The sequence below is a fragment of the Marmota marmota genome, unplaced genomic scaffold, assembly GCF_001458135.2.
Source record: "Marmota marmota marmota unplaced genomic scaffold, marMar, whole genome shotgun sequence".
NCBI lineage: Eukaryota > Metazoa > Chordata > Mammalia > Rodentia > Sciuridae > Marmota > Marmota marmota.
The window spans coordinates 19,185,132-19,257,220 of NW_025999982.1; the positions used below are offsets into that span (position 1 = coordinate 19,185,132).

The 72,089-nt window shown below is 38.8% G+C and overlaps 3 protein-coding genes and 1 long non-coding RNA gene across 7 annotated transcripts in view; 2 read left to right on the forward strand and 2 right to left on the reverse strand.

The window, feature by feature from the left end:
• The first annotated feature begins 326 nt into the window (after positions 1–326).
• On the forward strand, positions 327–50,800 carry Paqr8 (progestin and adipoQ receptor family member 8). 4 transcript variants are annotated; one of them, XR_007348517.1, is made up of 5 exons: positions 327–472; positions 6,567–6,597; positions 34,580–34,728; positions 45,420–49,101; positions 50,591–50,800. XR_007348517.1 is itself a non-coding variant. In XM_048805466.1 (5 exons), exon 5 carries the CDS (start codon positions 45,449–45,451, stop codon positions 46,511–46,513), a length of 1,065 nt encoding a protein of 354 aa, XP_048661423.1. In that variant the 5' UTR covers positions 327–472; positions 6,567–6,597; positions 11,318–11,506; positions 34,580–34,728; positions 45,420–45,448; the 3' UTR covers positions 46,514–48,210. The 4 variants fall into 4 exon arrangements, 2 of the variants coding, with proteins under 2 accessions (XP_048661423.1, XP_048661424.1); XR_007348518.1 differs by having other exon boundaries at positions 45,420–46,868; XM_048805466.1 differs by lacking the exon at positions 50,591–50,800 and adding an exon at positions 11,318–11,506 and having other exon boundaries at positions 45,420–48,210.
• On the reverse strand, positions 7,608–14,634 carry LOC125617489. The gene is made up of 3 exons (XR_007348520.1): positions 14,494–14,634; positions 7,663–7,668; positions 7,608–7,620 (listed from the first exon to the last, which is right to left on the reverse strand). It is a non-coding gene; the product is annotated as an uncharacterized LOC125617489 (long non-coding RNA).
• Positions 16,604–21,558, reverse strand: LOC107143668 (serine/threonine-protein kinase Nek1-like; the record flags this gene model as incomplete). Its single annotated transcript, XM_015487385.2, is given in 2 exon segments — positions 16,604–19,250; positions 19,252–21,558. Coding segments are annotated over 2 exon segments (3,801 nt in total), but the record flags the coding sequence as incomplete, so codon positions are not given.
• A 10,982-nt stretch (positions 50,801–61,782) lies between the features above and the next one.
• The window catches only part of Efhc1 (EF-hand domain containing 1), a 52,657-nt gene continuing 42,350 nt past the window's right edge, over positions 61,783–72,089 (forward strand). The window contains exons 1-2 of the mRNA XM_015487846.2: positions 61,783–62,052; positions 65,727–65,948. Of these exons, the coding sequence (XP_015343332.1) occupies positions 61,990–62,052; positions 65,727–65,948 (285 nt within the window). The 5' untranslated portion in view covers positions 61,783–61,989. The remainder of the gene's footprint in view (positions 62,053–65,726; positions 65,949–72,089) is intronic.

A 72,089-nucleotide genomic window follows, 5' to 3' on the forward strand; every position in this document is an offset into this window, starting at 1 on the left:
TAAATCAGTCTTGAAATGGCAGCTTAAGTTTGTTGTTTCCCCCTGGGATGGGTTCCTGGAAAGAATCTTAAGTGCGGTTGGCTGGTCCTATCCTCAACCCACGGATTGTTGTTGTTGGTTTTTTGTTTTTTGTTTTTTTTTTTCTTTTTCCCTTGCAAAGGTGGTTACAAGAGTCTGAGCCCCCAGTGGAAGGAAGCAGCGTCAGTCAACTTCCTTGGCAGCAGTGGCGGCTGCAGTCGGGTGTGCGCTGGGGCTGCGCTGGGCTGCGCTGGGCTGCGCTGGGCTGCGCATCCCGCCCCGGGGCCGAGAAGGGGCGGAGCCAGCGCTCGCAGATCTCCTCTCCCGGCCGCTCCCCCGTGCTGAGTCCTCGGCAGTCAGTCGCCTGCAGGAGGCTGGTAACAGGGAGCTGAGCTGGGAGTGCAGGCTGGACACGGCCGGGCTGCGCGCACCCGCTCGGCCGCCGCCCGTGCGGGTGAGTCCCGCCGCGCATGGCGAAGAGCCGGCAGGGCTGGGGATCAGGACCGGGATGCTGAAGAGCCTCGGGCCTGAGTTCAGGAGGCGGGGACGGCAGGATCGCGCCATTGGGGAGCTACAGGACTAGAGGCTGAAGGGGGGTCCAGAACCGCAATGTTGGGGAACCCGAACCCGGGGCGAGGGTTAGGACGCAGGTGTTGGAGAGTTTCACTAACCGAACCTGGAAGGCAGAACACGGGGCAAGACTGTGGTGTTGGGGAGCCCGGAGCTCGGAAAGGCTGGGGTGTGGGGGGGGGGTTGTCTGTGATATTTGGGAGCATCGTAGCTGGAGTCCTGAGAACTGGGGATGGGGTAGGTGTCAGGATCGCGACACGCGGAAGATTGGGAGGGCGGAACGAGGGGCGCCCTGCCGGCATTCTTGGGGCACCCTCCGCAGGACTGAGGGGAACTGAACCAGAGAGGGGAGTGCCCGGAGAAGAAGAACGGGGTGGGAGGGGGCACTCGAGGGAGGGAGCCCTGGAAAGAGCCGGGTTGGGCGGTGCGTGTAGCTTCTTGCTGGAAATATGGGGGTTCTTCGAGAAGATGGAAGTGATGGGTGCAAAGATCGGAGCTGTGTTGAGAATTGGGGGCGGCTGGTTTATGGGCGGGTGGTGGGTGGGGCTGGAGGGTGGAGAATGCCGCGGCTGGGTGTCGGAAGTGGCTAGTGGTGCTGGGACACAGGGAATCTGTCAGCCATGAGAAAGCAGTCCTCTCCTGGAACCAGGTCGTTGACACCTCGAGAGGGCATCTGCTGGAGAGAGGAAGAATGGGTAACTCCGAGAGAGAAGAGTAGGGACCCAACGCTCCCAGACCTCCGGGAGTATTAGGAACCTACTGGGAGTTACCTGTGGGCGCCCTGGTGTGAGGACCTGGAGCCGGCCAGAGCATCACAGCTTGCTGTGTAGCTGCTTGCGCTCCTGGTACTGATGGACAGGAGGAAGGCCAAGGAGACCTGCGGTCCAGGTTGGGCTGTTTATCTTGCTCTAAATTGCACCCTATATTTCTGACCTGGCTTAAAAATTATTTAGTCCAGGGACCCGATCAAAAGAGTCTGTGCTAGAAATAATAGTTACGGAGTGAGATTTCAAATAAACAGATAATGTCTATAGTATGTGTACCTTAGGCGTAATTCATATAATAAAGGTGTGTGTAATTTTTAGATACACACACTACTTGCTCCTCTGCTTCCTCAGAGGCTGTTTTGGAGTAAAAACTGGAGGAGACCGACAACACACACACACACACACACACACACACACACACACACCAGCCCACAAATGCACTACATTCCACAGCCCAGTAAACACGAGGAGTATTGTAGTTTGGGATTGTTTGTGTCAGTGAAGCTTCTCTTTACTGCAATTAATAGGAAGTTGCCTGTATGGAAGGTCGACTGCCCTTGACTGCCCTGTTAAGATCAGTCACAGCCTGTACCCATCCCTGAGCCGCTATACCCTCGGCCAAGTCAACTGAAACGGAGCCAGACTGCTTGGCTTTAGCACTTAATGGGATGGGGTAACCAAGTGTGTATATAAAAACGATCAGATGGCAGAGCTTGATCTGATAGTTTATTTTTTTATTTTCTGTTGTCTTGGGTGCACAACTCCCTTCAATTATTTAAATAATGTTTGACTACCTTTTATTAATATATCGTATATTGCTGATTATGTATTGTAATTAGTTTATTTGCTCTAACAGCTACTCAGGAAGACCCAGGGTCTGTGAATCCTATTAAGTGGATTTATTCATTGCAAGATACCTAGGTTTGGGACAGAGAAAAGGTGTTCCCTCCTTTCTTCCTTCTGTGCTAAGTGTATAGGTCCATCTTCTGACACACGCTGAGATTGATGAACTTTCTAGGAGGAGTGTTTTGGCCACTAGCATTTGTTGCTGGTTCTGATCTCCCCAGCTTCTTCATAAAAAGGAAATCTCCTCAGTAATTATGCAAGTTAAAGGGAAAGGGAAGTATTCATTTTGCAAGTATCATTTTAAGACAAGTTTTGTTTCATTAAGGAGGTATATGTGTAATTAAGTGGTCAGAATCTTGCACCAAAAATCTGCATTATCATTGCAGCAGCATATTTATTCACTTGGGCATAAAGCTGGCTGATGCTTCCAATTCTTTATCCAAATGTTAAAATAAATATGCCAGTATTTATACATTCAGATGAGTATTTCTCCCTTTCAGATGTCTCCTCTTGGCAAACCACGTACTAATCTTAGTGATGCTGTCATTGCTGGGAATAATTTTGGAGCTCCTGCTCTGTAGTTGCCTTCTGAGTTTGCAGCACATTTACCAAATTGCCTCAGTGATGGTCAATCTTCTTCTGTTGGGAAGGAGCCAAACACCTAGTGGGGCCAACTTGGGCTTCTGGGGTAGAGAATTGAGGTTATAACATAAAGTGTGCCCATTAAAATAATGAAAATTCTCACGAAGGGCTGGTAATTCTAAAAGATATATGTTTTCAAAATGGGAAAAATAATTACTCCAAAGTACAATCCTCACTTGGGTATTTATGCTCTAGTATGTGTGAGAATAAAACCTGTTATACTTTATTGTTATACTTTATGGCATATTGGGCTAGAGGAAATAAACCTTTCTTTTCCCCTTCTTGATATTCTTTGCTAGGCAGTTTCCATTACTGCATATTTTCAGAAAGCAAAACAAATAAGAGACTTGTTTTCTCACACACAAAAAAAGATACTCAGAAAGCCACTTATTCCAAGTAATGCCTTGTGATTGAGTCTTCATATGAAAGAATTTTACAGAAGCAAGTGGAAGAGAATGATTTCTTTAAATTCCTTTCAACTTTAGGATTCTAGGCCATGCAACATGAGAAATTAACAGAACATGCAGCTTTTCTTCTATTTCCATAAATTCTACCCCCCCTTTTTTTTTAGATTATATGTCATAAATTTTCAGGCAGTCATGGCTCAAATCTGATCTAGCTGTGGTCTTGGACAAGTTGTTTCACTTCTTTCAGCCTCAGTTTTCTTACCTTAAAAAGAAGTTACTAATAGTTATGTGTCTCAGGGGGTTGTGATAAAGATTAAATAAGATTTATACATGTAGAATATCTAGCTTGGGGCCTGACATATAATGAATGCATAGAGGGTCTATTTTTATTATTAAAATTATTTATTGGTAGCTTTATATAACATTTCTTTGAATCCATGTGAAAACTTATAATTTTTCAAGTAATGATTTTCCTTTTATCTGAGTTGTAACAACTGAACATGTACATGAGAATATTTTGTTTTTACCCTCTTATCATCTTAGGAGTATTTAAAGGATAACCTTAAAAACTACCAGTTAGTTACTTTATTTTGAATCCTGATGTTTTAAAAATGAATATACCAGTTAGGACTGTGCATTACAGTTTGGTGTGGTAGTTAAAATCTGAAGGAAAAAGGAGTTTTAAAGCCTCTACTATAATTTTTTCCCTGATCCAATGAAAATATTTTTCTATTGAAATAGTTATCATTCTCTTGCCATGTATTGAAAAGGATGATTCCAGTAAACATCCCTTTAGTTAAAACATGAATTTGTTATGCTTTGTTTTTTTAAAGGACACGGAAGAATGGCTTGGCACTAAATTCTCAGCTCTTTTGTAAATCTTGGTGTGAATCTTTTCAAATTTATGTATTTTACTTAATATATAGATATGTTAGCAAGATGAAAAATAATTTTATGCTAATTTTAATCAGATGTTAAGGGATTGCTATGAAATAGGTTGTGTTTCATGAAATACTCAACCTTTTATGAGAGTTCCCTGGGTTTTAGCAAGTGCTAGAGTTGGAGAGAGACACAAGACACAGGCTTTGACCTCCAGAAGTTCACATAATGTGCTCTCTCATGACTGTACATTGTTAGCCAAAGATTTTTCTCCTAATGGCTTATAGGGCTAAGCATTACTATGGATTTCACTGTAAATTCTTTTCTTTCAATTTCCTGGAGAAGTCTAAACAGGTAGATCTCTCAAGAGTGTTCATATTTTTAAAAAATATTTATTTTTTAGTTGTACACAATACCTTTATTTTGTTTACTTATTTTTATGTGATGCTGAGGATCAAACCCAGGGCCTCACACGTGCTAGATGAATGCTTTACCGCTGAGCCACAACCCCAGCCCTGAGAGTGTTAATATTTTTGAGGTTGATTAACTCTTTTAGGATGAGATCTCTGTGTATCTAGATGCTATGAAAGGAAGTGATATCTATGAAAGTACTTACTGAATTGTAACTCTAGCAATACTTTCCTGGAGGGTTGTGTGTGGTTCTTGCTTTCTCTTCTTAATGATGACTTATGTACTTGTCAAGTATGGAACATAATATACAGGGTGGTTTATCCCACCACAGTGGTTCTTCATGAAGAGAGAGGTTGATCTTGCCCACCCCCTGGAGATTTCTAGTAATGTCTGGAGACATTTTTTGTTGTTGTAACTGGAGTAGGGAAGGATGTTACTGGCATCTAATGGGTGGAGGCCAGATATGCTGCTAGGCGTCCTAGAAAGCACAGGACAGCCCCTAACAATAAAGAACACTCTGGTCAGTGGTATGGAGAAACCCTGGCCTAGAACCTGGGATTTGTGGTGAGGATTAACCTGTGCTAGCACCCTGGCACCCAGGTATTGACTGTACTATCTAGATGAATTATTCAACCTGAACATCTATAACATGCACAACTGCAGAGATATTGTGAAATTAAATGGTAGTGTTTATGAAGTGCTGAACACATTGGAGGTCCTTATTAAATGGTTACTCTTAGTATTATGACTGGTTTGTAGATCTGGGTTAAGACCTAGGGATTGTGCTTCAAACAGACATAGCTTTGGTTTTTGTTTTTTTTTAACCCATTATGTACAGAAAGAAGCCAAGTTTCTTGATCCATCCATGTGTCCAAAGGTAGGGCAGAGGAATATACTTCTTGTTCCTTCTGCATTCTGGCCCAGGTTCTACCAACAGCTAGATATAGTCTGCAGGTCACACCAACCAAATGAACAGGACAGTTCTTCAGACTTGTCTTGTGTAGAGGAAAGATGAGCCGAGGATGAAGTTTTCTGTTTCCATCTGGGCTACACCTGGAAGAAGGAGACAGCCAGGCTATGGAACTCCTTCTCACTGAGCTTATCTCCCAGACTACAGAAGGCTCTTCTCAGATCCCTGTCTACTCTTGGTCTGAGCTTCCTCTGCTGTGTGAGCAGGCAAGGAGGACTGGCAGTTTCTCTCAGTTTTTCTTTGGCCCCTTGTATTGAGCACAGAATTCTTGCAGGGGATCTCCTTACTTTTAACAAAATATTCCAATCCACATTTGTTTTTGTTTTGCTTGACATTATCCTGCCATCTGAGAGGGGAAAGATTCCACTTTAATCTCCATTTCTTTCTGTTTTTCCTCACCACCCTGGAGCCATATGAGTGAGTAATCAATTCACAGTAACATGCTGATCTTCAGGACAGAGATGGGGGTGGAGGTGAGGCAAATTCCAAGCCACAGAGTGTTTAGCAGACTGAGACTAAATAACAGTGGTTATTTGGCCGTGAGCTAGAAACCATTAGAGCTGTATAATAAGATAACCTGGGGCTGCCCCAACTCCACCTCAAACCACTGATTCAGTCTCAGTGGGTAGGGCCTGGGCATCAGATTTTTTAAATGCTTCTCAAATGATTCTGATGCCCATTGAAAGTTGAAGGACAAAAACCACTGCCTTCTGAAATTAAGGACCAGCATTTTAAAAGGAGAGAAAAGAGAATATAATTTAAAATGTCAAAATAAAGCATTGTTTTGTTAAGCTTTTGCTTTAGTGATGGGTGTATGCTGGCTTGCTTTTGATGAGGTATAGTGTAAAGAAGTTTTAAAAAAAACATTGTTTTAGAGTTTTAGCAGTGTTTAATTAATATTGATAAATTTACCTTGTTCCGTACATCTGTGTGTTTATCTGCAGGACAGTTTTCAAAGTGTTTTCATATATCTTGTCAATTATATCTTTGCTACCATCCTATGAGACATCAAGAGCAGATACCATCATATTTATTTTTATTTTTATTTTTTTGCAGATGATGAATTTACAGCTTGAAGTTGGAAAGGGTAAGAAATTTGTCAAAGTCATAAGAGAAAATGGCAAAAACAGGGGCTGGGGTTGTGGCCCAGTGGTAGAGTGCTTGCCTAGCATGCATGAGGCACTGGGTTCGATTCTTAGCTCCGCATATAAATAAATAAAATAAAGGTCCATTGGCAACTATAAAAATTATTTAAAAGAAAATGGAAAAAACAGGAACTTGAACCCAGGGCTTCTGATAACTGCTACAGGGCTCTGTCCATCATATCTTTCCGCCTCTTCTGATTTAGCAGACTCTATGAGAAAGAATGGAGCTACAAGTAGAATATGAGTCTGGCTTCAGCATTACAAAATAATTACTATTAACTGAGCATTTATCAGTGTCAGGAAATGTATTTATATTACTTTATTTAATTCTCAGAACAACCCTGTGAAATACATATATTATTAGTCCCATCTCACAGATGAGGAAACTGATATGCAGAGAGTTGTGACTTACCCAAAGAGTAGAGTAGACTTTACTCAAATAAAATTCTCAATTGCTTTAGTACTAGCATGTTGGCATTTCTCTAGATTTAAGATTCCTTGTCTTATCAGACACAATGGTATACACTTGTCCCAGGGAGGTTGAGGCAGGAGGATTGCGAGTTTAAGACCTGTCTCAGCAACTTAGTGAGGCCCTAAACAACTTAGTGAGACCCTGTCTCACTATTATTAAATAATAATAATAATAATAATAATAATAAATGGGCTTGGGAGGTAGCTCTGGGGTAAAGTACCTGGGGGTTCAATCTCTAGTACAATAAAACAAAAGACTCCTTGTTTCTTTTTTTTTTAAATATTTATTTTTTGTAGTCGTAGTTGGACACAATAACTTTATTTTATTTATTTATATTTGGTACTGAGGATTGAACCCAGGGACTTGAACATGTGAGGTGAGCGCTCTACCACTGAGCCATATCCTCAGCCCCAAGACTCCTTGGTTCTTAAGGAGGAACAAAATGGCCCTACTACCTGAAGCATTCATTCAGCTTTCCTTGTGTGTCTGGAGTCTTCTACCCTCCAGTGATTGAGAGAGAGAACCCCTCTGTTACTCAGACCTATTTTGTGGCACTTGTCCATGCTGTTTGTGATACCTAATGCTGTGAATCATTGAAATTCATGCTGTGACTTGGGTAGACCTAGCTGAAGAGAAACCTGAACACTAACCCTTGTGGAATGATATCTTGGTAGACTTGCCTGTGGTCTCGGAACCAGAGGATACCTTTTCATTCATTTATTTATCAAATACTGAAGCCAGCAGGTGCAAGGGTCTGTGCTAAACATGGAGAAGAAATGATAAGCAAAAGTATAATCCCTGCTGTATGGAGGTTACAGTTTGGAGGTGGGTTTTAAAGATGATACTTTGCTTCAAAAAATGGGTGGAGAAAGTAATTATCATGACTTTTTAATGCTTGTATGCAGGACTAACACCACCAGGGCAAAGCAAATCTCAAGCCCTATGTAAGTTGGAGGGCATCAGTTAATTACCTGCTCAGAAGCTTATAGTGGATGAGTTAGACTTCATGTGATCTCATGTAAATTTAAAAAATGTCCCTTCCTCAAAGGTGGGGAGTCTTCTTGCTGCATTAGGTCAACTGAGTTAGATGATCAGGTTGAACTGAGCCATGGTTGAAGGGAGATCTTCTTCTCTGCAGATCTGAGAAAGTACCATAAGCTTCAATAGTCTATTCTTAGACTATTCTTAGACTATCCCTACTTTCCTGTGTGTGGAGAATTCAATACCACATCAGAGCAGTATTTGTGGAATGAACAAATTAATGATAATTATGATGAATTTTAATGTATAATAGAGGTAATGGATGACATCAAGATTTTAAGAAGAGTATATAAGGTTTACTTCCCTTTGTAGAGAACCCAAAGACCATTAAAGTCTTTGCTAAGGGATTTCCAGCTTTATTATTTATACTTCTCCCATCCATTGACATGCTTAGCAATATATAGAGAGTGACATTCAACAAGCATTTCATAATAAAAACAATAGTCTTGCTGGACTTGAATTGTATCATACTTTTCTCTTTATTTTTTACTTCTTATAGTTTTCTTTCAGTTTAAAAGATAATGTCACAAGACATTTATATGTCCTATGCTATGTGATTCATACATAGGATAGGATATATGTACTGATGGTTATAACATAGTTATCCATATATCACAGCTCTATGGAGAAGACAGTGCACCTGCATCAAAATTTTGTCACATGAAATAGAAGGAAAATATTGAACTGTTTCTAATTATGTGGCTGTGATCCATCTCATGACCTGGAGAACCTTGGGGTCTAAATACTAATCAAATCCCAAAAGTGATAATAATATATCCATACATAAAGACTCCCAGAGACATAGAATAATTACTATGTTTTGAGCAATTACTATGTTCCAGTTATTATACAATGTACTTTACTTGCTTTATCTTTAATCCCTGCAAAAACCTTGGGAGGGAGATATTATCCCAGTTTGCAAATGAGAAAATAGAAATGAAGTGGCCAACCCAAGACTATGAGAGTTAATGTCAGAGCTGGAATGGCAAATTCCTTGTTTGTGAGGGGCCATGGAATAGAATTTGGGAATCCTGATTTAATAAAGGGCTCCTTTAATATCTAGCCTGGGATTAGTTAGAAGGAGGTTAGTTCTATCTGTCCAGCTCATTACCCTAAGAAATTTCAGAAGTTGGGGCTGACTCTGAATTGCTATCCCGAACCCACTGGAGGCATAAACCTAGGGTTTAGAGTGGGTTCATTAAAATTATTTTTTTCATTATTTCATATGCCTACAAATCCATGTGTATGTGTGGCAAATTGCTAACAGATCATGAAAATTAAGAAGTGTTTTTCTTCGGGCTGGGGTGATAGCTCAGTTTGGAGTCACCCACCCTACAGCTAACTTGTGACTGTGTGTGTCTGTGAAAAATATGGGATAGCTTGGCACGTTGGTGCACACCTGTAATCCCAGCAGCTCAAGAGGCTGAGACAGGAGGATCACGAGTTCAAAGCCAGCTTCAGCAAAAAAGCAAGGTGTTAAGCAACTCAGTGAGACCCTGTCTCTAAAAAAAAATACAAAATAGGGCTGGGAATGTGGCTCAGTGGTTAAGTGCCCTTGAGTTCAATACTCTGTAATACCACCCCCCCCCTGCCAAAATGGGCTAATGAATACTTAATGAATGTGGTTGATTTAGTAAACTTCCAAAGCATAGAGAACTAATAACAACTTTTTATTCTTATTTTTGATGGTGAAAGATTGGGCACTCATGGATGGCCTTGAGTGACAGTGAAGTTCTCAGTGTATCTTACCTTTCCGCCTCATGCTGGTGACCCATGCATGTCTCTAGAGAGGCAGGCTAGTCTCATGATGCCCGTGTGACCTGGGAACAATGTCTTTAAAACCCTTCCTGATCTATAACAGATTCTATTTATTGAGCACATGTTGTGTGCTAAGAGTTTTACTATATGTAGTCTTTCTCTTGCTCTCTCTCTTCTCTCTCACACTATAGAAATTTTCAAACAGACAGAAGTGGACAGAATGGTATAATAAGCCCCTAGGTGCTCATCCTCCCACTTCAGTAATTATCAATCCATGGCCAACTTCTTTTGTGCATACCTTACCTCCAGGTTATTTTGAAGCTAATCTCAGATATAGTATTTGTGAATATTTGAGAATCTGATTCTAAAAGATAAGGGCTCTTATTATAATTTCTTACACTTCAAAACGATCCCATTGGTGAGGTACCATTTTCTGTCACGACCCCTCGCCGGCAAGGGAAAACACGACACAGGATTCTTCTTTCAGCAGTTTATTCAGGCCTTGATTCAAGTATCATCTTCTAGCGACCCGCCCCGCCACGCCCAAGCACAGCCTAATAAAGCCTCCCGCATACCAATCCTAAGCTGCCACGTGGACCTTTCTCATAGGATGGGAAGGGATTGCGTGCCAAATCTCCATATTAGGAGTTGTTTGTCACAGGCCACAGTGGAAGCCGGCGCCATCTTCTAATGGCGGCCACGGTCTAATTAGAACGGCTCACCACAATTTTCATCTCTGTTTTTACAGATGAGGACCATGAGACCCAAAGAGGTTTAGTGACTTGCCCAGGTCACCCGACTTGTAAGAGGCAGAGACAACATGCACACCCAAACTGCCTAACTCCAGAGCCTGTCCTGTGCCCTATGGTCGTCACTGGATCCCTTCTGCTGTAGCTAATCCTCAAACTATAGAACTGGATCCTGGGACTATAAGCAAACTCCCAGGGACATGACTATTGATTTCCATGAATTCAGCCACCCCACCATTGCTGCAAATTGGGTCTTAGGTACAAAGGCAATGAATGACTATGAAAAGCCTGAGTGGTCATCTCCAGGAATGAAAAGACTAGCTTGAAAGAATAATGGATTCTATTTAGGCAGGAAAACTGACAAAGCAGTCAAACCATTATTTTTACATTGTTTGAAGAATGTTGGAGAAATAATCCACAGTGAAAAAGGACTCAGCAGAAAATGTGACTGTCATTGGGTGACAGCTACTAGGGAGCTAGAAAGCTTTTTTTTGAAATGAATTTTTCTTTGGTTTGCTCTTTTGGCAGAAGGAATCAAAATCTCCCCACTGAGTCTTTTCAGTTTTGTTTCTAGCACAGCTAATTGTGTTTATTTGTCTCCAGAACCACGTGCCTGCCTCTTCTCCCTTGCCTTTTCTTTAGGTCTCTCGCCTGCTGTGTACTGCTTTTACTGCCAAAAATGTTCTTCTCGCCTGGGAGCCAGTTGGTTGACAACACCAAGAATACATTGGGAGCTTAATTCTGCCTCCCCGGAGATCTGACCTAGCCCCTGGCACCCAAGCTTGCTATAAAGAGAAGAGTGATGAGAGAGAAATCAGATAATCTGTGAAAGTAAGCATGTCTTTTGTCTTACATCCATCCACTTCAGCCTTCAAATGTTAAGAACAGAGCAGAAAGCAAGTAAATACTATTTATTAATTGGTCAAAAGAGTTTTGCTAGTTCCAGTTCAAGAAACTGATTTTTCCATTTTTTTTCTTTTCAAAACAAATATCACATTGACTTTTCTGCTTAATGCTTTTCTGTCTCATTGGAACCACTGAAATTTGCTTGATTCTTAAGCCTCAGTTTCCTTTCCTTCCCTCTTTCCAGCCCAGTCCTATCACAGAAGCCATGTAACTTCTGGAGAACTACCTGTCTCTTTCTTCATCCTTTTACCTGTGGAGCACTAAGGTGTAGTATTTGTCACCGTGCAGTTGAGGAAGAACCCAGAAATTCCACCTTTGTCCCTTCATGGGAATATGCCAACACAGGCCTCTCAGATGGTGTTCTTTTCATGGACCATGTATTTTCCTTAATATTTACTGCTGCAAATATTTTTAGGTTTTCATTATTGATACTTCTGCTTAAATAAAAAGTCTAGTGGGAAAAACAGTGGAACACAAGCCATGTAGCTCTCTATAGTATTTACTCAGGGATGGCAAGTTATGGCTCAGTGCCACAGCTCTCTCTTGAGCCTGGCCTCCCTTAAAGAGCCTGTGTTAGACATTCCCTCTGAGCTCCTGTCCAGGCCAGAATGCCACTCAATACATTATTCCAGGGTTATCATTGAGCAATAAGGGTTGACATGAATGATGAAATATATTTGCCATTTCCTAAATAAGGGGTCTGGAAAGCTCTTCCCATACTGAAATTCTGTGAGCCTTTTCACCTGTGATCACACTAGGTCTCTAAATGGTTCTCTTCTTGACTATGAATCAGATCAAAGGAAGGGGAAATGTTATCACTCAAAGATACCAAACTATTTCTGGGAAGCAGATGACAAGAGAAAATGTTTTAAACACTGATGGTTACTAGAGAATTTGGAGGTCAAACTCTCCCTTTTGCCTCATAGTAGGCCCTACATTGAGTTTGTATGTTGGCTGGTAAGCCAGTAAGACTAAATAAAGTCATTCTTATTTTGGGAGAAAAGGAATATTTAATGCAGTGATCAAAGGAAATAAAAGGAAATCAAAACCAGAGCCTGTCCCTAATGAGTTCCTAATCTGGTATTAGGTGTTGTATTAAGCTGAATTTAGATTCATTGTAGTTTAATCAGATGAGAAAGTAAGAACCATAGCCCTAGTTTTAACTCATTCTCAATTCACATAATTCTCTTTATTTTTGAAGAAATCTGAAGGTATTAGGAATAACAGAACTTCCTTGACAGAAGATGTTTTTAATGTTCATGACTATATTATACTTAATGTATTGGGTAGTAAGAATGGCTTAGGGGAATCCATAGTCACCAGGAATAATTTCCAGTTGATAAACTGTGCAGGCAGAAGCTGCACAGTCTGTTCCAGGCCTGCCTGTCTCTAGAAAGATTGACAGAGGATGCCACGCTGTCATCTGCCTGGTTAAGATCAGGCCATGTGTGCACCAGTGTTTTTCTTTTGTTGTTTGACTAACAGCACATTCGTTTAAAGGAAAAATCAAACCCAGGCACTGTTTTTGAACGGTCTGATTTGACAGCAAGAATGGACAGAGCTGTTTGTCCATTTTAGAAGTCTCAACTCTATATTGGGGGTTGGGAAGGGAGGAATGAAAACCCCATATAGATCTGACAATGCATTATGCTGACCAAGTTATTTTAAGGGTAGTTTTTAAAAATCAGGTGAGATTTAGACTCCCCCACTCCCCAGTAAAGATATACTTTTACGTATTAATTTTTATCTAAAACTCATACTTCAGAAGAAATCACTTCTTGCTTACTATTATTACTTTTTGCATCTTTTCAGATGTCACATAAAAATAGGCTAAAAATAATTATTTGCTTGTCTTTTGGGAATGTTGAAGTAACTGAATTCCCTGGAGAGAAGAGTGGCGGGTGAGGCTAAAAGAGCAAGTTGGTTGGTGAATGCAACTTTTCAGTAGATATGACGATTCTTTGTCAAAGAGAGTGCTGTGGTGATGGAAATGAAACTGCAAATGCTGACCTTGAATTTTCTGGTAACAGAGAGTGCTTGTCTCTTCCTAGCTCCAATGATCTGTGCATTTGCCCAAATAGCTTCTTGCTAGCACTGTATCCTTTGTTTGCTAAAGTCACGTTGGAGGCTTTAAAATGCCCCCTTTGGGCTTTAAAAATGTATCTGTAGTGGTGAGGGTGTACTGGGGATGGAACTCAGGGCCTCACTCATGCTAGGAAAGCACTGTACCACTGAGTTATATCCCAAACCCTTTTTAATTTTGAGACAGGGTCTCAATAAATTGCCCATACTGGTTTCAAGCTCAGTCACTTGAGTAGCTGGGAAATTAAGATTACAGGCATATACCACCACATCTGGCAAAATGTATCATATTTGTATGTTAATGTGATAGCAAAGTAATATAATATAGTCTATAAAACACTTAATAAACTTAATCCATTAAAGTCCCTAGTTTTCAATTCTGCAAATATTCCAATGAAATTGACACAGGTGCATTAAAATAGGTTGGAAATCATAATCTAGAGTTTAGGTGCCCTTTATATATATTTTCAAGCACTCCATTCATTTACCCATTACTTTCCTCAAAAAAAACCAGAATGTTAAGAACATAATAATTATTTCAACAATTACCATAAGTTGTATATTTGTTGCTCAATGTAAGTTTTTCGTATGTATCCACATCTGGGATGATGGCACTTAATGAGTTAAAACTCAAAAGTGACTCTTGCTGTATCTGTAATCATCCTAATACTTGCAGTTACATTTATCTTTTTCAATTTTAATTCAGAAATCCCAATTTGTGAGCCTTTATTATTTTTTTCGTTTTACAGATGGCACTGCTGGTGCCAGAAGGATTGTGGTTTATTTTTAAGTTGTGCTTCATTTAATTTCACAAGAATAGGACTTGGGACGTGTGCCTTCCATCCCCCTTTGCCTCTAAGATCAATACAACTTCCAAGGCGAAAAAGCTGTCCATTTTTAATGGTGTTTATAATGTATGTGCCTTGTTGATATCAATGACTATATTTGCTACACTATAGCTTTAATTAAACACAGTTTTCAATTAACTAACTTTTTTTTTAGTTGCTCAAGACAATACAGTGATCTTGACATATCATACATTTGATTCAAATAGGGTATGAATTCTCATTTTTCCACATGTACAGATTTCAGGATCACATTGGTTATATATCCATGTGTATATATACAGCAATCCTAGTGTCAGTTGTATTCTGCTGCCCTCCCTATAATTAACTAACTTTTACTGACATACTCTGTTTCAAAGAAAAAACATCAAAGCAGGAAAATCAATTGCTGATAGAACTTTTAAGAGCAAGTTCCCAGTAAGATCGAGACCCACCCAATCTTCTTGACTATTGATATCTCCATTAGCCAAGTTTCATAATGGAGATGAAGGACCTGGATGGTTCTATATTATCAAAATTGTATGCACTTACTCATTTTGGAAAGTGGACTCAGATATCTTAGAGTGGTTTCCAATAAACCAGTTTGAAACAGAAAGCATTTCCCAAATAGCACAAAAGTTTAGGGCATAGGCTCTGGAGTACAGATTCTTAGGTCTACCCTCTTCTATCTGAGTGACCTTGGGCAACGTACTTAACCTGTTTCCTCATCTATATCATAGCTGAAAATGGTAAATCCTATTTCATCTACTTGCAAGGAATAAATAAGTTAACATAGGCAATGAACTTAGAACTTTATTTTATAGAGTAAGTGCTCAATATATGTGAATCAAGTCATAGAAGTAATTATTATCAACAGTTGGGCAAAAGGGAGTACCAGTTGGAGCAGAAGGAAAAATAAATCTCTGGTTTCTAGCTTGAATACCTGGATGTAGTAGTTTATTCAGGAACAAGGAACATAGGACAGAAGTAGGGTTAGTAAGGCAAGCTTGATTCTCTTTGGGAAATGTTCATTTTAAGATATCGTTGTTATAGCTGAGTGGGGATATCAAGTGGATATTGAATATACCCCATTCTATTACTAAGTTTTCTATGTGTTTCATATTTTCTCTTTGATTTTCCTATAAATTTCTTGAGCTCTGCAAAAAAAAAATTAGATTCCATGTGTTTCAGGATTTCCACCTGATAGTAATGAATACAATAACTGCATGTAGTAGACTCTCAGAAAATATTTGTTAAAGGGATAATTACTTTCTAAAAATTCTAAATTTCTTGTGTGAAGGTAACATAGGAACATAAATATAAACATCCTAGGATCAAAGCCGTAGAAACCAGGAAAGGAAAGGATTGTATACTTTCATGGGGTTTTCTTTTACCCATTCACTCATTCTTACAAGAAATCTATAATAAGCACTTGCTGTATACCAAGCATTGTTCTAAGTGCAGAAGATACACACTGCACAAAACAAAGATGCCTGTGTTAACGGGACCTATATTCTGGACCAGTAATGAGGCTAGGAAGAACAGACAACGTAATAACTGACAACATACTAAATAAAAATAATAAATTAGCCCCATAACCATTACAATGGCTACTATTTAAAAAAGAATAGAAAATAAGAGATGAGGATAAGGATGTGGGTAAATTGGAATATTTATACATTATTGGTGGAATAAAAAATATTGTAGCTGCTATACAAAACAATATAGCATTTCCTCAAAAAATTAAAAATGGAATTACCATATGATCCAGTAGTACTGCTTCTGAGTATGTATGGATGCAGAGAACTGAAGGCAGACCCTTGGAGAGATATTTATACACCCATGTTCCTAGTAGCATTAAGCATAATAGCCAAAAGGTGTAATCCAATTGTCCATTGACAAATGAATAAATAACAAAATATGGTATATGCATATAATGGAATTTTATTGGGTCTTTAAAAAGATAGAAATTCTCTATATAAAGAGCACAAGAACTCAATACTAAAAAATTAATAACTCATTTAATAAATGAGCCAATGAAATAAACAGACATTTTCAAAAGGAGAAGTATTCTTTTTTTTTTTTTCAGGTAGATAATAAAAATTTAATAGTAATATAAAATAAACATATAAAATCAACTGTTTATTTTTGGATGTTAGAAATAATATACATAATAAATCTGACATAATATGATAGTGCTGCAAGATAAGATTTTATGTTTTGAATTATAGATTATGCCAATCAGGCTGATTTGTACTCAGTGGTTCAAAAATTCTGCTTTTATTACTAAAAACATCTGGACTGTATCCATCACTAATACAATGATGTAATACTTGGCATATTATTCTTGAAGCTATGTGACCTTAATCTTAATGACCTAACTCCTCTCGTGATGGAAATAAGAGGCAAAAAGTTCCCTATACTAGTTACCAAAACTGTCACAATGTCAAAAAAAGAAAAAAAAGATTCCTTTCTCCTTTTTCATCTCATATTGCTATTGAAGCATATGCATGGAAGAAGTTAAAAACCAAAGGGCAACTTATGATATATGCTAGGTCAATTTTAAAAATTCACAACCTTGTTTTTAGATAAAATATTCTTGGTTCTAGTCCTTAAAGAGAAACAAAAGTAATTAATCAGCTTTTTAAATATCAGGAAATATAATTTTACTTTTTTCATAATCAAGTCTTTCAATGATTTCTAGGACTATTTCCACTAAGCTAGTTCAGGAGACACAATGGTTGATAAATGGCTTAAGAATATCAACTTCAAGGTTAAAAATACCACTTCAAAATTTAAATAGAGCCCTTGACAAGGTTACTTAATGAAGAATTGCTGGTCAGGATGAACAAGCATTAGACCAAAAGAAAGGTCATGCTTAAATACTTAAACAAAAAACCTCAGGTAAGTCTTTAGTGACATAGGTAATTTTTCAACTTAAAGAAATTTTCTGAAAATCAAAATTCCTTATTGCATGGTAATTTTCAAAACCACCAACTCCAGTTCTAGGTCAGTCCTTTGGTTGGATGATTTAATCAAGTATATATTCTATAGACTTCAACTACAGAATTCAAAAAACAAAAGATATAGTGTTAAAATCTTAACTGAAAAATTGCATGTTTCTCCATCTTTTTCATGCAAAAACCATGCCCATCTTAAATATGGTATTTCTTATAAATAATCTTTGTATTTCCCACTGAAGCTTGTTATTCTGATGAGTCAAATTCAAATGCTTTCATACACATGAAGATTAAAGAATGTCCTGAGGATTATTCATCATTATCTTCTTGATAGGCTCCATCTGCCATGACTAAATGAAGAATCTTGGCATAAAGATGCTGATGTTCATTTCCCAAAATATTCTGAACTATTGTTGAACAAATTTCAATATTTTCATCTTCATCTTCATGAATAACCTTTATTTTCTCATAAACCTCAAAGAACTTCTCAAAACCCATTTCTTGCTCCAGGTGAAGTCTCAGTTCCTCTAAATGGTTAAAGACACTATCATATTCACATTCACTAGTAGTCTCACCATCACTGTTATCTGAGTGCCATTCCTCGTTCAGTGCACTTTCACTGCTGGGATTTTCGTCATCAGCCAGATCTGTCCCATTTGCAGTCTGCTCCAAGTCACTGTTTTTTAAGATGGACTCTTCCTCCTCACTGTATTCTTCACCAGGTTGTTCCCTCAGTAACTGCTCCATGGAGGCCTGAAGTTCTTGTAAATCTGTGTCAGTTTCTTCAAACACAATGTCTTCGGAATCAGAAGGCCCTTCTTTAACGTGCTCATCTTCAATTTCATCTATCTCAAGATTGTCTTGATGAACATCTCCTACAGTGGGAACATCCATTAGGGTGCTGAACAGCTTTGAGAGATCTGGCAGTGAACATGTCCTCAGCATCTTTGGATTGTTTGCATCAAAAAGACCAGTTGAAAGTCCAATCAGCAAAGAATTCTTGTTTTTATTCCTTGGTGGTGAATCAGAGTGAGAACGAAGTGGAATGGATTCCTCTGGTAAACACTGAATTGACTGACCTTGAGAGACTAAATTCAATTGTTCAGAATGAACCACTTTTTGGAAAAATGGTTCTGGTTGTATAGATTTATCTATATCACAATTAGAGTGCTGAGAATCATCTATTCCAGGTTCTGTATGACTCTCACTAAAGTGGTCCACATTTCTCAGGATTCCATCCTCAGAAACTTCATTTTGCTGAATGGCTTCCCTATCTTCCAATTTAGTTTCCTTTGTCTCTTTTTCCTCACTAATCCACACATCAGTAACAATACAAGGCAAGCTCCCATCTTTGTTTTTCCTACTTGGTTCTTGTAGAACTTCTGTTTCCAAATCAGGTTCTTCTATATTTCCTTCTGGTTTCATTGATATCTGTGGAGATGTCTCACTAAACTTAGGACTTTTTGTATCGATGGAAGAGTCAACAGAAGCTGATGGATTTATTTCATGTGAAACACATTGTATTGTTTCTTCTCCAATAATTAAGGGTGTGTATTTTTCTCCTTCAGAAGAAATCTCACTTTTAATAGTTGTATTTTCTAATAATTCTGTCTGGAGTTGTAGTTCTGCCTCTCCAAGTATCTTCAGAACTGAATCTGCAGGGCTTTTACCCCAGACTTTTCTTGGAGATCCACTAGGTTCTATTTTAACAACTTCTCCCACTGTATGCTTTTCAGTTGCAGAGAAAGATGTATCCAGTGTTAATTCATCCAGGGGAATCACAAGTTGACCTCCCACCTCCCACCTCCCACTTCTTGCGATCAGATGAAACTGGTTTTTCTTTTTCACACTCTTTGGTATCTTCATGAAAAATGATCTCACAAATATCAGACTGATGCTGCTTTCCTTTTTCATCTTCTTCTTGAGCTTTAAGATTTTCATTCAACCTACGTAGTATTTCTCGTTTACTTGAAATAGCATTGTTGTTCTTTTGCATTTCTTCTGAAGTTTCCTGGGTATCAGTTAAATTTATGTCCATACCCACTTCTTTCAAAGCTGAAGTCACAGAAATAACTGATTTCATCTGATGCTTTGAGGGAGAGCCACCTGTTTCATGCTGTCCCAAAGGTGGAGAAACATCAGAACTCTTTATTCCTTTAGCCACCAAATGCTCTTCCCACACTTTCTTTTCTCTTTCATATGCTTCCTTTCTCTTTCTCTCTAGTTGTTCTTTTAGTACAGCAGCACGTGCATTTGCTTGGGCCTTAAGTGATTCAATTTTTTTGCGCCTCAAATCAGCTTCCTCACTTCCTTCTTGTCCTTTGGAATTATCTGTTTCTTTCTTTTCACCACGAAGTCTGGCTTTAATCTGCTGGCGTTCATTGAAATTCTGTAGTCTTATTTGCCTCAGTCTTGCCAGATAAACCTCTTCCTCTTTGTTTCTTGGCTTCCCTCCTCTTGAAGAGCTGGACCTGCCTCCATACATAGCTGCCAGGTTTTGCAGGATTCCCATATGTCCTTCAGCTCGGGCTTTATTCTGCATAGCTTCCCGTTTTCGCTGTAGAAATTCTTCCACTTGCTTAGCTCTTTCTATATCTAGCTGCCCTTTTTGCCTGTTTGCATTGGCTTGTTTAGACATGGCCTTCAATCTTTTCAAAGTTTTTCTAATAGCATCAGCATCAGGGAAATGGTGATGACCTGCAGCCCCTTTAGGAAATCCTGGACGAACTCCAGGTGGAATTCCTCTTTCTGGACGACTACGTATTTCTCCTTTCCATTTCACTTCATTATCTTCTGCTCTTTGTTGCTGCATTTGATCAAAAATGGCATGGTAATGTTCATACTGTCCTCGAGAAGATGATGGAGCTACAGTCCCTCCACTACCAAAAAAGGAAGCCCTTTCCTTTTCTTGTCTTTTCATTTGTTCAGCCTTCATTAAACTAATCTGATCCTTTTGCTTCTTCTCTTTTTCAATAAAGTCCAATCTTCTCTTTCTTGCTTGTTCCTCAAACATTTTCCTCCTTTCTTCTCCAGGATTCACTTTCTTCACTGGAGTTTGATGGGCCTGTTTATATTTTTGAAGTGGTTTCTTTTCAAGTAATTTTTTATCTCCATGTTTCTTATATGTTAAAGGTATTCCATATTTAGCAGCAGGCTTTGTGATTTTCTGAGCAGGCATAACAGAAACCAAGCTTTGTCCTGAAGTTGGCCTTTTAGCTGTTATAGGCTGTGCTCCAAACTTTGAAAATGTTTTTAGACAAAATTCTTCTGCAATAAGCTGAGGTGAGAGAAACTTTTCAATGCACTTGGCTATAAAACCTTTCTCCAATATGGAGTTGACTGATGGTCTATCCCTAGGATTTCTTTTAAATAACTGAGAGAGCAAACTGCGGAGATCATAGGAATAATGCAAAGACACAGGTGGGAAAGATCCAGATATTATCTTCAGTACCAGGTTTTTCATATTGCCAGCTTCAAATGCATGTTTAAGTGTACGCATCTCATAAAGGACACAGCCTAGGGCCCAAATGTCACTTTTATTATTATAAGGTTTGTTTTCACAGATTTCAGGTGACAGATAGTATGGAGTTCCTATGCAAGTTCGAGCCAGCTCTACAGTACTATTGAGAACTCTAGCAATTCCAAAATCCCCAAGTTGTACTGTTCCATCTTTGGTTAGAAATATGTTCTGTGATTTTATGTCTCGATGAAGAATTTTTCTATCATGTACATGTTTCAGAGCCAAACATATCTGTACAAACCAGTCCAAAATCTGATCTTCTTGAAACAAAATGCCTTTCTGAGCATTTATCCGCTTAAACAGATCTCCTCCTTCACAGTAATCCATCACTATGTAGAGAGAGCCATTTTCTTCAAATGATTCTCTATATTGGACAATATTTGGATGCTTCATGTTTGCCAAGACGGCAACTTCTCTCCTTGATTCTTCCCTTTCTTTACTGGACATTGAGATGTTAATTTCCTTGATAACATATTGTCTGCCATCCTCGGTAGATTCAACAAGAATGGCTTTCCCAAATGAACCTTCTCCGATCTTTTGCACTCTAGCATACTTCTCCAAGGAGAAGTATTCTTGACCAACAATTATATGAAAGAAAGTTCAATATCATTAGCCATCAGGGAAATGTAATCCAAAACTACTACTGAGATTCTATTTTACCCCAGTAAGAATGGAACTCATCAAAGATACACAATATCAAAGATATAACAATAAATGCTGGAAAGGGTACAAGGAAAAGGAAAACTTATACTCTGTTAGCGGGAATGTACAGTTACTTTGGAAATCAGTGGGGAAGTTTTTCCCAAAACTGCAAATGGAACTATCTAATGATCCAGCTGTACTAATCTTTAGTAGCTATCCAAAAAATAAAGTTAGGGCTGGGGTTGTAGCTCAGTAGTAGACCTATTGCCTAGCACTTGTGAGGCACTGGGTTCGATTCTCAGCACCACATATAAATAAATAATGAATAAATAAACTAATTAATTAATTAAAGGTCTATCAACAACTAAAAATATATTAAAAAGATAAAGTTAACATGCAATCTCATGTTTATAGTGGCACAATTCACAATAGCCAAGTTATGGAACCATCTGGGTATTCATCAACTGTAAAGAATGGAATTTTTTTTTAAAAAAAGGAATTCTGTCAGGGCTGAAGTTGTGGCTCAGCGGTAGAGTGCTTGCTTAGCTCATGCGAGGTGCTTGGTTTGATCCTCAGCACCACATAAAAATAAAAACAAATAAAAATAAAGTATTGTGTCCAACTACAAGTAGAAACATATTTTTTTTAAAAAAGGAATTATGTCATTTTCAGGAAAATGAATGGTACTTAATAGCATTATTTTAAGTAGAATAAACCAGACTCAGAAAGATATATTTTCTCTGATATGTGAAAGCTAGAAAGAACAAAGAGAAAAAAGGGTGTCATGAAAATAGAAGGGGACCATAAGGGCCGAGGAAGGGAGCCATGGAGAAGGAGGAGGAGTGGGCAAGGACGGTTCTGGGGAGCGAAATTGGTCAAATTATGCCATATGTATGTACATATGCCACAATGAAACCCACTATTCTGTATAATTAAAATGTACCATTTAAGCAAAATTTTTAAAAAGATACAAATTCTGAATTATGCTATAACATGCATGAATAGGGATGGGGAATGAAACGTCATCCTAGACTAGAAGTCCACAGAGTAGTTCAGTTCATAGAGATGAAAAGTAGAATGGTACTTGCCTGGGGCTGGGGCTGGGGCTGGGGGAAGAAGGAGTCATTGTTTAATGTGGATAGAGTTTCCGTTTTGCAGGATGGGGGTTCTGTTGGTTGCTTAACAACATGAACGTACCTGACACTACTGAATTGTACACTTTGAGTGATTACAATGATAAATTTCATGTTATGTATATTTCAACAAAATAAAAATGTGAGAAAGAAAATAATATATTGTCACAAAGTGATAAGTACCATGTAAAACCAAGTAGAGCAGGGTAGGGGCCTCTGGAATGCCAGGGAGAGTACAAATGCAGCATTAAATCAAGAGGGTGGTTGGGAAGCTGCTTTGAAAAGGTGAGATTTGAGCAAGGACTGCAAGGAACTGCTTGTTTCTTCACTTGCTGTTATAGTCTGTGTCTAAATATTCCAGGGACCATCGTGGGTGGCAATGTCCTGGATCCAGTGGTGTCTATCTGTATAGGTGGCGGGCAGCTGATGTAGAAACTCTGGACATAGGTATTTCAACTTGACTGGAAAAACAAGCCAGGTACTCTGGTAGCAGGCATTTGCACAGATTATAATCAGATGTCATCTGAGACTTGAGGTTGTGTTACTGTAAGGATACATGGTTTTTCATTTATGTGGCACTTTCTAAAAACAAGAAGCAAAAAGCAGGAATTTGATTTTTCAGTTATTCCTAAATTTTCATGTTGTTCTTTAGCCTGAGGAGTCTTGGTTCCTTGGGAGCTGAGAAAACATTCATTTCCAATATGAATTTTAAACTCCTTTATAAGAGTAGGATTTTCAAAGCGTCAGCTGACCTTCCTGTCAACTCAACTAGGGAGGGCAGCTCAAATGTATACTTATTTCAGTTGCTCTCTATCTGGTAGATCATATGGCATGGAATGGTGAGCCACTTATAAAAATCCTGTGACCTGGACCTGTTGTATTATGAATTTATGAGGCTGGTATAAACAGGTATCAAGTTGCCATCATTTAAGGTAATACTTTGTACTCCTGAAAAAATTGAAAGAGGCTTGTAGCACTGAATGATTGAGCTGATTTTTCTAAATGTAATTTTTAACCCCACTTTTTCAGTGGAGTAAAAAGAAGAGTGAACATAAATCTCTACTTTGGAATTAGGAATAAGTCTCCCATCCCCCTCCTCTTATTGAACTTGAAGAGAACTGACATCTATGGATGGACGTGCACCTTCATCTTATCATTCTATTCCCTGATCAAGGATCTGAAGTCACACCAGCTGCCATTCACAACACACATGGTTGTTTGCAACTTTTTCCAGGCTAACGTAGTAAAATAATTACTAAGGTCACAGAGACTAGGTGGGGGAAATAGGAACTGGTGCTCTATATAATTTTTTTCTACACTATGGCAATAATCATTGGTTTGCTGAAAAAACAGCACCAGTCTCAAAAATTGCCTCTCATTCCAGTTTTTAGTAATGTATTTGACAATGTTTGATTTCTTTTAGTTCTATATGAAATTCTTTTTTTTCCTTTTGTTGGTGCTAGAATTGAACCTGGAGCTTTGTGTATGCTAAGCATACACTTTACCACTGCAGTATATCCCCAGCTCTGAACAAAATGCTTATAAAATTATTGGCATAAATAAAGTATCTTAAGTACTAAGATAACAATAACAGAAGAATATTTTCCTTGATCTTTATGCATAGGGAGCTGCCTATAGTCATTTAGCCCCAGATGAGCTCAGGAAACTCCCTGTACCTCTAGTTTCTCCTAAAATACAGTGTTGATGATAGAGAGACAAGCATTTCTTTATCCTCGTGCCAAAATGATATAATATGGGAGTGTAGTAGCTACTAGGTATACGTGATTGTCAGCATCTATCTCATTAGAAAGTGGTAGCAGTACTTAGTAACAAAAGAAGGAAAGTTCAGTGGATTCAATATACATTCATTGAGAATCTATTAGGCAAACATCTGTACCAGGCTCTAAGTGGGGAGGAGAGGGAATTTAATATCATGCAGCATAGTACTTGTCCATAAGAAGTTTATGGCCTGCTATGGACCCACACAACTGCAGGACAAGTTTGTATATGACAGAATAATCTAATTGATACAAACCGAAGGTTGTGGGAGAATGGAAGGAGGAAGGTATTGCTTTGGCTTGGTGAACTGGAAAACTTGGAAGAACCGGCTATTAGAAGTGACTTCAGAGATGGATAACATTTTCTGAGGCAGAAATAGGGAGGAAATCATTCCAGTTAAAGAGAACAACCTGGGTAAAGACCTAAACAGGAATCCTTTTCTAGCATGCAGCTAGAAGTTATTTACTATGACACTACAGCTTTGTCATAGGAAATAACTAGAAGCAATCTCTATACCTAGTCACAAGAGAATGGACAAAAACCTTGTGGAACATTCACACAATGGAAAATATTTAGCAGAGAAAGTAAATCAAATAGAGAATCATCTAGCAATTCATCTGGAAAAAAACCAAAACATATAGTAAGTGAAATAAAGAAGGTTACAGATTGTTGGGTGCAAAGCTTAAATAAAAGTTAAAATACTCAAAGGTTAAATTATCCAAAGGTTAAAATGTTGTTCATGGATATATAATATTATTACATCATTATATGTAGATATATAATATTCTAATTTCATGTGAAAACAGAGAGAATGAGAACTACACAAATCAGTATATAGTGACTGCTTCTAAGGAGGAAGAGAAGGAATGCTAGGTTTCAGTTGTATCTGTTTTATAGACATAGAGATAGATAGGCAGATAGATACATATGCACTTGTATGTACATTTACATGTATATTTTAAAATATGAAGTAAATATGACATTTAAGATTTGACAAATTGTTGTATTATCCTTTATATTCTTCCATACATTTGAAATATTTCATAAATTTTAAATGAAGGAGAAAGTCATAGTGCATGTTTAGGAAGGAAAATGGTGTAGATCAGTGTTTTTTAAACTTTAACAAAACCCTTGTTAAAAAAAATATTGTTTTAGGAACCAGGAATTTTCTTACCATGTGGAGTGTATGTACCCTGACATGTTCTGTTCTATTCACTTTCTCTTTGTCCTACATGAAATCTAGCAGGGTGATGCCTGCAGATACAGATTAGGAACAGTTCGTGAGGGGCTTTGAATGCCATGCTCAGGAAGAGGAGCTTTAGTTGGCAGAGGGGAGAGGGCTGCCAGTGGCTTTAAGGCATGTTATTTTCTGAGCTGAACTTAGCCAAATCAAATTTGATAGAACTAGGGCTGAAGGTTGGAAGATTCAAGATCAACTAGGAGGTTATCACCGTGAGTGTAACTGGACCAGTTCCAAGTCTGTAGGGGAAGTAAAAAGAAAGAACATGTTTGAGAAATGCTGGGTTTAAAAATAAAGAAGAGATTTAATAACTGGGTTAAGGGAAGGAGGAGGGATTTCAAGGCTTGGTGACTAGGAGATTGGTCCTACCAGTAACGAAAAGAAGTATTGTAGAAGTTTGGTTTTAAAATGCAATGTGTAAGGTGCTGATGGGGACATCCAGATGGCTATACTGAAGTCTCAGTTGAAGTTCAAAGGCATGAAATCATAATGGTCCTATAATATGTTATGACTTCCCATAGCACTACACTGTACCTCCTGAGGAAAACAATGAGATTAGGTGTAATCAAGGTGGGGCTAGGCAAGTGGACCCAGCAAATGGATAGGGGATAAAGGGCGAGAAGCGCTGGCTAGGGCAGAAATGAAATAGCTGGCAGGGGTCAGGTTTGTGATGGGATGTCACTGGGGCTGAGTGAGGTGAGTGGACTAGGAAAGAAGAAGGGCTAGAGGACTAGAGGCAATGAAGAACTGAAAGAGAGTATCCAGCAGGTATGAAGAAATATACAGGTGGAAATCAGGAGTGGTGCAATCAGGGAACAAGAATTTCAAACTGGAGATCTTGGAGTTAAAGTAATTCTGGGTTATAAGTGATCACTACCTTTGTAGAAAATATGAGCAGGCAGGTGGATGGTTATGATATAATAGAGATGGAAAGCTGTAGCTGTGTAATAGTTCTCAGTTATTGATCTGAACTGCGTAAATCGACTTTTTAAATGAAACTCCTCTGTGCAATAACTGATGATAATTTTAACCAGATCAACTAACTACTGATTTATGAATCACTGCTTCAAATTGTGGAAAAGGACATCCTGGGAAATGGAATGCAGCCTTCAGGAGTACCTATAGGAGAACCTGCATAGGATATCCTGGTAAAGGAGACTCTGGCTGGTGCTCTTGGTGCACTGCCTCTTTCCATGTAGTTCTTCCTTTTCATTCGTGGTTGATGGACTTTCTTTTACCGAGACTTAGCCAACTGGACTCTTGGTACAGAGGAGTCAGAGGAGTGGGTTAGGCACCCACACATTATTGCTGATTTGGTTTAAGGCTTTGAATAGTTCATGTCTCATTTTCCCAATCAGGTAACACAAACTAGTTTTTTTGTTTGTTTGTTGTGTTTTGCTTTTTAACTGGGGAATTGACCTCAGAACCTTGCATATGTTAGGAAAGTTCTCTACCACTTAGCTACATCCCCAACCCTTTTTAAAATTTTTGAGACAGGGTCTCCCTAAGTTGCCCAAGCTGGCTTTGAATTTGCAATCCTCCTGCCTCTGCTTTCTCAATAGCTGGGATTTGTTTGCCTGACCACAAACACATTTTTAAAAATATTTGAATAATTTTCTTGTACAACTCAGGGACTTTCTTATGCAACTCAGTGAATTTAATGTAATGTCTATAGTCAATTACAGCATAATGCTAAGAGGGCAACCATAGAATGGTTGTGAATGTTTATGTTCTCCTCCCCCAAATTCATAGGTTGAAATCCTAACTCCCATGTGAGGGTGTTAGGAGGCAGGGCCTTTGGGAGGTCATTAGGACCCTCAATGAATGGGATTACTGCCCTTGTAAAGGAGACTCTGGGGAGCTCCCTTATCCCTTTTGCCCCTGAGGATAGAAAACAGCCATGTAGGACCAAAAGGAAGTCCTCACCAGACAGAATCTGTCAGTGCCTTGATCTTAGACTTCTCAACCTCCAGAACTCTGAGAAATAAATTTCTGTTGTTTATAAGCCATCTAGTCTTTGGTATTTTGTTACAGCATTCTGAGTGGACTAAGACAGAGTTTAACAGGATGTTATTAATAATGCTTGAGACTGTTGCTGAACTTCAGAGGAGAGATTCTATTTAAGCCAAATTTGAGAGAAGCAGGTATTGCCAGGCACAGTGGGTATAGTAGCACTGGTGATATCAAGTGAGTGGCTTGTTCAGGAAACCAGGACAGTCTGTTCTGCCTTTTTCTATGCAATAAGAATAGGAAATTAGGTCTCTTAACTCTGCTCCATGTTAATTACATTATTTTTTGCTGCCAGGCCTCTCCATTTCTTGAATCTTTGCATAGGCATTCTTTTTTTAAAATGTTTTTTATTATTAGTTGTTCAAAACATTACAAAGCTCTTGACATATCATATTTCATACATTTGATTCAAGCATTCTTGAGCACAAAAGTACCAATGGTTGGAGGTAACAAACCCCAAAACAAGCTGGTGATTAGATATCTAGTTAGCAATTTAAGTATTGTTATGGCTACCTACCAAGAAGATGAGCCACAGAGATAAACAATGTCCAATTCAAATGTGGTTTCCTTTTGATAAGTACCCCACATTTTTATTATTTAAGATTCCATTGGTTTTTATCTTGAGAATCAAGCAAAGGATAATCTTATTTCACGTTGTTTTTGAATAAGTATTATCAGTTGAGGAATTCTGGGACACCTTTACTCTGAGAGTTTGCTGATAAGAAAAGATGAGTAAGTTAGTATCACTGTCTCAAGGAGCTTGCAAATCAATAGAAGAAGCAAGGTTCTTTATACACAGAGTAATGAGATAATGTGTGCATTAGGATTCTACCTACCAAAGCATGTGGAATAGGTGGGTAATGTGGGGGGAGAGGGAGAAATCAAAATTGCTATAAAGTAGGTTTCTTGGTGATTTGGGGATGAATTAGATATCTCAGGGATATATAGACACTGAGAATGAAGTGACATGCTTGAATTTGTAGCAAATAAAAGGGTCACATCTGGGGACCATCAGGGGAGTGTACTGTATCAGCTGCTGAAGGGTTAACATTAACCTTAATGGTGCTAGAGAACACAGCAATCTTTATGTGGTGCTCCAGTCTCCAGCTTCATTTGTTATCCAATTCTTCTGCTATGGAAAAGACATTTCCAAGATTGATTCCCAGCCAGTGGAAATCAGTCTTGGAAATATCCTCCCTTCAGGGTTCACCTGGGTTGAACTCAGATCCTAGCAGGTTTGCATATCAGTGGAAGCTTCCTGATAGAACTAGATCAAGCTGAGAGGCTTGAAGCCAAACCACACCTAGTGAAAACGATAGTAACACTCATTTGTAGAGTCCATAGAGACTCCTGTCTCTAGACTTTAATTAGGAAGAGTTTCAGGCAGTAGTTTACCTTTGCCCAAGCAAGAAGTCTTGGAAGAAAAATTATTCTTGCCCAGTTGACCTATTGATTGGCCTTAGATAGCTCAATGTATTCTTCTAATTTGTTTCTACTTCCTCTGAATTCTCCCATCTGATGGATTAAACACAATTATTTTTTGTTCCATTGGTGAGGTACATGCTGTCTGTAAGGATGAATTTAGAAATGGTACTAGATCAAGTGAGATTAGCTGAGATATGGGAGGTGAAGGAAGTGACAGTAGAGAATAGTCAGGAATTCTAGTTAGAGGATTCCATTTGGAGAAAGAGAAAAAGGCACTCAGAGTAATTTGCTGTGCTCATCTTCCCCCAGGGGCACAGCAGGAAATTAAGGTTGTCTTTTCTTTCTCCTCTTATGAATATTGTAGAGAGAGATAGAAGAAAAGATTCAGAGGTGGAAATGTCACTGAGCTCAGAGGTGACCCACATTCTTGAATATCTGTAGTACACCAGCATACCTCACCTTTTTTATAGGCTGGTTCAGTCTTCCCATGAACCCACATGGTAATGGATTGACTTGCTGCTAGGGCCATTTGGGTTTGTGTGATATCTTTCGACAATATTGTGCATACATGCTTTCCCAATCTAAGAGAACATGATGGCTGCATTAAGAGAGATGGTATATTTTTCCCACTTAAACCTCCCATGATCATTTGCTTACATAATAGCAAATATAATCAGGTCACATCTAACAATTTTATTAGTATGGAATGCAAACTAGTCAAGTTCAAAATCTACAGAATAAAATGCAAATATGTATATATCTCTTTATAATGCTGGTGTGTTTTTTGAGGAATAGAAGTATATTGGTGATATCTATTTCACCAATTTTGTATATTTATGTCAAATATTCCTATCGGCAGAATAAAAATAGCCTTATTTTTCCAATTACAAAAGTAAACATCTATTGTTAAAAAATTATATAATGATCATATCCATTTCAGAAGAAAAATAAAATTCCTGATGATCCCACCACTTAGTAACAGCAGTATTGTTTTGATTATATGCGCATCTATAATTTTTCTATGCCATATTTGTACGTTTATAAAAATAGGAAACATACTTTTAATTTGCTTTTTCCTTATAACAATGTCTTTCCTTCATTTATTTAACAATTTTTTGAGCCAGTCAATATTCTAAATATAGGGAAGAATACAGTGAAAATAAGCCAAACACACATGTATCATGTGCATCACACTATAAGTGTAAATAGACTATATAATTATTTTAATAAGCACATAGTACTCTGTTGTATAGATTCATCATTATTTATTCAATCAAATCTTCCTTTTAGAATGTCAAGGTATGTATTAAGTTTTCTTCAATATAAGAGGAAGTATGCATTGACCTTTGGTGAATTCTAAACCATGTTAAATTATGTCTGCTAATAATAGGATTCAGCTGGTAGTGTTACTCTGTTAAATATGACTTTATAAACAGTGATATGATTCTTGGCAGATGTGGCTAAAAAGATCAGACAGTGTGGGCCTAGCAGTCTCTCATTTGATGGATGACTGTGGAGATCCTGGAGGTGTCTGAGAGTTGTTTCCAACTCTACCTCTGTCTCAAAGGCTGCTCTCAAAGCATGGTTCCATTCCTTATAAATGGGCACCATGTTGTCATTTTTGACTGCTGTTCCTTCTCAGCCATTTATGGTTATGCAGTGACGTGTGAAGCTGGCCTTCTGGAGATTCTGGAAGCATTTCTCTTCCCCTCTTTGATAGGAATTGCTGTTCTTTTGTTCTTTAGCCAAAAACCAGCAGGCCACCTTCTTGCCATCTGTGTGAGTCCTGCACACAGTGACATGAGGTGATGTCACAGAATCTATTTGTTAATGATTTGAGCACACTATTTGATGTTCAGTACAAAGCAAAACATAGCCCAGGAAAATTATAAACTTTTACAGTATTAGAGCTTGTACAGCCTCTGTTTATGGACAAGGATATCGAGGTTTAGAGAAGTTCAATGAATTGCCTCAAGTCTCATAGATAGTGAATTTAGTTAGAATTTCTGATTTCTCATCACACGCTCATTCCAGGGGATCAGCTATTCCAAGTTGTGGTAGTTTCATATAGGATCCTTATAACAAGTCGGGGAACACATTGCATTGGAGCATTTCTATGAGGCCTTCAATTAAAATGTCTTCTGTACCAAACCATGCCAGTTTCCCAAATATGGAATTTTCATTTAATTCTCTACTTTGCTAATCTGGGAGAGGCTTTTAGATAGCATGCAATATGTATTACAAAATTCAGTGATTATTCTCAATTTCAGTGTGCTTTCCATTAGATGTCCAATGTGACCTCCATCTTTAGGCTTATGATTGGAACATCTCACTGCTACAATCTTGCAAAGGCAGCTCCAGTGAACTGCATGTTAAGATGAAAGAACCCCAGCAGGTTTCTGATCACATTTATCTGGGTCATGGACTGACTTGGATTGACTGGTAGATTCTACTCAGATCTTGTGAAAGTCACATTTTCTTCTTTTGGAGAGTACTGAAATCTGATTTTCAAAGAAACTCAGTGGCAAAGAACTGAGACGCTCTGCAATAACATGCTACCACACATGACTGAATCAGTCAGGGTCACTTCAGGTGAATTGGGCTGGCTACTAAATAACCACACAGAGGCAGAAAATATCTTTTGGGGGGTTCAGTGACAGCTCCTCCACCTCAGCTCCCACAAAGGAGGCAAGAGAGGCAGGCAAAGGAGAGAGAGCTCGCCTGAGACCCTCCTATTTATTGAGGAGAAGCCATTCATATAATATTCTACCCAAACAAGGCAAGGGGTCAGGTTTCGGAGGGTTGAGTCTTGTTTGGTGATGTCTTGGTCAGCAGTTTGACTGACATCTTAGAAAGTCACACCCATATCAGGTGCTGTGTGGTGATCACAGGCAAAGTGAGCAAAAAGCACACATACATCCCACAGCCCAGTCAGAGCAGCAATGTCAGTCCAGTCCCCTCATGTACTCAAATACGCATAGCTTACACACACAGCCCATGAATGGCTTTTGATAGTAACGATTGTTTTTGTGAGGGAAACTGCAAAAGATCTTTGTTAATAAAGCAAAGCAGTATATCTGACATTGCATATCATCAAAAATTACTGAGGTTTAGTCTTTTTTTTTTTTTTTTTGGTGGTGGTGAGGTACCAGAGACTGAACTCAGGGGCACTCAACCATGAACCAATCCCTAGCCCTATTTGGTATTTTATTCAGAGACAGGATCTCACTGAGTTGCTTAGCACCTTGCTTTTACTGAGGCTGGCTTTGAATTTATAATCCTCTTGCCTCAGCCTCCAGAGCTGCTGGGATTACACTTGTATGCTACCTTGCCCAGCTGAGATTTCATCTTAAAAAGTGCATTTTTTTGAGGGCATAGTGATTAAGAGTCCATACTCTAGGCCAACTGCTTAGGTTTACATTCTGAATCTGCCTGTACTGTGTAGCTTTTGGCAAGTTTCTTAATCTTTCTGCCCTCTATTCCTAATATTACTGGTACCAGGTGATATGTTGGGAATTTAAATGAGGTAATACAAAGTACCTAAAACACTATCTGGCAATTGATAAACACCATATAAGTGTTTACTATTATTATTCTCAAATTTCTCATTTCATTCATTCATTCAATTATTCAATTACAATTTATTGGAATCTCTTCTGTGTGCTACTTAAATAATATAAAGATTCCCAGCCCTTAAGAATCTCATAGCTTAGTGGGTTGAGAGACATGACGAAAACCATGACACTGTAGGTATATGGCAAGGAAAGTGACATAATGGAGAACTATGAGTGCCATGGAAGTAAGACATAGAAACACCTAAGGGGAAGGCTTTACAGGGGCTGTTTGAGCTGGGAAAAGAAGAATGAAAAGGAGTTGGTCAGCAGTCATTAGGAGTGGGCATTCCAGGCATGTACAGAAACAAGGCCTAAGAGGATGGTAGAATAACTAGAACAAAAAACACAGTGGCTGAGTGCAACCCAATTCAGGGCCTGTTGATATAAGCAGGTAGGAACCAGAAAGGCCTATATTCTACAGAGGTTCCTGTGAGAGATGATAAACCTTCAAATGTGGACATTGGCTATGCCACCCTGGAGCCCTCATTGAGAGGGAGCCCAGCAGTGGAGTAGGGTGAGGAGCAATAAGGGCATTGGGAACACCTGTTATATCTGGTTATGTCTGTCCCACAGCTGATTGGAAGACACCCAGGCGCTATTCTGCTCATCTATACAGTTTCTCTCCGAAACTTAAATGGTTATTTATGGGCATGTGATATTATGAAAAATGTCTATTTTGGTTTTTGTCCATAGTTCCTGGTGTATACCTCCATTGTCTTTATTTCCTAAATGACTACAACAATAAATTTGAAGATTTTTGCCTTTTGGCTTTGGTTCCTGAAGCAGCTTTGTTATATATGTGTGTGTGGGCAGGGGGGAGGCACTTTCAGCTTTAGAAGCAGGTTTCCCCAAAACCAAAGGCTTTCTCTCTAACCTGATTTCACTTGCTCCTTTCCCTCTCCAAGGCAGGCCATTGAAATCAGAATTTCTCTTCCCCAAGGCAGGTCATAGAAATTAAAAATAGAATCTAATTTTCTCTCGCCTTTTCTTCTATAAAATGAATTCTCTGATATTACATCATAAGACCGCCATTGCAGAAGGAGTCCTACCTCCCACACACTGGAGAAGGAATGCAACACAGAGAGGCCAAGATGAATCTGAACAGACAGGCCATGCTGGGTTTCCCTACTCAGCCTATTAGCATAGGTCCTATCTTTTTGACCAATTACATTTCTACATAGTTGTCCCATGCTTTATACCTAGGCAATGAGCTCTCCTTAAAAACCCAAGTGGACAAAGTTCCAAGCTTTGGGACAACTAAGCATGTGGCGGCTTACAGGAGAGTAAGTAAGAACTCATCCATGTGCTGGGAAGATGGCACGCTCTAACTCCATGGGGACCTCTCCAGACTTCACCCTGTGTATTTCTTCAACTTGCTATTTATTTATATCATTTAAATTATATCATTAAATTTTCCTTTATAATAAACCAGTAAACATAAGTATTTCAGTGAGTTCTGTGAGCCTCTGTAGCAAATTAAATGATCCTGAGGTGAGAGATAGTCATTGGAAACCCAACGCAAAACTGGTTGGTCAGAAGTTTCAGAGGCCAGGATTTAGGACTAGTATCTGAATCAAGGGAAGTCCTCTGGGAGATCTGACACTATCTGTCAGAACTAAATTAGATTAGTGTATGCCCAGCTGGTGTCCAAAGCAAAATTGCTGGCTTACTGGTGGGGAAAAAATCCCTATGCATTTTGGGATCAGAGAGTGATGGGTTGTGAGTATATCGTGGAAGAAACTGAATTTCTTTTTCTCTTATCTCCTCAGGGCATGTGAACATATTGTCACCATAAGGGACTTCAAGAAGATCTTTCCAGAGGCAGAGGGAACATCTACTTGGAACTCATGACACATTGCAGAAGTTAAGGACACATCAAGTTTTAGCAAAGAGGAAAGAGCCCTATTAAAAGTGAAAGGTAAAGATACACATACTCAGAGCAGCATGTGTGTGTGTTCTTTTTTGTTAAATATTTTTAAATATATCTTTTTAGTTGTAGATGGACACCTTTATTTTATTTATTTATGTGGTACTGAGGATCAAACTCAGTGCTTCATATGTGCTAGGCAGGCACTCTGCCGCTGAGCCACAACCTCAGCTCCCGTGTGTGCTCTCTTGAGAGTGAGAAGTGCTTTTGAGTCTCAGGCTCTTCTTTTAAACAACACTTTATGAAGGGCAGCATGGGAAGGTATGTGGGAACCATGCCAGCTTGATGAACTCAGCTCTTTGATTGTGGACCACAAGATATTTCTGGTGGTTAATCTTCCAAGATTGACATTGTCTTTTTTATCTAGGTAATATTTGGAATGTGCCTATATTGTAGATTTTTAAAATACATCTCCCTTTGCTTTATCTAATTTGAAAATCCACTGTGTAGGCTAACAGTACATTTAAGCTTTAATCAAAATGAGGCAATTTTCACCAGGCATGGTAGCACATATCTCTAATCGCATCTACTCAGGAGGCTCAGAAAGAAGTATCACAAGTTTGAGGCCAGCCCCAGCAACTTAGCCAGACCCTGTCTCCCAATAAAAAACAAAAGGGGTTGGGGGTATTATTACAGTGGCAGAATACTCCTGAGTTTAACCCTCAGTACTGTGGGGGAAATAAGACAATTTTCATAGAAAAGTGAATATATAGTCACTAAAATTTGTAGATTTCTCAGAAATTTGGGAGTGACAGATCAGGAGGAAAAAACAGGTCTGGGGAGAAGGTCTGATGATGGGGCTTTGAGATTTACAGCTACAGTCTCCTTCCTTCCCTTTTGTCTCCTTTCTACGATCTTTATTCCTGCTATCTTTCCTCCATGTACTTTTTACTAAAAAGGGAGGAGGAAGTCACAACAGTCATCAGAAACATAATTTCACTGTTTTATTGAATGTTACTGAAAACGAAATGTATTATTGGTAGTTTTCAGTTTAAACTAGGTAAACAAAACATTTTCTTGTTTTTTTTTTCTTCTTCCAGTGTTGAGGATTGTATGAAACCAGGACCCCACACATGCTAGGCAAGTGCTCTGCCACTAGGCTATATCTCCAAGGCCTTTTAAAAAATTTCAACAGGGTCTTGATAAATTGCTAAGGCTGGCCTCAAACTTGTGATCCTCTTGCCTCAGCCTCCTGAGTAGCTGAGATTACAGGTGCCCCACCATTCTTGACTGTGATTTTCTTTTTTAAAAAAAAATTATTTATTTTTGAAACGCTAAGGATTAAATTCAATGCTTCACTCATGCTAGGCAAGCACTATGCCACTAAGCCACAAACCCAGCCCTGTGATTTCTTTTTAAAAAAACATTTAAATGAACAATTTTTAGCTAAAATATTAAATTATTACCATGAATAATGCACCTACCTTACTTTTCTCTGATTTTCCTAAATTATCTTTAAATCTTTAAAAAATATTTTGAAAGGGGCTTCTAAGTTTTAAGGCAAAGCTTTAAGATTGAACTCCTACATAGTCCAAGGCATGATTCTGTAACTTTTTATAAATATTAAATGAATTCAAGACATAGCATACTCAATAAATAGAAATTTTAATTTCAATTCCATTTTGAGCCTATTCAAAAATCTTGGGCTAAAGGTATACCTCAGTGGTAGAATGCATGCTTAGCATGAGCACCAATTCCTAGCATCCCAAACACACACACACACACACACACACACACAAAGGTAGTTCGGGGAGAAGGATTGTGAGGATTGTGAGGAAGCACAAAATTTTACATTCTTTTTTAAAAAATATTTTTAATTGTAGATGGACACAATACCTTATTTTATTTATTTATTTTTATGTGGTGCTGAGGATTGAACCTAGTGACTCACACGTGCTAGGCAAGTGCTTTACCACTGAGCTATAACCCCAGCCCTACATTCCTGTTTAATTTTCAAAAATTGCATTAAAATCAATTATAAGGCAGAAAATATATATAGTTGGCCCTCAGTATCTGTGGGAGATCGGTTCTATGCCCCCATGCCCAGGGATATACCAGGATCTGAGGATGCCCTGGCCCCTTATATAAAATGACATAGTATTTACATAACCTATGCACATCCTCCTGTGTACTTTAATACATTGTAAATGCTATGTAAATAATATACTGTTTTGTTTAAAGAATGACGAGAAAAAAGACACGTTCGACTTTGTGTGTGTGTGTGTATGTGTGTGTGTGCTTGCGTGTGGCACTGGGGATTGAACCCAGGGACAATCTGCCATTAAGCTATATCTCCACCTTTTAAAAAATGATTTTACTTTGAGACAGAGTCTCACTAAATTGCCCAGGCTGGCCTCAATCTTGTGATTCTCCTGCTTTAGTCACCTAAATCTCTGGGATTAGAGGTGTGTGCCACCACACCTGACTCACCCACCCTTTTTAAAGAGGATAAAGACACAGACTAATTGAATGTTTTAGGCATAGCCAACAGCTGAGTAGAGCAAATATTAACAGCCAGACTTTCTACCAATCCATAATTTGTTTTTTCTTCAACCTTTATTCAGTAAATAATTATGAAGTGTCTTCTATATGCCAGATGCTATTTTAAACATGGTAACCCGGGTGGCTAATGGAGGAGTGGAGTATATGAATGATCATGGCTCCAGGACAAAAGCAAGTAGAGGGAGGCAAAGCCTAGTCCTATGGGAGCTGGGAATAGATACAATCTAGTCTAGGAAATGCTTCCCAATAGAGCTGAATCCTGGGCAGAGTGTTGAAGATGGGCTGGGGTTGAGAGTCTAGGGGCTACTGGTTTGGGTGCTTAGGAGACAGAGAGTGAGAACACTTTGGAAGAATTCCCAGTGTAATGATCCAGGCCTTAGGCCATAGAAATTGCATGCGGAAGTGGACTCGAAGAGGAGACTGGAATAGAGAGGTCACAGAGAAAAGGGCTGTTTGCATGGCAAGGGCTTAGTATTTGTATTGCAAACATACAATGGTGAGTTATTAAGTTTTGAGGAGGAAGTTATGATCATATTTCCATTTTTTATCCTATCACCCTGAAGTGGCTTAAAATGAAGGGAAAGAATGAAGTGAGGGTATGGTTGTGTGTGGGGGAGAAGCCATTATGCAAGGAAGAAAGGGCATTTATGGTAATTTGTTGTTATCAGCAACTTAAATTAATTTTGAGTGAATTAAAGGAAAACAGTAGAAACGGAAAAAGCAAATGGATTCCAGAAATGCTGAGATAAGATCAGCAGCTCTAGATGTTTGTTAGAAGTAGGGGCAGGATCAGTCCTGAACTGATGGACATATTTGATGGTGAGTTTGAAGTACCTGTGGACATTCAGTTATATACCTCGAGAATGGTTAGATATTTGAATCCAACCCTCAGGAAAGATCTGGCTGGAGGCATATTTGGGAATCAGCTGGTACAGGTTCCAACTGAAGCTAAGGGCCTGGGAAAAGTACTTGAGTGAAAGGCATAGTACAGACACTAAGAAGGATGGATCTTTGGGAACACAGCTGTCAGGGATGGTGGGATAAGAGAATAGAGGCAAGGCAGAGAGGTAGTGTCACTTAACCCAAGAGAGGAGGAACTAGTTAGCAATGGGAGTTCTGCAGAGCTCAGGAGAGATAATCACTCAAACAAGCTAAAAGCTTGTTTCAAACCTTTTCAAAGGTTTCATCAAACCTAAGCTTTCACTAATGCCACTGCCCTTACCCCACTCCCTTATTACTCCCCAGCACCCCTTTACTCACAGACCAACAAGAAGCGACAGCATTCTTATGCTTGTATTTTGCTCCTTTCTTGGGATGCCTCATCCTTGTCTAAGTTCTGTCCATCTATCCAGACCTATCACAAGTCCATTTTGCCCATGGCTGCCTGCATGTGCTCCAGTTCTGCTCTATACAGACCTGTATAATTTCACTTTGTGTCACTGGAGGAGTTCCTGGAGAGGGGGACCTTGTCTCAGAATAAATGGGGTCCTTGGTACATGACAGAAAAGCATTTCAGCACGAGCCAGTGACACAGACAGATATATTTAGGAAAGCAGATACACATTCAAGGAGAATGTGGGGTAAAGCATGGAATACACATCCAAGAGAGGATGCAGGCCATCTCCAGAGGGAGACAGCAACCCCTTGGTCTGGGGTGTTACTATACATAGAGGGAAAGTAGCTAAGAGGTGAAGGGCAGAGGTATGCAATTTCATGCCAGTTTTCCTGCACTTGTGTATTTCTCTCAAATGATGTTACTTTTTTCAGGCAAGAACATGGGCCAAAGATATGGTAGGTTGCTCAGGAATTGCTTATTTTGCATTTCAAGATTCATGGGCATATTCGGTGGCTCACAGGCCTTTCTCTTTTGAGACTCAGTGTATCTTTTTCTGTATCCCTAAATTCCTATCTCATTTACACTTGATTATGTGCCATTTGGTGTTTTTAGCTATTGATTCATGAAGTCTGACTCTTCTTATAAGCTTCTTCAAATAAGAAGTCATCTTTTACTGTGGTCTCTGTAGCCTGGAATAGTGTTGAACAGATAATCCTTACTCTGAAAAAGCTTTCTGGTTGATCAAAATGATCAGTTTGCCTTTTGACTTGTCCAGGTCATGAGGATTCTTTTTTTTTTTTTCTTTTCTTTTTGTGGTATTAGGGATTGAAACCAGAGGAACTCTACCACTGAACTACATCCCAGGCCCTTTATACTTTTTATTTTAGGACAGGGTCTCATTAAATTTCCCAGGCTGTCCTCAAACTTGTGATCCCTCCTGCTTCAGCCTTCCAAGTAGTTGGATTCAGGATTTTTTTTTTTTTTTGGTTCCAAGAATTAAACCCAGGGTTGTTTAATCACTGAGCCACATCCCCAACCTATTTTTATTTTTTTTATTTTGAGACAGGGTCTCACCAAGTTGCTTAGGGCCTTGCTAAGCTGCTGAGGCTGGCTTCAAACCTGAAATCCTTCTGTTTCAGCCTCCCAAGCTGCTGGGATTACAGTAGTGTGCCACCATGCCTGGCTAGTTCAGGAGGATTCTTAATGAAGATTTGAATTTCAGATGTCCAGGAGTTGGAGTGAATCCTGTGCAAGGTAGATGGTTCTGAGGTTGCCTCTTGGTCAGCTGATAACCACAGCAGCTTAGGTAGGATTACATGGGACAGAGGCCAGGAATGAGGGAATCCTCACTCAGAGAAGCCACCTAGGAAGGCATGAAGGTGTGTGCCTGAACAACACTATGATGCTGACATGTGTTTCCTCCAAAATAAGCTCAAACTTTACAGCTGGTCTTTTGAAGCTTCTTTCTGGAAGTGCTGCCCACTCTGGCTTGGTGAAAGTGAGGTCTATCTAAGGACAGGGGGTGCTGAAAGCAAGAACCCACTAGACAGTGGTCTGTAGTTTATGATGACACAAGATTTATAACCATTTCCATTACTGTGGTTGTATTGGTTGTTCTCAGACAAAAGGAGAATTTCATGTCAGAGGAAGAGGTAGTTGCTAAGGGGGTTAAAAAAAAAAGAATATATATCCCTTCCTTTACTCCTAAAGCTTCTTGCTCTCTAGATGGCCACATTCTCCCTTCTACTGAAGGAGATTGTAAGTTTGAGGCCAGACTGGGCAACCCTGTTCTCAAAATAAAATGGGCGGGGGATATAGATCAGTGGTAGAGCACCTTGAGTTCAATCCCCAGTACTGCAAAAATGTTTAGAATTTTTCATGACCTTGCACATCCCAAGGGAAATTTAAATCCTTTCTACCCACAGATAAGAGTACTTACTTCTTTGTAACCCGCCTCATTGCTGAATGAGATAAGGAATTATATTCTGAGTTGAAGGCCATGGTGGTTGTGTCCCTGGACTACCTGGTCCCTCTGTGAGTATCAGGTTTACACAATCCAGGGCCTGTATTAATCCAGAGGAGTATTAATCCAGAGGCATTAATACCTATGGAAACTCAAAGACTGGTGTGCATTTTAAAGATCTCATTCGCAATTGGTTCTGCCAACTTTTTCTTCGGTGTTCCTTTTCCTTTGAACTAAAGTTAATATCCTTTTGGTCTTACATCTCTCTGCTTCTTAGTATAGACCTCTCAATTTATTTTCCATGAAAAGTGAAGTAGAAATAAATTTCTGAAAAAAGACTTACCAACATAAAGTCACAAGACTAATCAACATAAAGTCACAAGGGAGGCTAGTAATGTGAGAACTAAAGGACTGCCATGGTCACAGTTAAACAGGCCTGGTCTTCTGGAGTTTAACAATACAGCAGCATCACATTCTGTCCTTCCTCTCTCAGAATAGATGGGACCAGTTAGTTGCTACAATTGACTTATGCTCCATTCCACCCATTAAATAATCAAAAACTGAAACTTTATAAATTCTGTTGAGCCAGATGTGGTGACACACACCTGAAATCCAAGCTACTTGGAAAGCTGAGGCAGGAGAATCACCAAGTTTGAGGCCAGGCTTGGCATTTTAGTGAGGCAATGTTTCAAAATAAAAAGGACTAGGGATGTAGCACACCTGGGTTCAATACCCCATACTGCAAACAAACAAACAAACAAAAAATTCAGTTGAATCATCAGGTTTGTAAAAACCTACTATTTAATAGACATTGTTTTATTTACTTTAGTTATTTATTGCAGTAATGGGAATTGAACTTAGGAGCTTTCTTCTACCAGTGAATTATATTCCCAGCCCGCTTTATTTTTTGAGACAGGGTTTCACTAAATCACTCAGCCTAGCTTTGAACTTCCTCAGTCTCCTAAGTAGCTGGGATTAGAGCACCACTGCCCCTGGCTAGACACCTTAAGGATATAAAGATAAGAAGGAACTGGATGGTTATGTATTATTTGAGATGCAGAATTGTTGCAGATTGGTCTGGGTATCCAAAGATAATGTAAAATCCTTAATATTAGATGACATCCAGATGGAGCCTACTGGAAAATAGCTTTAGAGATTCCTTCTTATAAAGGAATCATACCAATCATAAAATCAGACTGATATTTTCATATGCCCAATTTTTTTTTGTCTATCAATCATAAAATCAGACTGATATTTTTATCTGATTTTGTTTTCTGCTTCACAAGAGATAATAGAAGCTTGTGTCTAAAGAACAGAGATCCGGGCTGGGGATGTGGCTCAAGCGGTAGCCGCTTGCCTGGCATGCGTGCGGCCCGGGTTTGATCCTCAGCACCACATACAAACAAAAATGTTGTGTCCACCGAAAACTAAAAAATAAAAATATTTAAAAAAAATTAAAAAAAAAGAACAGAGATCCAACAAGCCCAACTCCCCCAGATAATATGTTGTCTAACAGCAAAAGAACAACTTGAAAAGTTATCCCATGTCCCATTCCTGCAGTTCTTCCCTCTGAGGTCAGTTGTAGAAGTACTTTTAAGCTTTTCCTTCTTATTTTTAAAAGAATCAAGGTGTTTTTAGATTTATTTTTGGGTTTGTGGGAGAAGGCACTGGGATTGAACCCAAGAGCATTCTACAACTGGGCTATATCCCCAGCCCTTTTTATCTTTTATTTTGAACAGGGTCTCACTAAGTTGCCCAGGCTGGCCTTGAACCTCTCACCTCAGCTTCTCAAATCCCTGGGATTACATATGTGCACCACCACAGCCAGCCTGAATTAAGGTATTCCAATGAACATTCTTTTTCACTTCCATATTCCCTCTCTGATCCTCCTGCCTTAGCCTCCCAAACTGCTGGGATTATAGGCATGTAGTACCATATCTGGCCACATATTCTGGTTCGCTTCCTGGTTGACTCTGTAATCCTTAGTACTTTCCCCTTGACATTATGAACTATGCCCTATGTTGAGATTTTTATCATAACCTAATTCCAGTAGGAGACCACTGTCTAGTGGGTGCTGACTTAGAAAATGTCTTAATATAGGGTTATTGGAGCTAAAAACAAAATACAAAGATGAAGGAGACATTAGACCATCTACTCATGAGCCATTCCTGTGTTACACACTAGTGATGGTTATAATGTTTTTTTGTGTGTGTCACTTTGGAACCAAACATTTTGATAACACTTAACAGGCATCATATCATATAGCCCTTGCATCAACCTTGTAGGGCAGCTTCTCTGTCATTAACTCTACTTCACAGATGATGGACAGCTTAAGATAGTAATGTGACTTGTTGACAGTGGGGTCAAAATTAGAGCTCAGATCTCTCTGATGCCAGTGACTTATAGTGAACTACACTGGTAGAGTCTCATGAGAATCTCCAGGCTTTCCAGCCCATATCTTGGCAAAAGTTTTTAATCTTGTTCTTTGTTTGGAAATCTCCTTCTTTATATCCTTTCAGAAATTCTGACTTTTCCTTTAAGACTCAGTTCAAGGGTAACTTGGAGAGACCTGTCCCCCAATCACGCCTTCTAGTCTGTGAATTGGGGCTTTTCTCTAGTAGAATGCTTAACTACACTTTTCTATAAGGTCCCACTTCTTGTCTATCTCCCAAGTAGACTCTGACCTTCATGAAAGTAGGGAACCTATCTTATTGGTCTTAGCATTCCTAGTATCTAGCATAGAGCCCAGTTCATATTAATAAAAATAGCAAAAGTATTTAACATTTACTAAGCACCTGTCTTGGGCCAGGCAAAACAATTCATTTTTTAGACTCCCTCATTTAACCATCACAACTACCCCATACAATATGTAAAATTATGAAGAATACTTTGCATATAAAGACAAAGGCTGAGAAAAGTTCTGTAACTTGCCCAAAATCACTCAGTGGCAAAAATCAAGATTCAACTCCAGGTCTGAACTTCTTTCACGTTTTATTGATTGACTGATTGTGCTAAGAAGTGAACTTGGGGGGGGGGCTATAACACTGAGTCACATCACCAGCCTCTTTTATTTTTTCTTTTGAGACAGAGTCTCACTAATTTGCTGAGGCTGCCCTCAAACTTGTGATCCTCCTGCCTTAGCCTCCCAAGTTGCTGGGATTATAGGCATGTAGTACCACGTCTGGCCACATTTTATTTATCATGCCCTACATTTTTTATCTGATTAGATTTTTTTCTCCTTCTATGTAAATAAGTGGGAATATTACATTTTTTTTCACTAAAATTATAGTACTTGCTGTATTTTTTCCTGTTGAAGATCTCTGAAGGTAGGGGTCCATTTATATAAATTGTTATGTAACTTTTTAAAAATATTTTTTTAGTTGTAGATGGAAACAATACTTTCATTTATTCATTTTTATATGGTGCTAATAAGGATCGACTCCAGTGCCTCACATGTACTAGGCAAGCACTCTATCACTGAGCTATTACTCCAGCCCACTATATAACTTTTATTGAGGAAACAAGCTTAGGAATTATAAAGTACAGTTAACTGTATGCTTCTTTACCCAGTAACTTCACATGGAATTTTGCATAAATTTTATGAAATATTTTACAAAATAGTTGCTGTGCTCATCAGATTAAATCTGTCACATAGACATTCCAAGAATAAGTTAAGCATTTCTGAAGCCTGCAAGTACAAATTTAGTTATCCAAGATAGACAAATCCCACTACCCCATTTCCAGAGCTTTTCTCCTTTTTTGAAAAGAACAATCCTGATGGGCACAGTGGCATAGGCCCGTAATCCCAATAACTTGGGATGCTGAGGCAAGAGGATTACAAATCTGAGGCCAGCCTGGGCAACTCAGTGATACTTTGTCTCAAAATGAAAAATAAAAAGGGCTGAAGACATAGCTCAGGGCTAGAGTACCCCTGGGTTCAATCCTCAGTACTGAAAATAATAATAGTAAATTAAATAGAACAATATTTGCAATTAAGACTTTATGTTAAGACTTTATGTTAAGCCATGTTTTAATTTTAACTATTAAAATATCTCAGAATGTGCATTGGTTTTTCCCAACCTAATTTGCTTTTTTCCCAACCTAATTTGCTTTTCTTTAGTTTGAAGTTAATACAATTGCTTACCTCAGATTTTCAAGTTACCAGTGAAATTAGTGGGTAATTTAAGATTAGGTGGGTGCCAAAGAAACGGAGCATTTATTAGCCTTTATTTTTATCTATCTATCTATCTATCTATCTAGTACCAGGGATTGAACCCAGGTGAGCTCAACCACTGGGCAACATCCCCAGCTCCCCGCCCACTTTTATTTATTTATTTATTTATTTATTTATTGAGACAGGGTTTCGCTAAATTCCCCAGGGCCTCCCTAAGTTGTGAGGCTGATCTCAAACTTGTGATCCTCCTTCCTCATCCTCCTTGGCCGCTGGGATTACAGGCGGTACCCCCACGCCCAGCTCTTTATCGTGCTTATATTTGTTGTTCTATGTTTCAACATATTTATAGTAGTTCAAGCCTAATTACATTTTAATTACATTAAGGAACTCTAGTCTTTAAAAGTAATCTGACGTACCATTAAATCTTGTTTATTATTAAATAATGTTAAGGTGGCAAAGAGACCCGTTTGACAAGGCGTGGCTCTGCCTCACCCTGTAGTATGCAGCAGATACAGAATCAGAACACTGGACAGTAAAGGGACCTTGTTCCAACTCCATCCTTCTACCGATGAGGAAAACGAGGTCCAGAGAAGCCAGCTGCAGTTCCCGGTTTCCCCTCCTGCCCTAGGAAGCCAAGTCCATTAAGACTGGTCACAGTTCCTCGCTGTCTGCCGCGTGTCTCATCGCGGTTTCCCTCTCTTCCTCAGGCTGCCCCGGCCCCCACGACGCCACCGCCATGACGACAGCCATCCTGGAGCGCCTGAGCACCCTGTCCGTGAGCGGCCAGCACCTGCGCCGCCTGCCCAAGATCTTGGAGGATGGACTTCCCAAGATGCCCTGCACCGTCCCGGAAACGGATGTGCCCCAGCTCTTCCGGGAGCCGTACATCCGCACGGGCTACCGCCCCACGGGGCACGAATGGCGTTACTACTTCTTCAGCCTCTTTCAGAAACACAACGAAGTCGTCAATGTCTGGACTCACCTGCTGGCGGCCCTGGCCGTACTTTTGCGATTCTGGGCCTTTGCGGAGGCCGAGGCCTTGCCGTGGGCCTCTCCTCACTCCCTGCCCCTGCTCCTGTTTATCCTGTCCTCCATCACGTACCTCACGTGCAGCCTTCTGGCCCACCTGCTGCAGTCCAAGTCCGAGCTGTCCCACTACACCTTCTACTTCGTGGACTACGTTGGCGTCAGTGTTTACCAATATGGCAGTGCCTTGGCCCACTTCTTCTACAGCTCCGACCAGGCCTGGTACGAGCGGTTCTGGCTTTTCTTCTTGCCCGCAGCTGCCTTCTGCGGCTGGTTATCGTGTACTGGCTGTTGCTACGCAAAGTATCGTTACCGAAGGCCTTACCCAGTTATGAGGAAGATCTGTCAAGTGGTACCGGCAGGGCTGGCCTTCATCCTAGACATCAGTCCTGTGGCACACCGGGTGGCACTCTGCCACCTGGCTGGCTGCCAGGAGCAGGCAGCCTGGTACCACACCCTCCAGATCTTTTTCTTCCTGGTCAGCGCCTACTTCTTCTCCTGCCCGGTACCTGAGAAGTATTTCCCGGGTTCCTGTGACATCGTGGGCCATGGGCATCAAATCTTCCATGCCTTTCTGTCTATCTGCACGCTCTCACAACTGGAAGCCATCCTTTTGGACTACCAGGGGCGACATGAGATCTTCCAACAGCGCCATGGTCCTTTGTCTGTCTACATGGCCTGCCTTTCTTTCTTTTTCTTGGCCGCCTGTAGTGCTGCCACCGCAGCCCTTCTGAGACACAAAGTCAAGGCCAGACTGACAAAGAAAGATTCATGAGGCTTTTGGGTGGAATAGGATGTAGATGTGAACGTGGCCCTTGTGATTTGGGGAAAACTTGATACAACAATGGAAGTTGACTTGTTATTTTTAGGGGTTGATTTTCAAATTAATATGTATTTCCAAGGATATGCTATGGCTACAGCATTTAAAAGCCAAAGGATTCAAGAGTTTTGTTGTTAAGTAAAGGAATATTCCTTTTCCTTCTGGGTCATAGCCTTAGAAGGAAAGGGATCTTGGTAAGATTGATGAAACACTGAACTGAGAACTATCTTCATGCCTGAAAATTTAGCAGATTCTGACTATAGCTTCCAGAGGCAAGCTTCCAGAGTGGATAATAAAATAGTACTGGAAAGTAAGTAGGTTTGTCCTCACCTTATTGGAATAACCATCCTACTATGCTGGTCTTTGGTAATTGAATAAATTGACCTAAAGACCTTGTCTTATTTGGATTTCAAATTATCTAGAGGAAAAGTCAGAATCTTCAAGATGATTCAGTGAAACTGTTAGAAATAATGAATTACTCAGTTCATCTGATTTCTGATCCCTACTCTCTCATCCACTCTACCACTGACCCTTTCTCAGGACAATTGTCTGCCTGGCTGTTTTTTGTTGTTGTTGTTGTTGTTTTTTTGTTGTTTTTTTTTTTTTTTGTCTGAAGTGCTGTTCACTCCTGTCCCTTCTTTGCATGGTAACTATGAAGCAGTCATACTTCCAGGAAATGCTTGAAGCCATGTGACATGCAGGAAGTTCATTCTTGTATAATACTGATGTAAATGGTACTAGAAAGTACAGTGCCAAGAGCCTCCAGGAGGCCCAGCCAACAAGCAACAAACTTGCTTGTTTGGTGTTATGGGACCCTTCTTTTATACCTGTGAACTGTAGGATTACCAGAGCTATTAGGGCTGCCTTACAAACCAGAAGATCTGGGGGTTGCTCTAAGATTCTAAAAAACATTGACAAAAATGGCTCTTTTGGGGGGTGGGGGTGGGGAACCCTTTGTAGGGTGAAATGGTCCTAAGTTTCCTCTGGGGGTCTGATTATTTCAAGAGAAACTTGAAGTCCAGCCTTCTACATAGATTCTGCCTCATGAAGGACCAACATAACCACCTCAATTCAGGGGCCTCAAGCAGGCAGAACCTTAAAATAATCAAGTCCCAGTACATGTGTTCACTGTGGTTGGTCCCTAAAGGGTCCTTGGGTAAGAGCAAGGGAATCAGGCACCTATAACCAAAATGCTCTGCTTGGAACATTGCTGCCCAGCAGCTTCTGTGAGACAGGTGGTGCTTGCAATTATTGTTCTGGCCATGCAGCCCTCTCTGAGGACTGGCTTCTGCACTAATCCAGTGAAGGAGGCTGCATCAAAGGAAGGGCTGAGAAGCCTTCTCTTCATTGGCTACATTTCCTATCAGTATAAAGTCCCTTGTTTACTAAAAAAGGAAGTGGTTTGTTTTAATTACAGTTTGATGAACCTCCTCTAAGATTATTTTCTTGTCTTCAGAAACAAAGAGTACTTTTTATTCCTTTTTCTGAAAGATTTGTGAGTTTTGTGCCTTATAAATGGAAATGTATGAACACTTTATTTAATATATTGCACGTGTGGGATTTCCTATCTTGGGTTATTGGGATCAGAAAAAAAAATCATTGTAAACCTAAGAAAGCTAGAACTATTTATCAATAAAAAGACTTTGAATCTCTGTTTTGGCCAAAAAAAAAAAAAAAAAAAAAAAAATCCAACTCAAGCTTTCCTGTAATCTTTAAATCAAGAAAGCATGTGTCTTTTTTTTTTTTTTAAGCATGTGTCTTGTTAGCTACATTGTTTTGCTAAGTGAATTTCTTGTTCATCCTCAAGTATCTCAACTTTTATGCTACCTAAATGTCTTGTACAAGCTTCTGTTTGTCGAGGTCAAATTCACAGCAAATAAAGTTAGCAAAACTGAATGAGGTTGAACTGAAAATAGGGAAGGAGGAATTGTGCAAACATTTCAAGTAGAAGGTCAATTTAAACTGGGAACTTGAAAGTGAAATTTTCATTATTAAAGATTCAAAGACTATAGTGTTTCAAAAATGGAAGAAAAATAAGGGAGAAAGGTGTGAATCAAACTTTTGAACATAACTATGGTGGTATTGGTGGAGATATTTAGATTAAATCATCCAGATATATTTTTTTTAAAGTGGAAACAGAAAGTAGAGAAGTTATCTTCAAATGTACCTCAGACCAATGCCAATCTGCACCTTGTTATGATTTGCCTATGGCAACATAAGTATAGAAAGAAGCATGAAACTAAGATATTGCCATACAAGTTTTAATTTGCAGAAGATTGACCCTCAAGTGATTGGAAAATTTTTAAAAAGAAAAAAGAAACCGTTTATTTTACAAGTGATATTTGAGAATCATTGAGATAGGGGACTATAATATAATCTCTCTCCTTTTTTGTTTTGACAGTACTGGGGATGGAACCCAGGGGTACTTTATCATTAAACTACATCACCAACTCCCCCCACCCCACCTTTTTGTGAGACACTGCAATGCTGGCCTTGAACTTGTAATTCTCCTGCCTTAGCCTCCTGAGTGGCTGGGATTACAGGTATGCACCACCATGCCCAGCTATGATATGCTCTCAAAATACTAGTATCTCATTAGAAGTATATAAACACAGGAAGTACAGATGTTTCTAACTACTCAAAACTTTGGGTTTTTTTTGGTACCAGGGATTGAACCCAGGGGTATTTAACCACTGAGCCTCATCCCTACCCTTTTTAGTTTTTGTTTGTAGACAGGGTCTTGCTAAGTTGCCTAGGACCTTGCTAAGTTGCCTAGGACCTTGCTAAGTTACTGAGGCTGGCTTTGAACTTGGGATCCTCCTGCATCAGCCTCTTGAGCCACCAGGATTACAGGTGAGCACCAAGCCCAGCTAACTACTCAAACTTCTGAAAGAGGCTAATATGCCTTTGAGTGTGTATGTGTGTGGTAGTGTGGTATTGGGGGTTGAATCCAGAGGCACACAACCACTAAGTATGTAGCCCTTTTTGTTTATTTTGAGAGGGTCTTGTTAGGTTGGAGAGGGTCTTGCTAAATTGCTGAGGCTGCCCTCGAATTTGCATTCCTCCTGCCTCAGCCACCAGTTCCTGGGATTATAGGCATGTGCCACTGAGTCTGGCCCCTTTTGAAATATTATCATTAAAATAAGTTTATCAGCTAGGCACGGTGGTACATGCCTGTAATCCCAATGGCTCAGGAGGCTGAGATAGGATGATTACATGTTCAAAGCCAGCCTCAGCAAAAGCAGGCACTAAGGAACTCAATGAGACCCTGTCCCTAAATAAAATACAAAATAGGGCTGGGGATGTGGCTCAGTGGTCGAGTACTCTCAAGTTCAATCCCCAGCACCCAATAAGTAAATGAATAAATATTTATTTATTTATCAGTAAGTCCTAGTTTTAAAGGATAATTAAGAATTTTATAAAGGAGATGGTTATCTTACTCCATCACTGCTCCAACAGTTGACAAGTACTAAAAATTCTGTTTATCTTTTCCTCTCTCACTTTTAATTAAGACTTTGAATCTACTAAAATGCAAATATTGGAACTGCAGTTGTGGCTCAGTGGTAGAGAGCAGCATGTATGAGGCATTGGGTTCAATCCTCAGCACCACATAAAAATAAATAAAATAAAGGTAATATATCCATCTACAACTAAAAAAAAAATTCTTAAATGCAGATGTTCCTGATGGAACTAAACTATCAGTATTTTGCATCTTTTGGTGAATAAAAATTCCTATGGATTTGTATGAGGTCCTATTTAGGGCAGCAGAACACAGCAAACTGTGGATACATTTGCCTTTTACCCTCCTGTCTAGTTTCTTCCTGACCTGTATTTACTGATGAGCTAAGTTTAATGCTCTGAAGATATCAGGGTTTTATTTCCAGTTTTGGCTGAAAGTATATCAATAACGATATTTGCAAGATTCATTTACTAGAAGCTTGAAATAATAGGCATTCATAGCCATGAAATTAGAATGGTTTATTTCTGTCTCTGTTGCCCACATAAGTTTTAACTCTTGAAAATATTTTGTAGGTTTTGGTCACTGCACGGTAGTTTCAAATGGATCCTCCAGATGGCGATCATGTCTTACTTAGAGAACAGCCATTGCCACCCACTTCTGCCTACTAATTGTATTGGTCCTGTGTTTTGCTTGATTGCTTGGCAAAGAAAAAGTGGAACTCTTTTCTGTCTCTATTAAATCTACTTACACAAATTATCATTAAATGGATTTTTGTATATGGATTGTTGTGGTGTTAACGATTTAAAAAACAGTTACCTTCTTTGACAAGGCCCTGGATAGGGGCTACCTTAACAAAGCCTGTCCTAAAGCAAATTTTATTTATACAAACATTACCAGAAGGAGGCTAGGATATCTTATATCCTTCTAGAATTAGTAAAATATATAAGCTTTTAAGTTTTCTCTATATACAACTCCCCCCGCCCAATATACTATAGACCTCTATTCCGCACTCGTGAGTAAAACAAACTGCCCCTTAAAAAGTTGATTTCTCTGAGGATTTCAATCTAATTGAATAAATACTCCTACTTTTACAGGTAATAGTGTTAAAAGACTAAAATTTGAGCTGATGGACTATATTTTTTGAAATCTAAAAATTATTAATGATCATAATTCTACTGTTAATAAGTACTATAGGGGCTGGGGTTGTGGCTCAGTGGTAGAGTGCTTGCCTAGCATGCATGAGGCACTGGGTTCGATCCTCAGCACCACATAAAAGCAAAATAATGTGTCCACCTAAAAACTAAAGATACATAAATAAATAAATGTTAAAAAAATAATAATAAGTACTATAATGCATGTATTGTGAAATGTGGCATCTATCAACCAAATTATTTTGTAGTCTTCACTATTAGATTGAAATAGCTGAGTAAAAGGTGATTATCTGGGTTACTGCAGCTTTAGTCAATAGTACTATCACCGTAAGTGTAAGGAAACATTTCTATGGTTGGAGGCTTCACTGATAGAACTATGGAAGTTTCTCTTGCCTCAACCTTTTTTAATCATCAGCTGGAGCCCCACACAGTTTCCAAATGCTTCTGTTGTTACTCTTACTTGTTTAACCACTTTTAGTTATTGATTTAGCAAGAATTTATTGAGTACCTATTGGTGGTAACATGGTTGCTCTGGAGATACCATAATGAAGAAAAACAGACACAGAGGCTGCAGACAAAGAATCTGTAGTCTGTTGAATGAGGACCAACATCTTCCCTTTAAGGCCCCATGACAGGGTTCCCCTTTTTAGATTTTGGTGCCAGTTACAGCCTGAGTACCAGATGGCCTGAGGAGATTGGCTGCTGTGGGTCAGAACCTTTTCAAAAGGATTGAGCTTTCTGTCTTTTCTCTCCAGAGACCAGAAACATCTCCCCATCCAGCCAGCCAATCAACTTAAAGACACTTCAACCTCCTGTTCTTCAACCATTCTTACTGCCCTCTGGTTGTTTAGGTTCAGGTATCCTTGACACATCCAGACACAGAAAGGAACCCTGGATTTTCACAAGCAGTATAGAACTCCCAGGTACTTAAAGTCTCATCCTTCAGGAAAGTGATTGTGGGTTTGACCAGAGTAAGTTTCCTGTGAGAATCATAGGGAGAAGTATTTACTTATTTTAAGATTTCTGGAGGCCTTTATCAAATTGAAATCTCTAGAGTAATACATCAAATTTTATTATGCATTATCCTTTCCCAGACATTCCACATCCATTTGAACTTCTAAATAACTATATGAGGCAAATAAAGTCAAAAGATATCCATGGATCTAGAAAACATTAGTTGAGTGACTGGCTCAAAGTCACACAACTAGCCAAATTGTTTAAACTCATTTTTCCTTCAGCTAAAACAGAAACATCAGAACCAAATATTTTCAGAGTATTTTATGATGTATGAAGCATTTTTACACATGTGTATTTTAACAAAATCTCATTTTAACTTTTGATTCTAAATCCCTCATGAATAATCAAGGCTGTATTTCTTTTTGAGTTAAAGTGACTTAACTTTACTATATATCCTTGGATACCAAATAAAGCATCCCTTGTGCTACAGAAGCTTCCCAGAAAGCCCAAAGGTCCACTGTCCATTCTTGGCCTAGATTACAGACAAATCCCATTCTCCCATTTAGCTTTTTGAAAAAACCTTTGAATCCTTGTATGAGAAACTCATCCAGTCTTAATAATCTTGCCTAATCCCAAATCCTCCCTGTATCATCTTTCACTGGCAATTTTAGTTTCTCAAATGATTAACTTACTCACAGACTTTGACAAGAGATAGGGATTTGAACATGGGATTTTAAAAACCTTTCTTTTTTATGCAGATTTAGAAAAGTAGTAGAAAGTTTTAAAAAGTCATTAGTTATTTTTCTCATTTTGCAGTAATACAAAATTGTTACAGAAAATGTAGAAAAGTAGGAAGAAAAGATAATCCAAGGGTCTATCAGTAACATAAAATCCCTTTTAGGGAAAAAATAAAACTTTTGTCAAAATAATCTCAACCACAAAGGTAAATAAACAGTGTCACATAAAGCTTTCTGAGAAACCAGAACTTAGGAACTAAAAATTTTAAGTAACTTAATACTTTCATTTTATTAAGTACAAAGTCAACAGTCTTTAGTTGAGTTTACAGGAATATATAGACAGTGACATTATACTCCCTTCTAATGTTGTATTATGCAGGTAATTTGATGATGCTGGGCTGAGATAATGGCTCATGAAACAGAGGCCATGATACATTATCTCTCATGATGAAAGAATTGTGCCTTTTCTGAATCAAGCACCTAGAGTGTACTATGCTAGAAAGATCTTCACTGGAGGCAAAACCCAGTCTGTTTAACTGATGAGTACCATGAGGGACCAGGCTGTGTTCTAGGTATCTGCAATTCAGCAATGAATAAAACATACAAATCCCTGTCCTTGTGGAGAAACATAAACCAGGTAAATATTACATAATCTGTTAGAAGGCGATGGTGCCCAGGAGAAACAGCGAGGAAGAGTCACAGCTGAAGGACTGGGGTGAATGTACAACTTTGAATAGGATCAGGGAGGACCCCTAAAACAGAGGTGAGGAAGCCAGCTATGTTTCTCTCCCAGGAACAGGGAATAAGGGCAAGGGCTCTGAGGTCAAAGCTTGCAATGAATAGCAAGGAGGATAGCATGAACATAGAGGGAAGCAGAACAGGACATGAGAGTCCCCAGTTAGTAGTATCTTGTTATGGCAGTTCTAGGACCAATCACAGGGCCATGGGCCCCGCCACACCGCCAATAAATTGACACAATTTGCCTTAATCAGTGATTTTTGGTGTCTCCGTTTAGTGAGAACAAGTAGAAAATGGAACATGAAGACCATATCCTTCCCCTATCTATACCATGTTAAAGGGAGAACTGGAATATTCAGTTCTCATGTGAATGTAATAGAACCTCTATGGTTCTATCTCATGTAAATGTGAATGTAATAGAACCTCTATGGTAGGGAATTATATACAGAGAAAAAATTCAGAACAGTCAGTTTCAGTGTAGTTAAATGTGTTTCCCATCTGAGTCCACCCTGTTAAAGCAGATGTTCCTGGGTTGTACCTTGGCAGCTTCCCACCTGGATCCTTGCTTTTACTTCTTGGCTCTCACAACTGACTCATTTATCTTCAAGCACCTTCACACTTGGGTGAAAAGGCTGTAAATGCACTGTCTGCTTTTGCATCCCAGTGGTGACAGAGAATGAGTGAGTGAGTGAGTGAGTGAGTGAATGTGTGTGTGTGTGTGTGTGTGTGTGTGTGTGTGAGAGAGAGAGAGAGAGAGAGAGAGAGAGAGAGAGAGAATATGATGAATAATATGAATATGAAAATATGAATGAACCAAAAGAATAGGGAAAAGGACTCAGGGGCTCCATGGGAAATTCATCCCTCATCCTGTTCCATGGCACACAGGAAAACCCTTGGGCTTTTTTCAAAATTTCACCTCAAAGACAGATTGGAGTCCCTCCTATACTCTGCAAAGATCTGAGGTATGGGTGTGTGTGTGTGACATTTATACAGAGTGGCTTGGGGGAGGAGTGTAAAAATGAAAGCAAAACTTAAATCTTGCTTAAGAAACCCTTCTAGCTGCTGTAATCCCAGTGACTAGGGAGGCTGAAGCAGGAGGCTGGCAAGTTAGAGGACAGCTTGAGCAACTTAGTGAGAGTAAAAGAGTAAAGAGTAAAAGGGACTGGGGATGTAGATCAGTGGTAAAGCACCACTGAGTTCAATCCCCAGTACCAAAAAGAAAAAGAAACCTTTGTAAATGTCACACAATCTTATGTGTCTGTGTGTGTGTATTGGGGGCAGTGGGGTGAGGTACTGAAGATACTGGAGTTCTTTACCACTGAGCCTCACCCCCTGCCCTTTTTATTTTTATTTTGAGACAGTGTCTCACTAAGTGGCCCAGGCTGGCCTGGAACTTGCTTCAGCCTCCTGAGTCACTGGGATTATAGGTGTGCACCATGATGGCGCCGAGCTGTGTGGTATTTAAAATGCCCAACATACTTTTCCCCTTCCCTTCCCTTTTACTTTAATCTACCTTAAGTTAATCATGTACAGTTCCTAGTCACTCTTCAAACTGTTCATTTAGATTGTTCCCCGAGCAGTCATTATGTGCTTTTGAGGTACCAGGTACTATTATAAGTGCTGACATATACTGTTTCATTTAATGCCCCAATAACCTTATCAGTTGGGATTAATTATTATTCACCCTATTTACAACTAGGGAAAGGAAAAGGCCAAGAAACTTCCAAAGGGTCTCAGAGTTGGTAAGACAGAATCAAAATTTGGATTTTTTTAAGTCAAATATATTTATTCTTCACTCATTAATGAAATATTTAAAGACATATCTTCTGTTTTGTAGTAATTGTGCAAAATTTTAGAGATATAGGAGGAAATGCAAATTTTCATAGTTTTGTGAGAGAGAAGTTAGGAACAACTCCACAGAGGCGGTAAGAAGTCTTGATAAAATAGAAGTAACTGAAGTTCATTTGAGATGTAAACTCAGAAGAGAGCAAACAGCCAGGTGTGGCTGAATATAAGGATCTTGAAGGAGAATAAGCAGTACATTAAGCCAAAATGACAGTATGCACCAGGTGGCATCAGTCAAGATAGCTCTTTGGAGTGGTTTCAATGCCAACCTGGTAGATCAATGGATCCGTGATTCTCAAGAAAGAATGTATGTATGCACCACAGTTGGAGAGCATGCTACCTCTTCTCCACCATAGATATCCTCACCATAGTCAGGCACAAATATAGACTTAAAAATTCTTTGGAGTATCTTTAAGTAAGAAAATGCAAATAGGCAATAGACACCATCTAAAGATTTTAAACAGGCAAATAACTTGTCATGGTTATATTTTTTTAATAGAAAGCCTCAAACATATACAAAAGTAGGATTAATCATATAAAGAATTCCCATGTAACATGTCAAAAATTATCAACTCATGGACAAACTGTTTTCATCTTTATACCCACTCACTGATCCTTTACATAATATTTTAAAGCAAATCACATCATGTTCTGCATAATACCTAGTTGTATATGCATCCTTGAAAGAGGAAGATTTTTAAAGCAAAACCACAATACTTTATTTTATCTTAAAAAAACCCAAACAATCCCTTAACATCAGATATTCAGTGTTTTAGCCTGGTAGGGTGGCACACACCTGTAATCCTAGTGACTTTGGAAGCTAAGACAGGAGAATTGCAAGTTTGATGCTAGCTTGAGCAATTTAGAGAGACCCTGTCTCAAAATAAAAATAAAAAGGGCTGAGAGGTATAGCTCAGTGGTAAAGTGCCCCTTGCTTTAATCCCCAGCAACCACCCCCAATCTAGTGTTTGAATTCTCCATGGTCTCATAATTATTTTAAAGTTTGATTGAATCAGGATCCCAATAGGGCCCACATCCTGCAATTGGTTGACATGTTACTTGAATTTCTTTTCATCTGTAGGTTCCTTTCTCCTTCACTCTCCCCCAACATAGTTCTTGTAATTCATGGGCAGAACAGGATCTTTTGTCGAGAGCTTTTGACAGGCCATACTCTTATCCGCTCTGGCAATCTGCCTCTGGGCTACTATAATATGGACCTCTCCATATATTTCAAAGAGGAAGAACTCAATGGAGATGTCCAGTGGGAGCTCACTCATTCACTCCATGAAATTTAAGTAAAATCTGCATATGTAAATATGTGTTTTCAGAATCCACAGTTTTTTCATGATTTTTCAAAATGATCCCATGACCCCAAAGCAGCGAATGATTATTAACTCTGGTTCTGACTTTTCATTTTAGGGATGAAAACCAGGAGACTCAAGTAGATACGTTGTCTGAGTTTACATAACATTTCTGGGCAAGAATGTGAAGCTAAGAATCCAAACTGGTGTTTCATTTCATGTTCCACACTGCATACTTATGAAAGGGGAAAAGGAAGAGTAATTTTGGACATTTGAAGTACTGGGGGTGTGGAAAGTGTGTGAGTATGAGGCAAGAAAGCCAGGGGAATGTCCCTCAGTCAAAGTGCTCTCTAACATTCATTTCCGCCACTCCCTGGACTCTGGAATCTCTTATCTTAAAAGGGGGGCTGGCCAACGACTCTGAGCTTTGCAAACTATGGGAAAGGGGGAGAGAAACATCCAGAAATTTCAAAACAGTTTCTGAGGCAGATTTAGGATCCACTGGAAGCTTCATTTGACACAAAATCACACTATTTGGTGTTTAGGCTATTTTAGTCTGTGAGCTCATAGGACTGAAAACAAATTCTGGGAGGAGGAGTCATTTATCTATTGTTTCAAATTTACCATTTATCTGTTCTCATTTGGAATCCAAAACTGTATTCCATGTTATTACCACACCATTTTCACGCTTCTCTTTGAAGGGATTAGGACTTTTATTATACCAGAGATGTCTCAGTACCAGAATGCCAAGACCAATGATCTCTCATATGCTAAATGAGGAATGTCTTTGTTAGCTGTGAGAGGATTAAGGGTAAAAATTACTCATGTGGGGAACCAGACATTAACCAATGATTCTTTAATCTCTTTTGGTCTGGGATTTCTCATTAGTTAAGTGAGAGGGTTAAATTGTTATTAGTGGCTTTCTAAGCTTTTTTAACTATAATCACAATAAATACCATAAGTATGTATATATTTTAATTTTTTTTTCACTGAATTCTTCTTACTCATACAACATTCCTTTAAAAAAAAATGTGAGTCAGGCACCATGGCTATATTTGTAATTCCAGCAGCTTGGGAAGCTGAGGCCAGAGGACTGCAGATTCAAAGCCAGCCTCAGCAACTTAGCAACACTCTAAACAATTTAGCAAGACCATGTCTCAAAATAAAAAATAACAAAAGACTGGGGATGTGGTGCACTAATTAAACTCCCCTAGGTTCAATCCCTAGTATTAAAAAAAAATCTGGTTGTGGTTATAATCTATTAAGTTGATTTTAAGAACTACTAAGGGGGATTTTTGAAAAATCAGTTTGAAAAATTCTTTATGGTGATTTCTAAGTCATCATTCATCAATGACTTGTCAGTTTAATGGGTATCTATGAGCTAGGAAAATGGCATTAAAAATCTCCTTAGGAAGCTTACATTCTGTGTGATGTGTAACACACAAACTTCAAAGAGAAAAGGGAATCTCAATTGAATTAGTAAATCCATCAAATGGGTTTGATTTAAGGGATTGAAAAGCTGCAGAAATACAGGTTTCCCCCAAATCCCAGCCAAGAGGTCACAGCAAAACTAAAATAGCCTAAACCTCAAATGGTATGATTTTGTCAAATGAAGATTTCCTGTGGGCCCTAAATCTGCCTCAGAATCTATTTTAAAATGACTAGATGTTTTTCTCCCCTTTCCCCACGGTTTGCAAAGATCAAAGTAGTTGACTAGCCCCCTTTTAAGATAAGAGATTCCAGAGTCCAGGGAATGGCGGAAATGAATGTTAGAGAGTACTTTGACTGAAGGACATTCCCCTGGCCATCTCATTCTCAAATTCACACACTCTCCACACACACCCCAGTACTTGCAAACCTGCAGTTGTGTAACTCTGCACACCAATCCTGCCCCAGAAATCATGCTATACCACTTTTACCCAGCAGGGGGAAGTGGAACACCAAAATGACTGCAGAAATAATCCAGGACACAAAGACAGCCATTTGGTATTTGTCCTGTGAATTCAGGTAGTGAAGAGTAAGAACATCATAGGATTGAAAACAAATTCTGGGTGATGCCAGTTCTGGGAAAAATATATGAAGAGGTGACTGCTCTTATTTTAGGTGACTAATCATGGCCTGTCCCATCAGGACATCTCCCATTAGGATTCCCTGGGAGGCACCTTATGGAATGAGGCTCTCTTTTAGGCTTGGCTGCTGGTAGCCTGACCTTTCAATTTTTTCCCATTCTTCATGCTTTGAAACACCTGTTAAAATCATGCAATGTCTCTGTATTCTTCTGAGTCCAGGCTTTATGCAATGACCTTCCAAACCATGGCACTTTTTACTTTAGCTGCCAGGGGTGGTTCTTAATGCTTTCTTCAATTCCACAAAGTAGGAAATGTGGGTACAGGCTGAAGTGCAATGTGTGCTCAGTGGTCATGTTTGGGAGAAATGAGATCCATTTTTATTTTTATTTTTAGGTAAATTACTTTTAGGGAATTGAACCCAGGGCTTTGAATATGCTTCCACTGAGCTATATTTACCCAGCCCTATTTTACCAAAAATAAATAAATAAATAAAAAGTTATTTTTTTGTGATTCATCATTCTAGAGACTGGGAAGTCCAAGAGCATCGTTCCAGCATCTGGTGAGGGCCTAGGCTACTTCCTGGCATTTGGAAAAACAAAGGACAAGCAGAAGAAAACAAGCATGAGAGGCACTCTCATTTTATCACAGTCCTTGTGATAACCAATTCAGTCCTATGAGAGTGAAACCTCAGTCATGAGAGAAAGGCATTAATTTATTCATGAGGGCAAAGCCCTTTTGACCTAATTACTTCTTAAAGGTTCCACCTTCCAATACTGCTACAATGGCAAATTTCAACATGAGTTTCAGAGCAGAGAAACCATATTCAAACTATAGTAGCAACACTACCTGGTTTACCCTTCTCAAAGGGGATGGCATTTTTATGAAGCCACAGAATAACAGAAGTTTTCTTCACCTATGCACTTCTGGAGTTCAAATGTAGTTAAAACACACTCCATTAACCATGTAGCTAGCAATTTTTTTTTTTCTGAAATAGATAGGTACCTGTCAGAAGGCACTCCTCAAATAGAAACAGATGCAATAATGAACAATGGACTTAGGTATGACTCACCCTCCAGTCCAACAAGCTCCTTCCCTATCCAACCCAGGGAATATATATCTAAGTATAACCATGCAGTTAGGTAAGAAGGACATTTCTAAGTGTATCCTCATGCCAGGGAATTTATTTTTATTAAGAGAACTGGGAGGGAGGGATCATATAACTTGTAAGAGTTTAAGATTATCATGAAGAATCAGTGAAAATTAGTTACCAGTGAATCTGGGTGTTCAGCATCAATGAGGTAGAGAGAAGTGGGACAGGGCACTTTCATTTTGAAAGGTTGAACTTGCCATCTTGAATAATTCTCCTATTAGTTGGTGTCCATCTTAGGTCAGTGGCCAAGATAAAATGCAATAAATAGGTATGTCTGAAGTTTTCAATAACTTTAGGAATGCAAATCAATTCATGGAAGTTTTTTTAAAAATATTTATTTTTTAGCTGTAGTTGGACACAATACATTTATTTCACTTATTATTTTTATGTGGTGCTGAGAATTAAACCCAGGGTCTCACACATGCGAGGCAAGCGCTCTACCGCTGAGCCACAACCCCAGCCTTCATGGAAATTTTTTCTAAATCTTTAAAACTCCTTGCATTAGGTTAAGATTGTACCAACAGAAAAGGATAAATGAGTTAAAGAAAAAAAGTTCAAGAACAGGAAACAGGAAAGGAAGAGTTAGTAATAAAGAAACTTTTTGGGCCGGGTACCAATAACTGTTTTAGTTGCCACTTAGTGCATTCATGTTCTGTGCTTCACACCAATCAGTGAAAACCAACAGGATGAACACCAACAGGATTTGCTCTGACAAGCACCAATAAAAGTAAAGCTGCTGTCTGTATTAGCAGTAAACTAATGACCCTGAGATATGCCTTCCCTGTCAGTCTTACTATTCTGTCATGTTCCTAAATTGACTGGTCAGAAACACCTGTTATAAAAACCAGACTCTTGGGCTCCACTATAGACCTATTGAATCCAAATCTCTGGGCATCTGAAATATGTTTGCTTATTTTTATTTTTAAGCTCCTCAGTGTGAATGTATAGCTATCTTTATTTTTTTCCTGAAACGTTTTGGGAATAGGATTACATTTCTTTTAAAGAAAAATAATCTAAAGAAGTTTTGTAAAAAAGTACTAAATACAAAAATATCTATGATGAAGAAAATATATTCCCTCATTCAATTTACTTGCTTATTCTCAGGACTCAGTCTTTCTCTTTGAAGGAACTGCATTCCACCCTGTGGTTCCCATCTATTCATTGCTCCTGCAGTTATAAACCAGAAATTGAGAGATCTTTTCAGTTCAATTCTCGGCACTATCCTAGTGCACTGAGACCTACAGCAAATATGAAAGATCGTGCCTGAAAGAATGGAAAGTACGCTGAGAGTCAGGAACTGACAGCAGAATGAAGAAAGCTGAGGGGGTTAAAATAATAATAATGCAGCAGTGGAAGATAGGGATGAGATGGCTCTCTTAGTTCATTGGCCGTCCCTGAGTAACAGAAATGCAACTATGAATAATCCACAGCCCCCGCGCTCAAGAAGCAGGAGTTTGGGATAATTAACACCGTTCACTCGGACCAACCATTTACACTTCTGTGTGAATCTGGACAGCAGCCCTTTCCCAGAGTAGAGAGAAAAGAGCGCGTGAACTCATGGTACGAGCTTGGCGACGATTGGGGTGGAGGGAAGGAAGAAACTTCCGTCCCTTCCTCTGCAGTTTATATAAAGACGTGCTTCGACCCCTGACTTCGCTGCACGAGCCAACACTTGCCTAACTGTACCCATCTCTTCCCACCCAGCCATCAGCTTCCACATTGCAACTTCTGGGCGCCTGGGAGGAGGATGGGCGGGGTGAAGCAGAAGGGGCGGGGCCACCTCCTCTAGGCCCACGGACCCCACCCTAAGTCCCAGTTCACATTACCGCGAGAACGTGGAGGGCCCCGAGCGGCGCACGCGCAGACCCGTCAAGCCCGCACTTCAGGTCCCGCCCACCTTCGCTGGCGGGAGCTCTGTTTGGCGTTACCATGGAGCCTGCCCCGGCCGGAGGACGCTGCTTGTCGCCGGGGCAACCGGGAAGGACAAAGCTTGACCGAGCTGGCGGCTGCCACACCGGCAGCGATGGTGTCTAACCCTGTGCATGGCCTGCCCTTTCTCCCGGGCACGTCCTTTAAGGACCCCACGGTGAGGACTTGTGTGCCCACCCCCACCTATCCCCGCCTTCCGAATACCTAGATGGGTTCCCACTTAGTGCTCCTCCATTCTCCACCCGAGTCAAACCCGTCTTCTGCCCGGAATTCTCTCTTCAATGCAGTTCTGTTGTTCTCTTCTGCACAGCCTCATCCGCTGTCCCATATCCTTTGCCACCCCTCCATCCCTCTTTTCAGTTTTTGCACTGATCCCTTTTTCGTTCTCATCCCCTTAGTTGCGTTCGTACTGCTGTGTTCCTTCAAACCTTCCCCTTTTTCCTCTAAATCAGTTCACCGCACCCAACTCCCAAGCTCCCGTTAGGTCCTCACTCTAGTTCCTTCTCTCACACCATACTCTTGTCTCTGCTCAGCTCATCCCTGACCTCCGATAGCCTCCTTCCTTTCGCCCGCTCAACACCTCTCCACCTTCATCCTCATCCTACCTGTTTCCCCCAGACCCGTCATTCTCGCCCTGCCTCCTTCCTCTTCTGAATCCTGGATCCTAATCTTTACATTCCCAGCTCTGTTTCCTGTCTTGGATGTAAATGGTTTCTATCCCCTTATTTCCATCGTGCCCTTTCACATAGTCTCCGCCCTTCGCGTTTCAGCTTCTATGCAACCTCATCCTTTTTCTCTCTCCAGCTTCCACATTTTGTACTGTCTAATCCTACACTCTGTCCATCTTTGTTTTCTGTTTCCATTGCAGTTTCTCTTCAAAATTTGCTATCTTCTTCCCAAACCATCACCCAAACCATCTCTGCTTTGTACATTTCCCGTTCCTCTCAACCTCAATGGGTTAAGTGCTGTTTCGTCTTCCCTCAGCCCTATACTTTCACTCTAACATTTTTGTAAAAAGCTCCTGTTCAGATTGTGTTTTGCTTCCCCCAAACTCAAGTGTTTGTTGTCACATTTTCTAAACAAAATTATTTAATATTTGTTTCAGTTCTAACAATGTTACTGAATTATATGTTCTGCAAAATCAATATTGAGATTCAGTATACTGATTATCATAGATGAGCCAACGGTAATTTATATGAATATAGTTTAGTAATTTAGACTCTTAATTCCTCTCCATATTCACATAGCTAAGGTAAAATATTTAGTCAACATATTTTCTTCAGGAAAATAAATTTAAATTTAAAATGAAAGTGTAGTGAGAGAATTTGGGTTCTCTCTCCTTTATTAAGACACGGCAGCATAGATTTTCAGTTTCATTGGGTTTCCAGTTTTATGTAATTTAGAAAATATTATAGGAATTTTACTGCCCTGTACAGAATCAGCTTAAAGGCAGGCTTGAGTTGATTTGGGGGATTACAGAGATGTGAATGGAAGTGCCAGGATCTAAAGGTACTTATTGCCATTCTATAAGTAAGGCGAACTGTGCAGTGGTTATATTTCATGTTTTAAATACACTGGCCAGGTGTTAACCAATTTGCCTTATTTGAAATTTGAAAATATGGTCACTGTATCTTCAGCAGCGAAGTAATAGGTATATATAACTCTGAAGGTGAATATATATATTCAGAAGGTGAATCATAATGAGTGAGAAGGGTAGAGAGGCCTTGCCATGGGGTGCACCATGGGTCATAGCTGAGTGATGATAGTGATACCTTGTTGAAAATGAAGAAAGCAAACAAGTCACTGATGTTGCTCTTTTATTTTTTTGGTTGCTGAGGACAAAACCCAGGCCTAGCACCTGCTAAGCATGCACTCTACCACTGAGCCTTAGCCCCTTCTGATATTGTTTCTACCTTTAGAGGTAGAAGAAGAGGTGCTTGATGCTATTCAAGTTACTCAATGAGGAAATCAATTCAGCCCATTTTGGTTTGTATCTTGTGTGTTATGCACTTGAGCAGTTATGTCAAGTGACTTGTGGCACTAAACACAAGACCCTTTATAAAAAGTCCATAGTGGCCAGGCGGGGTGGTGCATGCCTGTAATCCCAGCTGCTCGGGAGGCAAAGGCAGGAGGATTATGAGTTCAAAGCTAGCCACAGCAATTTAGTGAGGCACTAAGCAACTCAGTGAGACTCTGTCTCTAAATAAAATACAAAATTGGCTGCGGATGTGGCTCAGTGGTCGAGTGCCCCTGAGTTCAATTCCCAGTACCAAAAAAAAAAAAAAAATCCATAGTACATAACTCTTTTAGCAAGAGAAGTTTATTCTGTTGTACCTTTCATGTTGGTACAGATTTTAAAAACTGGTAGGCAGGGCTTCAAAGAAATTAGAAGATAAACAAGTAGGTCTTTTGTATTTTGTATTTTATTTTTTTTGTATTTTGGTACTGGGGATTATTCAGGGGCACTCAACCACTGATCCCCAGCCCTATTTTCATTTTATTTAGAGTCAGGATCTCACTGAGTTGCTTAGTGCCTCGCTTTTGCTGAAGCTGGCTTTGAACTTGCTATTATCTTATTTCAGCTTCCCAAGCCTCTAGGATTATAGGTGTACGCCATGGTGCCCAGCTTTTGTCTTCTTAAATATATATTTTGCAGTTAATTCCAAATTATACATGTAGTTAAGTATTTTACATATAAAAATTTGAAAGTAACCTCATATTACAAAGAATGGAAAAAGGAAAAATTAATCCAATTTGCTTTTCTACTCTTTCATTTTTTTATTTATCTTTATTTTTTCTAACTATTGAGAATATGTTCATTGTATATATATAATATATAAAAATAAAATACATAAAAATCAATATAATTAAAAAATGTATAATATAGACAGAGAATGTTTGCCAAATCCAGTCTCTCTTCATATTTGCATGCTCACAATTGTAGTATGATTTTTTTAGTCTTATTAAGTCATAAATCATTTTCTCCAGGTTTCTCTGTGGTCTGTAAAGCCATTATTTTAATGACTGTGTAATAGTCCATTACTGAGTTTTCCATCATTTACTCATGTCTTCATACGTTTGTCTTTTAAATTGTTTCCAAAGTTTTACTGTTGTAAATAACATTCTTATGGGATGCTCGAGGCATATAGTTCTTTCCCATAATTTTGTATTATAACCTTAAAATCAATGATCAAGAGTAGAATTATTGAGTCCAAGAATTTAAATACATGCTATCTAGTTGCTTTCCAAAGAGTTTTATGAATTTATCAGTGTGGTACATAAAAACAAACAGGGCTTTTAATATAAAGCACTTTCTAGTCCAGGTAAAAATATAATTCACAGACCTTTGTCTTCTGGGTTCCATGATTCACAATCACTGAGAAGATTAAAAAACATAGAAAAACTAGTAAAAAAATTAAGTGGATAGAGGAGCCCAGCATGGAGACACACACCTGTAGTCCCAGCTACTTAGGAGGCTGAGGGAGAAAGATCATCTGAAATCATGAATATAAGACCAGCATGGGTAACACAGTGAGACCCTGTCTCAAAAACAAAATGCAGATGAGATAGTATTTTAATCTTTCATGTAAGGTGAGCTGGTAGTTAAATTGAGCATTATAGAGAAAGATTTTAAATTTTAACATCTAGTAGTTCTTTCCCTCCTCATTCCTAAGTGTTTTAGTTTAAAATACAGAAGCTTTTAATGTAGGTAAACTTTAAGATGTAAGTTTTGTGATGTTTATAAGCAAAGGTTTGAGTTATAATATTTTTAAAATATTTTATATAACAAACATATAATGTTATTAATGACATATTTCTTTTCTTCTCCAGAAAACAGCTTTCCATAGAAGCCAGACGTTGGGCTACAGGAACGGCTATGCAGTTGTTCGACGTCCAACAGTTGGGATAGGTGGGGAGCGGTTACAGGTCAACCAGATGTCTCCAGCAGAGCTGGATGAGTTGGCCAATAAAGCACCAGTTCTAACTTATGGCCAACCTAAGCAGGCCCCACCTGCAGAATTCATTCCAGCACATGTAGCTTTTGACAAAAAGGTATCACCTGGGATTCTAGGGTACCCTTGAATTTAAATACCTGAAAGCCAACTGGCTACAGAAAACTTAAATAGTCAACCACAGGATTCCCACAGTGCTCTCTGGAGAAAATTGTTCAAATGCCTTAACCCTTACTCATAGACAGCTGAACTCAGGCTTGAAAGAAGCTTTCTTTAGTCAGGAAGTTGATTACAGAAAATAATTCCCTGTAGACCTCACTAGAATATTTGCAGATACAATTAAAGAAAAGTTGGTTGAATCCTAGAATAGTGAGTTCATATTGCCCTATGTTTACCAGCTCTATGTTTTCTGTTTCTTAAAAGTACTCTATTCTGCAACAATGAGAAGTGTTTATTCTTTATGAAATGCAAAATATCATCTTAAAAACAATGACCCCATCTATTGTCAGTTTTCTCCAGGCTGTCTCTATAAGTTTTTGTTTTTCAGGAAACACTTTACATTTAAATGTTACATAACCAAAGGGTCATAGAAAATTTTTGTTTGTTTCTCATTTACTCTTATGCTTTTGCAATGTGAGTTGCTTTATTTCCATCTCTTGATATTTCCACATCATCCTTTCTTTTCTTCCCCAATCTTTTTTTCTCCTAAAAATCCTCTTTCTTATTTTAGGAACATGGTCATACATCCATTCATGGACTGAACCTAAATATGCACTGAACAAATTATAAATTATATAATTGGCTATATTATTCCCATTTGCTTATTTTTCTTGTTTATTCATAGCCTTAGCAGGCACTGATAAATCAGTATAGAAGAGAGAGAAGTGAAAATACAAGAGAAGGGTACATTAGGTATTTAATAATTTATCAAGAAATCCTTGTATGTTCATTTTTTCTAAAAAGAATAGTAAATGATTATAATAAAGTAGAAAGTGAGGGGCTGGGGTTTTGGCTCAGCAGTAGAGTGCTTGCCTAGCACGTGCAAGGCCCTGGGTTCAATCCTCAGCACCACATAAAAATAAAATGAATAAATAAAATAAAGGTATTGTGTCCAACCACAACTAAAAATAAAAATAAAATTTAAAAAGTAGAAAGTGATATAAGAAAATATTGATGAAATTCAGAGAAGGAAAATTTGTGCCTGAATAAGGAAATAGCATTTTTGCTTTTAGTTATTTTATATTAATTATTATTAATTTATGCTTATTTAATATTATTCTTTTTTATTTTTATTTGTTTTTAGTTGCTGATAGATCTTTATTTTATTTATTTATATGCGGTGCTGAGAATCAAACTCAACCCAGTCCTCACACATGCCAGGCAAGTGCACTACTGCTGAGTCCCAGCCCCATCCCCTAATATTCTTCTTCTTTTTTTTTTTTTATTTTTTAGACTGGGGATTGAACTCAGAGGCACTTTATCATTGAGCTACATCTCCAGCTCTTTTTTACTTTTTATTTTGAGAAAGGATCTTGTTATATTGCTGAGGCTGGCCTTGAATTTGCAGTCCTCCTGTCTTATCCTCCAAGTTGCTAGTGTTATAAGGGTACACCATTGCGTGGCTCATTGGCACTATCTTTAAAGAAATGTATTGTGGCCGGGCACAGTCACACATACCTGAAATCCTAGCAATTCAGAAGCTGAGATAGAGGACTGAAAATTTGAGGCCAGCCTGGGCAACTTAGTGAGATACTGTCTCAAAATTTTGAAAAAGGCTGGGGATGTAGCTTAATAGTAAAATGTCCCTGGGGTTAATCACCAGTACCAAAAAATAAAAATAAAAAAGGATAGTATACATAAATAATATTATTATAACATTCATATATTTATTTTCCAGCTTATTTATTTTTATCTTTATGATTTTTAGATAAATAATCTTTATCATAGATATGAGACAGACAGTAGTTAAATGCATGGTTTTGAAATTATTTTGTTTATTTGTGGGCTTTTCTGAATTAAATCAGAATTCAAATGTTTTAAAGACTATCTTGAGGTCCTTTTTTTCATTGTTTTTTAATTTTTGGTAACAGGGATTGAACTCAGGGGCACTCAACCACTGAGCCACATCTCCAGCCCTGTTTTGTATTTTATTTGGAGACAGGGTCTCACTGTGTTGCTTAGTGCCTTGCTGTTGCTGAGGCTGGCTTTGAATTCATGATCCTCCTGCTCAGCCTCCGGAGCTGCAGGGATTACAAGGCATGTGCCACTGTGTCTGGCTGGAGGTTCATTATTGATAACCAACATATTTGTTCATATTTTGGATATTCTTGAGGCTGTTCCTCATAGACAGAATATAACTTCATTTCTTCTTAGGTGATAAAGAACAGGACATTTTCTACATCTACTGTGAATCCCCTCATCTTTTCTCCTTGTTCCCATATAATTTTTTCTATCATTACACATTGTATTCTCTATTTCAGGCTAACTTCCTACTCTGTGTACCTGATGTTACTCTTCTTCCATCTTTTCATCTTCAACTTTTGTATTTTCATTTCAAACAAATATGGTATCCTTGTCTAGCTAAGAAACAATAGTAATAACAAAACCTCCTTTTACTCTGTGATTTCTTTAAGCAAGAAACTTTCTTTCTCAGTGGAATATCAGATAACTTACAATCTGACTTTCCCTGTCCTCAATCTCAAAACTCCTTTTTCCTGAGTAGCTAGTATTATCACTTCTGTGGCTCAGATGAGCAACTAGACAACTGTTAATGTAGGCTCATACGTAGTTATTTGCTTATACTAGGTCTACCACCTCCTTTATTCCCTGAAGCACAACTTTGATTCTATTACATCTTTAGTAAAATGCTTTCTGGATCCTTTAACGAATACTGTGAACATTATCACCACCCATCTGGCTGCTCTGACCCCAACTTGAAAGACATCTTTCTTTAATCCTTCTTTTTCCTCACAACTCACATCCAATCAATTAATAAGCTCTATTATTTTTAACTAATCTGTCCACGTTTTTCTATCTTCAATATTATAAATTCACTTTCCATACAGCTTATCTTTTAAAAATTGAACTATGTTACATATTGACCATGGCTGGCTCCATGACTTCCCAGTCATATGTAAAGTAATATTCAACTGTACAGTTTCCTCCTTCCCCTTGGCCTAGATGGCCCTCCCTGCTGTTTTCTTACTCTTTCCCTCATCTATTGTGTTTGAATAATAATGGATTTCTTTTCCTTATTTCCTTGAAGTGGCAGAACTTCCCCCACCCCATCCCCCCATTTCAGGGTCTTTGCACATGCTGTTCCTCCAATCTAGATGGTATTCCTTCTGATCTCAGGTGGTTTACTTTGTCTTATCATTCATATGCCTTACCTGAGGCTTTTCCTGACCACTGTACTAAGGAAATCTCTATTTTCTCTGTTGTTTTCCTTTCTTTGTTTTCCTCATGGCACTAATTTCTGGTCTCTGTTATTGTTGATAAGCTTAACATACAACCCACACAGGTAAGAGTAAAATTAAAAGAATGTAACAAGGCTTATTATTTTCATTGTGTGTGATATGGAAATATTTATTCAGGATTTCCTCCTTCTGGAAATAAACACAAACATTTCCATGTTTATTTGTGTTATTCTGAGCACTTCCTGGAAATCAGAAGAACTGAGTTCTAATTCTGGTCTTCTACCAAAAGCATTGTAACCCCAGAAAGTCACAATCTCTAGTTTACACATCTATAAACTCAGAAGGTTAGAATCTATAACTAGGAGCCCAGGCTGCTATAAAAAGTTCATGGAAAATACATTTTAAAACACATAAATATTTTGAAATATAAATATTTTTCCTTCCCTTTTATATAGTACATCAAATTATTCTACTTGATGTTATCCCAACTGCTTGCTAAATATCTTTTTTTCCCATCCAAATTTTTTAATGGTGCATTGTAGTTGTACATAATGGTGGGATTTGTTGTTACAGATTATTACAGTCACACAATATAACAATAAGATTGGCCAATATAATTCCCCAGTATTTCCCTTTTCCTTTCCTTCCTCCTTCCTCCTGGTTTCTTTCCTGTACTCTACTGATCTCCCTTCAATTTTCATGAGATCTATCCCCCATCTTTCTTTTCCTTTTTCCTCTCTGATTCCCACATCTGAAGAGAAAACAATGACCCTTGACTTTCAGAGTTTGGCTTGTTTTGCTTAAAAAAATGTTCTCAAGTTCCATTCATTTTCCTACAAATGATATAATTTCATTCTTTTTTATGACTTACTAAAACTCCATTGTATATATACCACATTTTCTTTATCCATTCATCTATAAATGGCTGGTTCGATGTTTTAGTTATTGTGAATTGTGCTACTACAAACATGGTTATGCATGTATCAGTACAGTATAATGACTTAAATTCTTTAGGGTTGATATTGGGGAGGGGTATAGCTGGTCATATGGTGGTTTCATTCCTAATCTTTTGAGAAACCTCCATACTGATTTCCATAGTGGTTGTACTAATTTATAATCCCACCAACAGTGTAAAATTGTTCCTTTTTTTCTGTATCCTCTCCAGCATTTATTATTATTTGTATTTTTGACGACTGCCATTCTGACTGGTGTGAGATGAAATCTCCATGTAATTTTGGTTTGCATTTCCCTAATTACTAATTATGTTGAACATTTTTCATGTATTTGTTGGCTATTTGTATTTCTTCTTTTGAGAAGGGTCTGTTTAATTCATTTGACCATTTACTAATTGGATTATTTGTGTTTTTGTTAAGTTTTTTGAATTATTTATATATTCTAGTTAATAATCCTGCTAAAGAGATTTTTTTTCTTATTATCTTCTTTTGCAGTGATTTCTTTACTAAAAGGAGCACAGACACTATACTTGATTACCACTCAACAAATGAGGACTTTTTAGGTTAGAGTATTCTTTACCTGAGACCTAATTTATTAACTTGGTTCTCTGTATCATGAATTACATATTGAAACTGTTATTTTACCAGTTGTGTAGATTTTATGGCAGAGGAAACTTAAGTACTTCTTTTATAGTCATATTTACCCCCCATTCTGAGGCCAAGTTCCTGTCACCAGATGCATCTACATGCCTTCCAATTTTAGAAAACAGACAGTTTAAGAAAAATGACTGTGGGGCTGGGGTTATAGCTCAGTGGTAGAGTGCTTGCCTAGCCCGTGTGAGCCACTGGGTTCAATCCTCAGCATCACATTAAAAAAATGAATAAAATAAAGATATTGTGTCCTTTTACAACTAAAAATATTAAAAGAAAAAAAAAGAACATGGTTGTGGCCTCAGAATAAGTCTTTCATCTTTCTCTGTGCTCATTCCTTTGATGGGTCATTTAGATTCATAGATTGGACTGGCCTCCTAATGTTGACAAGCTTTCCTCTGAACATAGCATATATAATAACCTATTTGATATCTCCTCTTGAATATATAATAGATATTTAAATGAAACATGTCTAAAACGGAACTCCTAATTTCCCCCAAAACCTTGCTCCATTACCCATTACTATCAGTTTGATATTAATTCTATCTATCCTGTTTATGTCTGAGTCATCCTTGCCTATTCTCTAATGCTTATTTCTTTTCCAAAACCTTAGGTCTGCATCTTAAATTACCCCCTGCAATGTCAACTTGTGCTGTCACTTAAATTCAGTAGTCTAAAATCAAGCTCACCAGCTGTCCTGTTAAAATTATCTTCTTTTTTTCTCAATTTTTATGGTCTTACCACTGTATCCCTAGCACTGTCGTCATCCATCCTCCTCCTTTCTCATTTTCAGTTCAGTCAGCCACCTTCTGCTTTTCCATTGTTGGTAACTAATTATTGCAGCCTGGACCATGGAAAGGGCTTTTAATGTTATTACCATACCTAGCATATCCTGCATACTGCTTCTGGGTTTCTTTTTGCTTTTTTGTTTGTTTTTGCATTACAATTCTTATTACATATATATATCACAATTTTTCATATCTCTGTTTATATATGAAGTATGTTGACACCCAAGTCAAGTCTTCATACATGTACTTGGGATAATGATGTCCATCACATTCCACCACCCTTGCTAAACCCCTGCTCCCTCCCTTTCCCTCTTACCCCTCTTCCCTATCTAGAATTCATCTAATCTTCCCATGCTCCCCCTCCCTACCCCACTATGAGTCAGCCTCCTTATATCAGAGAAAACATTCAGCATTTGTTTTTTGAGGATTTATT

Bases quoted from the DNA above. Each gene is read 5' to 3' on its own strand.
- Paqr8 (XM_048805466.1), top strand. From the start codon at position 45,449: ATGACGACAGCCATCCTGGAGCGCCTGAGCACCCTGTCCGTGAGCGGC.